The sequence below is a fragment of the Diplotaxodon limnothrissa genome, linkage group LG14 (genome assembly GCF_057381915.1).
Source record: "Diplotaxodon limnothrissa isolate DT_005_m linkage group LG14, D_limnothrissa_male_GT1.1, whole genome shotgun sequence".
NCBI classification, from domain to species: domain Eukaryota; kingdom Metazoa; phylum Chordata; class Actinopteri; order Cichliformes; family Cichlidae; genus Diplotaxodon; species Diplotaxodon limnothrissa.
Genome location: NC_140609.1, coordinates 20,752,024 through 20,824,112, shown reverse-complemented (window position 1 = coordinate 20,824,112; position 72,089 = coordinate 20,752,024). Strand labels below are relative to the sequence as shown.

Sequence of the window (72,089 nt, the reverse complement as noted above, 5' to 3'; positions counted from 1 at the left end):
TGAGTATGAACTTATACAAAATGCAGCAAGATATTTAAAAAACAGTTTTGTTGATTAAAAAACACTATACTTCTTCTGCTCACCTTCAAGGCCCTTCATAACCTCGCTCCTTCTTACCTTTCTGACCTGTTAACCACCACTTGTTCTGCCCGTTCACTTCGTTCTTCTTCTTCTGTCCAGCTTACTGTACCTTCCTTCCGCCTCACCACCATGGGAAGCAGAGCTTTCAGCTGCTCTGCTCCCAGGTTGTGGAATTCTCTGCCCCCTGAAATAAGAAATATTGGTTCTCTCCCCCAGTTTAAATCCCAACTCAAAACTCATCTGTTCAAATCTGCATATTCACTGTGAATCCACTGTTTGTTCATTTTATCTTGTGCTTTATTTTATTGTTCTTATTCTGCCATTGTTTTACTAAGTGTTTTATCCTATTGTAAAGTGTCCTTGGGTGACTTGAAAGGCGCTCATAAATAAAATTTATTATTATTATTATTATTATATCGGATTCATATCGGTATCGGCAGATATCCAAATTTATGATATCGGTATCGGTATCGGACATAAAAAAGTGGTATCGTGCCATCTCTATCCCAAATACAGTACGGTATGAGAAAGCAATGAGAAAATCTCAGGATACAGGTACATAGACGGTGAATAGATTTTGACTGCAGGACCTATTACATCATTGGCAATAAACATGTTTATGAGTAGATTGTTTCCATCATGGAAAAAAGTTCACATGTTTTTTTAGTGCAGGATTAAACAGAATCATTATGACTTAACATTACTGCGAATGGTATCACTCTAATCTTTCTTGCTCCATGTAATAAAATCTGCAGTCAGCTTTTCCACTTGTGTGTGGTCATGTGGGAATGATGATGTGAATATGTATTAGATTTCCTACTGTAACACACTTTGATTTCCGTAAGCGTGTTTTTTTACACCTTTCTGCCAGATGATTCGGGTGTGTATTAAACACGGTAAACCTTGCCCTGTCAGGTGAGAGTCAGTTATGCTACACTGACTGTATGACGTGCATAACAAGAAGAGGGCTAAATCAACAGAGTGCAAAAAAAAGTGCCATGCTCTTCTTTTTCAGGTGGAGGTCATGCTTTGCCAGTAAAAGCTAAAGGTATTGTGCATCTACAGTAAAGGTGCTCTCTTACAGGACTCCCAAAGAGAAAACTTGGCATGAAACATAGTTCAAAAATGTTCCCTTTATGAATTATCTTTGTTCCTTTCTGAAATAAATTGCTGTAGCTTCTGTCTCTGTACACAAAGCCTTTGCTAGCTTGGTGTGATTGTCCCAAAGGCAAGAATAGCATTCATGACAAGAACCTTAGTATAATATGGACCAAAAATGCATTTTGTTAATACAAAGACAGATACATTAGCAAAACAAGGTGATATTTGATCACCCACGATCATCTCTTACAAACCTGTTATTTTTTATGTTTTGATTGTCATAAATTAGAGGAAAAGTGAAGCGTAAAACCCAGGTGCTCTACCCGTTTTATGTTCCAAAGGGACTCTTTTTTTCTTTCTGTATGCGTCATGATATGTTTACCCCTTAACAAAGACTCTAAACAACTGTAGCACAACATATACAGTAAGTGTAGGAACATACAGTAAACATACAGTAATTTGACTATATGCATATACCGTAAGTGGTACAATATGTGAGAAGCTCAGAGTCATGTGATGCAGACTAAAATCAAGAGAATGTGGTTATGAGTCACTCTACTTAGTTCTTTGATGGTACCTTGTCATGTGAGCCTGTGTCAGTGTGGTTTGAGATAGTATACTGAGTACTCCGCATCAAAACAAGGGGGAAATGAACTGTGAAGTAGTGGGAAACAAATGTATTGTCAGACCTGGAAACTTCTCTGTAATTTCCTGGCATCTTGTGTTGACTTCAAAAGAGAATAAAAGTGGCTAACAGAATAAATCTTCGATGCCGCACTGTTTTTTCTGATATGAAAAAAGAAAGCCAAAGTGGAAATCTCGGTTTATGATGTCATGATTACTGAACAGAGTTCCAGAGGACTTAAAAGCATGCTGCCCTCCATGTCACATCAGCATGCCACATGTACACTATGCCTTGTATACAGGCTAAAAGTTAAAAAAAATTCAGTCTAGCTTCATCTGCAATTCCAAGATTTTGACTATGAAAAGCTAATTTTAGTCTGAGCTCAGGATTCAGAATAATCCAAATAAAGCACAATGTTTGATGGGAAAAGGGGCAGTGTTCATTAACTATAAATATTTTATCAGTTTCTTAAAAAGAATGTGTGTCTTCTGTAATGAAGTGTCAGTAACTGCACACATGAATTTACTCGACTGCTGCACTGGAGAAGACACCAGTCAAGGTCTCAAACCTCAGACCCACAAACAAGCTCCCAATGACTGTTATAACAGCGTCATAGTGGCACAGTTTTGGGAGGAGCCTTTGATTCTGCTTGACTTAATAGTTATTATTTTATTAATGGAAGCATCTGTGTGTGTCATAATCCTATATATATATATATATATATATATATATATATATATATATATATATATATATATATATATATATATATATATATATATTTTTTTTTTTTTTTTTTTTTTTTAAATTTAATTATATTATGGATGAAATATGACAACTTTAGAAATATTGATGTCTAAAAATCTATTTTGATCAAATTTGGGAAAGTCTGTATATGCATTTTCAGTCATTCACTGTATCGTATTACATTATTTTGCAGTACTTGTGTTTTGGTATATTTTATTTTTTTCCACCATATTCAAATGTTTTACTATATTGCATCTATGTGTGAACTCTGTATACTTTAGTAACAGTGAAGCAAATGTCAGGCGATTGTAAGGTAACTCCTTCCAGACAGGATTTGGAACATCTGAACACGTTTTTGACTTTAAGTTTGACGTCTGAGAGACGTCTGTAAGATTTTCAAGTACCAACATGAAGGGTCCCAACAGCTGCACACTGAACTTTGCTCAAACCCGCATAGCTCTCACATTCCTGCCTGACTCACCAACTTTGCATGTGTGCATGTGTGTGTATGTATTTGTGTATCTTCGGTGTCTTTTAGGCCAGTACACACTCTCGCTTACTCCCACGGTGTAGGCATGCATGTGCTGTCTGTCCTACAAACAAGTCAGTGACTCAGAGTTCATTATATAATATGGTCTGAACAACATAAAAACCAGTCAAAGCCACCACACAGCTATATGGTAGTTCATACTGAATCGAGGGTCACAAATGTTATCTTAAATAACTTAAGTTTTACTTTTTTTAGCCATGCATATGTATGAAAAATAACAGTTAGTAAATTTCTTGTTTTAAGCCACAGGCCTGCGTGGAGAAAAAATGATTGTTTTCTCACTTTAACCACATACACAAACACAGAAAGGTGGCTGCATCATTTCCTGATACCAACAGAAAACTGGTTTCACCTGCTGATGTCATAAAGGCCTCACCTTCTTAAGCAATGTCTGACCACACCTTAAACTTATTTCCAGGCTTCGCACACATGCATAAAAAACATACAGACAGATGCGTGTTTTCACTTTCTTGCTGTATTAATGTGGTGAAGCATTTTTATTCACATTTTAGACAATTTCTTTAATGCATTTTATTTGCTCTACAACTTCTGTATGCTTTTTAATCATATATTATGTAACTTGATTTTATCACGTTTGCATTGCGTGTGTAACTCATTTCACGGCAGTGATAGACCGCAATGTAGATATTTTCTGCTCATTGTAGAAAATTTCCACTGTATTCCAAGTTTCTTTTACTTTTGACTCTTTTACGTGACTAGTTAAGAGAGTGTGTGTGTAGGTGTTTAAATCAAACATGACCCAGTTAGCGTCACAAAGAAGGTTTTGATGTCTTAATGACTTACTGGGCGAAGCCCACAGAAGATGACCTGATTTTACTCATAAATATTGTTTCTCAGGGAGGGCTGATGCCCAGTCCTCCCCTTTTCTCAACAGCATAGCTTTCTTGTGTAATTCATAGAGCTACAAAATAAATCCACAAGAAGACATAAAAAAAATCAGCTGTCACCAACAAACAAAGTAGTCAATGTTGCATGTGATGTTGCATATTCTGTGCATGAATGTGTGCTATCTGGGATTTTACACACAAGCAACAATTGACAGATGACAGAGTGTGTTACCTGGCAGATCGGACAAACTTAAAAACTTGTTGACTGAGCATGAGCTCAGCAGTCACATATAATGACTCATTCTGAGTCTTTTAGAAGGGAAGCAAATGAATAACACTAGACCGAACAATATGGTGGGTTCTTAACGAAATAAAAAGCAACATTTCATGTTCTTAGTCAGTTAACACATTTTTTATGATGCTGATACACATTTTAAACCTACTTACCACTCGATGCACTTCCATATATCAAACCATTACTTAACCAGGAACATCATTTAGAACAGATTCTTACTCATGTTGTTGGACTGCCCGTTTTTTATAATGAGACTGTGTTTCTGTGCTTAAAATGCTGAAATGTTTTTGGGGAAGTTGAGCAGATATTGGTGCATTAAACATCCCAGAATGTGAGTTTACTTCTTTTTCATTTATAGAGGCAATCTGGAATGTGACACATAAACATGATGTTGTGTTTTTAACCATTATGTGAAACATGACACAGGCTCACACACACTACTTTCCCATTACATTTTTACACTGTTTCACAGACCCAACAAGAGAGTCCTTCAAATTCACAGAGTGTGTGTGTATTCGCGTGTGTCAGTGGTGGTGTAGTGGGAAATACAAAGTGTATGTGAGAGAAAAAAAGAGAGCTGAAGAGCTGAGCAGAGGACAGACAAGTTGTAGCTGGAGACATATTTATGTAGTCCTCAAATGCCTCTCAGCTATGCCACATATTCTTTATCTTACTGCATTTCACACAGTTGCTTCTTTATAAAACTTAAGTTGTGCAAATACTGTTCCCAAAAGATGTGAGGTTTAACAAATTGCCAGCAAAAGACTAGCACTGCAAAGTGCAATACCAAACATAACTGCTTATTTTCAAAAAATATATATTATCATTGTCCCACGTAAATAAGAGGAAGAAGTGCCATAATGTGTAAACCATAAACCTTTTTTTGACATAGTGCAAAAAGGTGTTTTCAATTGACCAAAAAAGGGAAATAGGACCAAAACAAAACCTGAAAAAAGTAGGGAGACAAGCTTTTTGTGCAACTTGTGAAAAGTGAAATGGACAGCATTGTGATCCTTTGTGTCAGTTCTTGCAGAATAGTACAATTATATCTGAGAAACATCTGTAAAACTCCTCACTTCCCTGCTTCTGATGTCTCCCTCTTTCTCTGTGTTGTTCCTGCAGTTCAGCCAGGAACATACTTTTCCTTTTAAAGAAACAGGAGGGACCCAGTGTTAGTGAGCAAGCACAGGGTGAGATACTGCTACGGCATACGGTTAGAAAGGTAGGGCCAGTAACAGCGAATAGGACTTACAGATATAAGGAGTTTTATCAGCTAAGCCTGGCATGTAGTCACACAGGACCGAGTGATGAAAGACAGTGGAACAACGTCAAAGACACAAACGTAAAAGATGTCAGGGAAAAGGTACAAATGTTCATGCTGTTACTTGAATAGCGTGAGAGTTACGATGAATCCTGAGGTCAAATATATGACTTTAATAATTTAATAAGTCTACCTTTCGGTACTAGGGTGGTACTTTTTTTATGTGCTCATACAACTTTGTTTCTTCTAGGCAGATGGCATGGCATAACAAAGTAATAATAATTGTGGTATTTTTTTTTTCCTAGGGCTCATCTTTACTCTTATGGGTGCCATGAGCACAGTTCTTCAATCTGCCAAGACTTAATGAGTTCATCTTAAAGTTCATTACATGAAACTTTAAGACTCTTTCTTTACCCCTTAAGCTTCACAGCAGCGTGCTTTGTTAAGAACAAAAGGATCATTTAGTTTATAACATATATCCATCATTTAAATTCAGTTCAGTGAAACTTTTTTTTGCATTAAATTATAATGACAAGGCATTTATTCAAAGCCTGTACATGTATACAGTATGTTAAAGTAATAATGCAAAGTGCAGCATATACAGTGGCATAAAACAAATTAGCTTGACTTGCATTAGTGTGCTTTATGAAAACATAAAAAAGGAACTACATGACACATATGCTCATGTGTTTTTCTGCAAGAGAGAAGTAACATGAGAGAGGAACTGGAGAAAGGTCATCTCAAATACTTTCTGCTTACAGCTTTACCGGTGGATTGGTTGTTTTGTGTTTTTCTCCCCTTTTCTTCAGGTCTCTTTCTTTTTCTCTCTTTTTAGAAAAGAGCTTTTTTTTTTATCCTCCTGAGATCTAAGTATAAAAGTTATAATTTCCTTGAGTTTTTAGGGATGTTTTTCATTAACTTTCGGGCAGTTTATAAACTTTTTGGGGCAGTTTCACCACTAAGCCTGGCTCATTTCCTGGCAGTTGCTTCAGCGTGCTATTCAGAACATTTTGTTTCATTTTCCTACGTGGCTTCCCGTCTATCCCGCCCCCCTCATTCTTTGGCCTCACTTAAGCCTGGCCCTGTTTCCGTGTGAGGAGGAAGAGTGCTGATCCCTTGGAAAAGTGGGAAGGGAAATGGAGGCGAGTGAAGTTTTAGGGGAAACAGCAGAATTCCAGAGAATTTAATAAGTGCTTCAATGAGCAGTGCATGCTCCTGCCAAAACAGGCAAAGGAAAGAATGAATTAAAAAGGGGGGGAAGGTATAAACTATCTTTTTTTTTTTTTTTGTTTCTGTTAAATACAACCCAGCTGTAATGTTCAACATTTTCCAAAACTAAAAGATGTGACAGGTGAGTTAATCAATAATCAGCTCAATGACTTCCATGGTAAAGCTTTTACTTCATACTCACTCATTGTCCTCTGCTGTTTCTGGACTGAAAAACAAACAAGCTCACTTGGGAAAGCATTTTCTAACTAGTTACAATAGTTCTGCACAAAGGTTAATGTATGACTTTTCACTGGAATCTCGCAGCTATTATCAGACATTTTTCACCACTTTCTCTGCAACAGTTTTGCTCATTTTGTTTTCTTTGCAGGATAAGAAGTATGTTTTGTTGTCAGCAGCACTTAGACATAGAATGGCCTTATAAACAACCCAAATTAAGCAGTCCCTGAATAAATGGAGAATAAATAAAAACCCCAAAACCATCTGTTGAGTATTTGCAGCTAAACTTGGTTGCGTGAATAGTGAACACATGGAGCTCGGCTTCGTCCAAGATGAATCCTGGATGGCAGCCACAGTCCAGTCGGAAAACACCGTTGCACTGAGTCATAACATATCAAATATCTCCTAACAACACACACTGGTGACCTTGAGCTAAGAGTATCCTGCATATACACACAAATGGGTTAGGTCACTAACTTGCTGATTAAGCACTTACTATATCAGTGTTCTGAGGCAGTATTTCTAATGAAAAACAGCCAGCTTTACTGTTAGCATGTATGTTTTATGTGTCATTGAACTTGATTGAGACACACATTACATTGAAACAGTTAGATTAGCTCTGTCGTCAGTCCCAGAGATCAATAACTCTGGCAAACAAAAGTCAAGAATGTAACTTCAGAGCTCAGAAAAATGAGTTAATAAATTTCCCCTTTTAAATTAGATTACAAACTTGACAATTTAATGTGCAATATGTCATATAAGCGTTGCATTGCCAGTATAGTGTTATTTTAGCGTCCCTACTGCTGTAATCTGTAGAAACACACAATTTCTCATGCTGAATAGGGTCTCAAACTGCATGTCCCATGTGCCCCCAGTTTTTTCCAGAGGCCTGTGATAAGGATCAGGATGTGGGCTCATTTCAGGGTTAACTCTGGGTTTTCTTACCATATTACAGTAACTTAGGGCGAACAAGTTACATTCAAGAGAAGAGATCAACAGACAGAAAATCACCCTCTAGGCCAGATTTACACTTCTGCAGGGACTCTTTGCAGAGCCTATGATGTAGCCTGTGTGAATGGTCAATGTTGTTGCCGGCATTTACGTTTGTGCTGGTCCATTATGTCTTAATTATTGTGTGGTCGTGTTGTGCAGCTGGCACTGCGTTTCATATGTGGTGAATAGAAACAGGCGAGCAAATATGGAGACTTCTTTCCTTCCTGGGTCCTCACTCCTTGGTGTGGTCGGTTATTTTCATTGACAAACACATTTGCCCCTCAAGTATTTTTACTTATTGTACATACCCTCTTGTCCATTCTGATAGTTGCTGACTGAGTCCTTATACTCATGATACATTGAAAAATTATCAATGAAAAAGTAGTACAAATGCACAGGAGGAAAAGTCGGGGCTGAACAGGTCAGTCACAGTTCCTGTGTGGATCCATCATAGGTAGGTTACGCTGTAATGTTTCAGAGGGGTTTGCAGATAAGAAGTAGATAGTATAAATCCCCAGTAATTAATTTGGTGAAAGAAATGCCATTCCTGGAAGATCCATTGGACCATAAAAGTGTCTAAAGTCTTTATCACTCTCTGATGACCCTAATAAAATACATTGTCTTGTTCCTTGATTTTTCTTTCTTTTAACTTCAAGTATTTTTGAAACACTTGCTGCTGTGTAAGCATTAATATAGGATCCTAAAACAGGACACTTATTTGTACTTGGTGACCTGTGAGATTTTTATGTAAGCTTAGCCTTTGTTTGAATTTTGGTTTTTATTTACTTTGCAATATATTACAATAAAGTTTTTTTTCTGTTTGTTTTTAACACCACTGGGACTGCAGCTGAAATAATGAAGCTAACATTATCCCACACACATCCAAACATGATGGAGTACTCAGTTGTAATAGCTCAGCCTCTCCCATGTCTTAATGACAAAGCTGTGATACTGACTCTGTTAAGTTACACAGCTGGCATTTTTACCAACTTTCCTTCCTGGCTTCAAATTACTTTATTAATATTTTTAGTCTTACTGACTTTAGAGCCTAAAGTATATGTGCATTCATACAGCACTTTAAATGCTATACTATTGTTTCATGAAAATATGAAAGGGGTAGTTAGACTGGGAAACAGCAGCCAGACTAATCAAGCTGACAACTGTGTTTGTGTGGCCAACTAGCCCAATCAGGGTAAATGAAGCAGGATAACAGAAAGATATCTTGGGTGTGTTGCTTAGCAGTCCAGGCCATAAAACTAGGACAAGATATCAGTGCTTGTCAGATTTCCCTTGCTGCTAACACCACCTGATTACAGGAATCCTGTTTTATTCACTAATGACAATGACACAACATGAACTCTGACCAGAAGTAGTAAATCGCAACTGGAATCTCAGCCATGGTGTCCCATTTCCTGTTAAATCTCAGCACGGTTCTTGTTCACACAAACACCGGAAACCACATCACACATTAACAACAAACAAAATCCAAAAATAAAATAGTTTAAATACCCATAACAACACTTTTAGATTAAACTCTATCAACTGCCTCCTTGGGTTTCTAGAATTTGTCACTTTAAGGTTACTTTTTTCATTTCTTTATAATAGCTGTGAGCTAAACAAGCTTGTGGGACTTAAGGCAACAGGATTTTGTTCAGATGAGTTGGAGTCAGACTCAAAAAACAGAGTGAGACTGAAGTCAAGCCTAAATAAAATGAATAAATAAAAATATGCGTGCACAGCAGAGAAATTGAAGCATATATTGCACTCAAAGGTTTTTTTCTAGAAGTAGCTAACATTGTCAGATTACTTGGGCTACCTAAAAAAACAAAACAAACTGGATGCTAAATAACAGGTGATTAAATCAGAGCATTAGTATGGGTACACAAAAAAGTACATGTTGTTCAAGAGACCCAAAGCATTCCAAACAACTATAGTATGACTACCCATATTGCAACATAACTCAGATCTTTTTCGTCTTGCACAAGTAGTTAAATGTCACGAGATACTCCCCTTTTTTCTCGTTTTACTTGCCAACTTGACAGGAACAGCAAGGAACTCATCACAAAATCTCCGGTTCTTCCACATGACTGGTCTTGCAAAAGTCAATTAGGCGTTTTTTTTAACTCTTTGCTGTGTGCTCATAATAAAACAAAAGTTTAAATGGGCCTTCAGATAAGATTAAATCAGTTCCACAGCAAAACTGGATTCTCAATCACTCGCATTCAGTTTGAAGGATTGAGACATAAAGCTGGTTTTTCTTTTTTGCAAAGTGACTATTCGTGAGGGGAAAAACTTCACACCAAGAAAGAAATGTGTTTGAAATGTGCATGAGAAATGTATAACTCAGTGGAGAAAACAGACCAGAAGCCTCCACAATACATGCACACACACACACACACACACACACACACACACACACACACACACACACACACACACACACACATACTAAGGCACACATCATCCAGATTTCACTCTTTTACAAGAAACCACAAGCTCTTACTGCCCAAAGGCAACAGAAGGCCAATAAATAACTTCTAAGTTCTAGCTGAAAACAAAAATAAAGTTTGGTTGCATTCGCAATTCTATGATGTCAAGAATATAAACTCTGTAAATAATCATATGTAAAGAAAGCTACTTTTGGCTCCCCATTTATTCAGAAGTGTTCCCCCACATCAGGTAACTCTATGTATTTGTTTTGACAGATTTCTTTTTCTTTTCTTCTTTTGTTTTTTTACACTGAATGTCCTTCCAGACAACCCCCGAGAGATTTGTGTCTCCTCCCAAAACAAACTGGAATTCTTTTTCTCGTTAGGCAATGTCATGACCTGTGAGTTTGTTACTTTCCTAGCCTTTCCCCATGCCCTTCAGTGTCACGTTTCAGCATGTTAGTCTGTGATAGGTGGTTGTCTTCTATGTCTTTTGTCTAGTTTCTGCATTGTTGTCTTTATTCTTTTCAGGTGTGTCTTGCCATTCAGGTGTTTCCTATTCTCATGATTACCCTTTAGTGTTTCTATGTGTATAAATAGTCCTGTCCTTGTGTTGTATTCTGTTATGCATATTTGGATTGTTTGACCCCTCTTCTTCTAATGATTGTTTATTCATTGTTTGCCCTGCCTGCCTCTTGAGTGTGTCCTAATTGGGTACTAATTCTACTCTCACTGACAATATGCTCCGACTACGAATAGGCCTAGCAGACACAGCCATCTTATCCAGGGAGCTAGGGAAAGAGGTGACCAGGTATTTTAGACTCTATCAATGGACCTTTTGTCCATGATGGGTGTATTGGACAAACATCTACAACTCTTCCAGTCTCAGGTGTAAAGAAAATTACAAACATTTGACCGAGAGTCTGCCTACCCCCCTGACGCCATATGTTCACAAGTTCGATCACTCCTTACTTTGTCCTTTCCAGCTTCCTGTTTGACTGACATGTTCTCAGGTGGTAAGGAGCCAGTTTTTCTCTGTTCCTCCACTGTCAACCTCAAAGAGGAAGCATAGCACTTGGTTATGCTGTTTACCACCACCTGGCATGTGATCACGCCATTTTTTGTGACACCCAGGCCTCTCTATACAATGGTCCACCCAAGGCCTTCTCACAGACTGCCCCACCCAGGGATTCCCCGTAGGCTGACCTGGTGCTGACTATAGCTCAGCGACCAAAGTAGGCAAGTCCTGCACAGTCCCGGCTGCCTGACCCTGTTAACTTTAAGTATCCTGAGTCAGAGTTGGTGTTGCCCAAGCAAATTTTGTGACAGGTGACCTTTGTGCGCCACTACTCAAGGAGCCACTGAAAATAATCAGAATCAATCAATAATAAACAACTAAAACCTGCTTGTTGATAGGACTGATTTTACATCTATAGTTAGCCCCATAAGCTTTGGGACAATTAAATATTTATTTGCAGTTTTACTTCTTCACTGAACAACAACATCATTTTAAATCAACAAAAAACAATCAAGATGTAAAGTCCAGACTTTTAGCTTTAATTCAATGGCTTTAACATAAGCCTATTATTTAATGAGCAATTAAGTAGATAAAAAAGCTGGGAAGTTTTGAACTTGTTGTCGGAATAATTTTTGCAAGAATTATCAGTATTAGGTACAAAGAGAAGGAGGCCATCATTAGGATGAAAAACCAAAACCTAATGTTATGGACTTAATGCTACAATGATGGTGGTTTGATCTGATTTAGTTTGGTTTATGTTTTATTACTTTTTTTTTCTTTTCTTTTTTTTGTCAGGTGTAGAGATATTACTGTATAGGCCTGTCTTATTCCTGAACAATGTTGTAGTTCACAACACAGTTTTCACTTTTTTACATTAACACAAAAAATAGACGCCTTTAAAGGAACCTTTTGGTACAGTCGGACTTGTTGCATGTTATGTTGTTTATCTGCATTACACCTTAACCTACCATTGAAAAACAATCTGCAGAAGCAGGTTTGACCAGTCCAGCCTCATGCTGATCTGTGTCACATGATAAACCTTTACCTTGTTTACATCTTATGTCCCTTTTGTCTATTTTTCCATCTAACTAAAGTCTAAGTATAAAACTTTGTTTTGTCTTGAAAGATATAATTTCATAGCTCTGTATTTGTTCACCTGTGCAGTTTTAATAATGGAATTTAATAATGTGAAACTGGGATTTGTATTATTATAGGTTATTTGTATAGAACATAACAAATTTAGTAGACGAATTGTCATGAAAACAAGATAACACACAAACAATTATATTGCCATTAATTAATAAAATAACAAACAGAATTCATATTTTTATATCCAAATTGAACAGGCACACTGTAATTTCAGAAATCAGTAATTAATTAAGCATAACATGCAACCACTAAAACAATTTTTTCTGTTCAGGATTGCAAGTGAATAACTGTAACTTGGCATCTTAATCAAAAAATAATGTGGTCTACTAGTTTTCTGCTTTTTTGTAAAAAAAACTAAATTTGAAAACTAATGGATAAAAATTATAATTATCTTTTAGCAAAAACATTTGATTAAAGATTTTGGATATAGTGGTGGATTAGCCATTACAGAAACATGAAAAAAAAAGATTTTGATAATTATCAGTACTGTTAATTTAGGGGAAAGGTACCATAAACGTTACATTTGTAACAAGCTGTTCATTTTCTGTATGATAAATCTTCATATAGCTGCATAAATTGATTTAGTGTAAATTAGTTTTGACACCGACTTTTGAAATCTTTTGTAGAAAAAGATTATTCACACCAGTCTCCAGCTCAGACGTAGTAAAAAAGAAACTGAAGCTAAAAGCACTGGAACATGATTGAAAATAGTTTCAATAATTGAGAAAGAAAAACACGGCAGAAAGTCTAACAAATGACAGTCTGTTTGTTGTCTCACACGGATGACACATACGCAAATCATTGTGATGAGTCATCATCTATTTTGACCCCCAGATTACTGGTAATTACTTGTAGCATATACGGCAGCATATGAACCGAACAGACACATACGCCTGCAGTTGTTACAAAATGTGGGGATTTTGAACAGATGGCTTTAGTCATCCTCAGAGTAGTACCTAACTTACCTAAATTTAATGTACTGTGTTTGTTTAATGTGAAGTATGGTTCCTAAATTTACAAGTGTTTCATATTAGATTCACAAGTTTCTGAGACCCTTACTTAATCAGTAAGACTTTATTTTTCTCTCAAAAAAAAACTAATAAAATAACACAATAGATTTTTTTTTAATGAATTGCAAAACTCAAACTAAATACATTAAATTAAAAGTCATACATGCTTTTTTTTTCTTTTCTTTTTTTTTTTTACAAACAATTGAGTTTCAGAAGATTTCATGGTTTAGGCTTTACTTGTTACTTGCTTTGTTATATTCACAGTTTAAGTCATACACTGGTACAGTACGACATCACTGTGGAATTTAACACTTTGTTGTTTGTAGAAATGTATTATTAACAGTCACCTGTGAAGCATAATGAATGAATAAATAAATAAATAAGACTAAAAAAGAAAAACACTAACAAAAGGACCCTATAGAATTATCTGGCAAAACCAATTATGTTTGGCACATCAGTCAATTCAGATCATGATTCTGATTGTAAAGCTGCCAGACAAGACTGTCTTTTAAAAAAATACAAACAAACAAGAAAAAAACAAAACAAAATCACACACAAAGAAACCTCGCCTCACTAAGGGTACAAGAACCGTAAAGCAGCACCAAAACAAGCACAAACACCACAGTTGTTTGAATCCATAAATCTCAAACTCTAACAAAAAGTAGCACTTACATTTTGAAAGATGTAAAACATATTGGCAGATGACTCATGAGTGATGACGTCACACGCTACAGTCAACATTTACTACATTACTGGTCTGCCGTGTCAAACTGCATGCCTTCACACATAATTCCAGGTAACGACCTCACACTTTTGCTTTATGGGAACATTTCTGCATGTGGCCTTCAGCTATATTCTCATTCACTGAGACTCCCTAAACTGAAAATTTTGTATCCATTACACGTTGTCTCTGTGGCACTGCTAAGTGACACTAAGCCCAAACCCAGAGTAAAGATTATGAGGGAATCTCTGGAAAATTTTGTCATCCATAAGAGCTCCATAGAATTGCCTGGGTTTTTTATCCATTTAATATTTATTGTTCTTAATTTTTTTTTTTTGCAATCTCTCTTGATATAGGGTATCACTTTGGTAAAAATCTGGTTCTTTAGTGCATTTAGCACTTGTTTTTTTCTGACCTTTGGCAAATAAATAATTATAAATGGTTAATTAAATAAATATGAAGATAATCCCATGAAAAACATGAACAGTTTCATTAAATTTGAGAGAGAGAGAGATGTATATATATACTTTTTTAATGTAGCATATTTAGCATATTGAAAACAACCTCAGTACAAGCTATGCAAAATACAAAATACACATTATACATAAAAGTCAACAATAAATATACACTAAAGTACACAATTAAGTTATTAAAAATGAATGTCAATTAAAAAAAACAATAATAGAAGTCAATACACCTGCGTTTGCACAATGAAAGCAAAAAATAAAACCTGCTAGGACTAGAATCGAAAGCAGGCGATACTAAACAGGTTTTCGCAGTGTGACTAAGTGATTGGGAAACTCTTATGTTAAAAGTTGTTGTTCATTGTTTACAGTGTTCTGGAGATTTTAAATGATTTTCATGCACCACGCTGTTTACCTCCTCAGCTCTAAATCAGCATCTATAGTCTGACATTAGTCAGGACCTTTTGTTCTTTCAGTTCTTATAAAGACCACTTTTGTTAAGTCAAATGATCCTCATTTTAACACGTCTTTGCATATTCTCAGTACACTGTGGTACTGTGTGGTCAGTGCACTTCCGGTGCACCCCACACAGAAGAATCCATAATTGTTACATAGATAAAGATGGAAAAACAGTGCGTCTGGGATTCATTTGGGGAGACAGGTACTTTCCCTCATCATAATGTCAGCAGCTAAAATCCCTTCCTCCCTCCCTTCTAATGCTCCTATTTCTCCTCTTCGTTCGCAATTCCCTCCGTGGCCTTTCACCGTGATGAATCAGCTATTAAATTTAGAATCAGGAGCAGCTTGGCTTCATCATATTTCTGTGTCAGCCATATTAGCTTTGCAAACCTGCTCCACAGCTGTCGCTAAGTAACTGCTGAACCTGTGCCCATTTAGGCGTGCAATGTTTGGCATGTCACCATAGCAATGTTATGGAGGGCATGATTAAATATTTGCAAAGTATCTCTTATTAGAGAGACAAGCTGGCCAGAGCGTATTTATCGGTGGCTTTACTTACAACTTGACCTAAGACAGAGGGACAGAGGAAATGAAAGGCTAAAGAGATAAAGCCGGAGAAGCTTCTATGCAAATAAGTACACAGAGGCAGTATGGAAACCATAGCAGGTTGGGTGTTCCCATATATGTTGACCTCACCTGCCAGTCATCTTGAACCACATGATGATGACTTGGCAGTTCACAGCCATCCGTGGTGAGTCAAACACCTAAAAAGTTCCCTCCAGTTTCCCTCCTCTATGTTGTTTCTTGAATAATGAACCTTGAGGAATAAAATACAGCATGTTTGGGTGTATTTACTATTCTTTTTTTTTCTTTTTTTTGTGTATTTACTATTCTAGTATATTTTTGCCAGCTAGAGATATTTTCAAGATTGAAAATTTTCTCACCAGCTCTGTAATTAGGCTATAAATTATCACCCACTAAGCTGCAGGGATAACATTATCTAAAATTCCCCCAGGAGACTTTCTATATATCTTTAAAGAGTGATCTATTTTGCAAAGGCGGGTTAATGTAAAAGCCAATCGTATAGGGGATGGTTAAAAGGGTAAACACAGGCCTGTTTTAGTTAATGACCCATCTGTACATCTAAGTGACCGGCAAAGCTAAAGAATTAAGAGCTGATGTGGGTACAGAACTGCATAAAATTCATACTGCAGCACATTCCTTTCATAAGGCAACAAATAAAAAGATAAAAATCATATTGTAAAGATTTTCCATTTCATAATAAATTTATATTAGGGGATACGGGAATAATACAAATATGCATATTTGCATTGCATGGTGGATTTTCTCCCCACATATATTGAATGTTTGCTTTCAAGTCTGGGCTTTTTACCTGTGGAAAATGACCTACTGGCATTACTCGATGTTTAAATAAACCTCATGAGCACTCAAAATCTCATTGGTACTTAACTTATTTTTCTGTGGATTAGTCCCAATCTTACAAAGTATTGTCTTCATTTCTCATATTACAATTTTCCCACAGTTTCCTGCCTCATAGGGACAATTTCCTTTGAATTAAATGTGCGATCATGTTCTAACATGTTACAAGACCTCAAGTCTGCTGGTGTGTCACTAAAATCATCCTAGTGGAAAACTTGGCATTGGGCACAGACTCTCTTAGTCACCAAGGAAAGAAAAAACACAACAAGAACCTGGAAAGCACCATCAGCATTTTTTCTGAATATAACTCTACGTGACACTCCCTGTTAAAGAGAAAATCTATGCAACCGGGAAGACTTTCATTAGAAACCAGTAGAGTAAGGTAACCCACACTTAGACATACAAACAAAGGAAAGATATACATATACAAGATGTCAGTGCTGGTATTTTGCATCCCTCATGTCTGTGCCCGCTTACTTGCCTGCTGACGAACTAAATTTTTCAGCAAAGATGGGAACAATTGTTGCATGCCCTCTTGACAGACTTTTTTGTATCAAATGCAGCGGGGTTATTTATATGTAGCTGCAGTTATTAATAGCTGAACATGAGAGGCTCGTTTGGCTTGAGTTGCACTGTTAGTGTCGGCGTGCAGGTGAGGCCTGTGAGTTGTGTACATGATATAGATTGCGATTCTCACCAAACCCTCTTGCACATTTATACAACATGGTACCCAAGAATGATTTAAAACCAAAATAAAAGCAACTCATCTCAGTAACTTAAAAAACTCAAACATTATGCATTTAACAGTGAGAAAACTTAGGCTCAAAAACACATACAGAGAGCTGTTGTGAGGGAGTACACTTAAGAAAGTACAGTGAGAGCAAGAAGAGCATCCAAGTGTTCTGGCGGTAACTTGTAACGAAACTCTATGGTTGGCTATGGCTCAGTGTTTCTTGAAACAGAAGTGGGAACTTTAATCACGCTCTTAATTTACTAGCAATGTACTTCTGTATTTTCATTTTCTGCTTTGGTTTAATTTACTAGACTTATGTTGTATGTGAAGATATCTTTTGCAAGGTTAATCCAGTCTTACCCTTTATGCATTAATAATTCCCCTGTTTAAGCAAAACTCTTTAATTTCAGTTGGGAGCTACGTTTGATTTGGAGTGAAGGATTTGCTTAGTCTGTTAATTTTACCAAAGTGTTTGAATACTTTTGATTTACAATGCAAAGTTGTTGGGCTTTTTTTAAAAATCCTTGTGGCTCTTCTCACGGCACCCACCTTCTGTTTACTGTGACTTTTCTACTGTTTCACAACTATGATCAGAATATATTTGCCATCATTTACTAGTCTAAATATGACTCATGTGACTTGATGACGCAGCAGTAGCGACAAAAAAAATCTGGTGTTTCATTTGGCTGATAACAGCGTAGCAGTTTCGCAGAAAAATAAGAAGCTATTAGATTTACTGACATGTGTGAAATGATGTACAAGTGCGTCTAAAAAAAACCCAAAAACGAGCATTAGAGATGCACGTGATAGTGTGTTCACTTATGCACTCAGTGCTTAACTGGGGCGGCTTTATTAAAAATTACCAATGTGTTGAAGCTTGTAGCAGTGCTGAGCTGTAACTAAAGCCCAGGTTGCTTTGACAGTGGCCTCCAGCTCTTGTTAATTTTTTTTTATTTTGAGGTGGATTTGGAGGGTGAGGGAGTCTCATCTTCTGCCTTATGATAGCCCACTATGGGGGATTTCTAAGATATCAGGAACGTGACAGCTCTTGTGGTGGCTCCACTTCCTGTGAAGCTCTCCAAAGTTCTTGAGTTGACTTTTCTTGATAATCTTCTGTATGCAATCATCCCTGTTGCTTGTGCACCTTTTCCTATCATACTCTTCCCTTCAAGTCAAATTTCCATCAACAGCTTTTGATACTACGCTCCGTGAACAGGCAGCCATTTCACCAATAACCCTCTGTAGATTACTCTCCTTGTAGACAGTGTTAGTGGTCATCGTCTGTTAACGGTCTTCACCATGGCTGTGGTTGAATTGACTCAACTAGACCAAGAGACATGTGATATTTATATTTTATCACAGTCTTAATCAGCAAAATGCAAATAAAAAAGGGCTTGAAATCTTCTGCTTCATGTGTCAGGGTACAGACTATATGAACATTTATTGTTCACACTTGACACTGTGTGAAACCGATCCATGCAATGTGTGAATCACAGAGTGTTTCTACAGTCGTACTATACAAAAAAAAAAATCACCCCAGAATATTATAAACAAGTTAAGTGTTAATGTAACATGTTTTTAATGCCTGTGAGAAAGACAGAAAAACATAGCTAACGCAATGCTCACTGTGGAAAGAAAAAATGGTTAAACACTAATAACAATATGCTTCTGGTAATTACTTTTGTTTTGTTTGTGAAGTTTATGTGTCAGCTTCATTTCCACTGTGGGCCATCCAAAGTGGGGTATGTGTGCAAACCTTGCATTAAAACAGCTTTAAAAACGTGTGGCTACACATGACGTGAAGGAGTTATTCACCACATTCTACTACCAATAAGAGACCACTATTGGTTTCTTTCATCTGTAATCAATGCTTCTATTGTCTGTGTTCTGGTAATGGTTAGACTCTGCTGGAGCTCTGGTGCACAGCAGAAACCAGACCACAGATGGGGAAATGTCTGCATGTATTCTGGTAAACAAGAAAGCACAGTGATGTATATGTAACGTAATGTGAGCAAAAGATATAGTGTAGAGGCGACACGGGATTTGATCAGAGATGATTGATGGCACTTCCAGAAAGCTGGGCATTAGTCATATATGAGTATATGGCTGCATATGTTTATTACTATCTATTAACTACTACAGACTATAGAACAGATGTGCCTGTACTTTGAGATGAAAGGAGTCAGTGTATTCATCTTAAATAAACAGCCTTCCTTGCCACTTTACATTGAGCGCTTTGGGTTTTAAAAAGTATCACAGAGTTTGTGCGGTTAAAAATCATTCACACTAATTGGTACAGAATAAGAGCAAAAACAGCAAAACAAGTGTGCGCCGTTCTAGGTTTGGAGTGGGTATGAGAGCTATGTAAATAGGCCCCCTTGCCTACGAAACTGACACATTTCACGCAACTAGTTAAAAATACACTGTTTTCTTTCTTCTCTTCCTCTCTCTCTCTCTTCTACCGTTTAAGTCCCGCCCATCTCTTAGCTCATATGAAACTTGAGGCAGCAGCAGCGTCATCCCGGAAGGGGGAATGGAAACTCCTCCCAGTATAGGAGGGGCTTTTAAATAGACTTAAAAGGAGAGGCTCGACCATTAACTTTTAAGACTGGACATATATCCAACAGTCAACTGGAGTTCAGACCCGAGTCCTTAACTTGTTGCCAAAAGGATGTCCGAAATGCTCGACGATATCTTAACAAAGGTGAGTCAAACTACTTCAGTGTTTTGTTTTTGTTTTGAAAAACCCTTTTTCTAGTTGGTGGGTGGCGTGGCTTAGGCGCTCTGACTGTAACACTTTGAAAAGGTGTTTTGATGCGAACACCTTTTGAAATGACAGAGGGTCTCCTCACTTTGTGATTTAAGACATAATGAGGTGACTAAGACGGTCAGCTGCTCAGTTGGTTGTGTGCCCTAGTTTAATCTTCCTGTATCAGTAAACTAATGGAAAATCACAAACTATGATTTTATTCATTTATATTATTTCAGTTAATCTCAATTTAATTTGGCTACATTATTGTTATTGTTGTTGTTATTATTTGTTTGGCATTTATGTAACCCAATATCCTAAATAAAGCTTTATAGAAAGACTTTGAAAATGTTCAGCATTTCATTAATATTAGACATATATTGTTTTGGATTCTAACAGTCTCCTCTGTCTGTTACAGAACTTGATCAACCTGGCCTTGAACGAAGTCTCAGGGCAGAGCCATCGGTCTGCCCCCTTTTTCACCCCTTCCCCTCCTGGCTCTCTGAGCCTCAACATGAGCACTGAGCATGTTAATAATGACGACACTGGCAGCTCTCTCTGGCCAACCATCTGGGGCCCGGCCCCTGTCTCCACAAAGAAACAGCTACCTTTCCGTCCCGATCGCTCCATGAGTCTAACTGAATCCAGCAGCAGCCTTCTCTCTTCGTTTGGACAGCTGAAGAACTCAGAGCTGTTTCCCTCAGGCCCTACTGCTACTACTGTGCCTCCCCCACCAGGCTTCCCTCCCTCATCTACTGTTTCTGCCCAGACCCCACCAATGGTGTCCTCTAACCGTTACAAAACTGAGCTGTGCCGTGGCTTCCAGGAGACTGGCAGCTGCAAGTATGGCAGCAAATGCCAGTTTGCCCATGGTGAGGCAGAACTAAGAGGACTGTACCGCCACCCCAAATACAAGACAGAGCCCTGCAGAACCTTCTATAACTTTGGCTACTGCCCCTATGGTTCACGCTGCCACTTCATCCATGAGGAGAAAATCAGCGATGGTCCGTTACTGTCTGCCAAATTCCAGCGGCAGCAAACTACCACAACACCCAGTGTTCACAATCCACGGCACCAGCTCCGCCAGAGTGTCAGCTTCGCTGGGTTTCTGGGCTCTTCTCGCAGCTCCTCCCCTCCATCATTCGCCTCGGTCTTCGGTGATCCTAACCAGGGTTTCAGCCGTGCTCCCTCTGTTTCTCCACCTCCTGCTGACCTTCTCTCCCCAGTGTTTGACTCTGTGCAGCGTGAGGCAGCAGCATTCCCGTTTGGCAGCCAGCAAACCCGTATGAGCGCTGGAGACATCCATAACATTCCTCTCATCTTGGAGCCACAGGTCTCACGTTGCGTGTGTGGTCATGGAAATAATTTCAGTAGCAACAACAGCAGTGTCTTCACCAACGTGAAGGACGGGCAGCACCAGGACAGCAGTATGCTGTTTCCAGCTGCTGGAACATTCGTAAAGCCTTCACTGCAGCGTTTCTCCTCTGAGGACTCCCTGGAGGAGTCCTACAGCAGCAGCAGTTCCAGTGGAACCGAGTCTCCGACCTTTGATGGCTCAGCCACCAAGAGGCTCACTGTGTTTGAACGCCTATCCCTGTCTGACTAAATGGATCCAAAGGGAAATAACAAAAGATAAATGACTTTCTTTTTAACTTTTCTGTCTATCTGGACTTTCATCAGCACCAGAACTGTTCAGAACAAGTCGACAATAACACTTAAAGTTCTTAATTTATGTGTGTAAAGTTGAGCTCATCTTAGACTAACTACACATACTGAGATGATTTAAGTACCCAAATGTTATCAATCTATTTTTATACATAACATGTAGCTTATAAGACCTATATATGCGGTCTTCCGTCAAAATTAACTCATCTGCAGGTCTTGACATTACCGGTGAATGTTGGTAGTGATCAAAATAGCTTTGGTGATAATCAGTGATTCCTGTGCCTTGAATATTTTCCCTACCTAATAGGCTATTTATGCTCTGTGCCACAAACAGTATGTTTGATTCAGTAGCCTTTATCAGTGAGACCTGACATGTGTCTGTGATATGCACTTTACAGCTAATTCTAAAGGGAGAACCTGTCAAATCTCTCAGTAGCATTCAACCAAAGCTTCGTTCTTCACTCTGTCTGTGTGTGGACGTGTGTGCGCGTGTGGGCCTTGTACAGAATATGCATGTGAGAGTGTATGTGTGTGTCTGTCGTTTTGTAGACGTGGAAGCAAATACAACTTGCAGAATGCACAAAGATCAAAGTGCTCTAATACAAATAAGGTATGTCAGTGAATTCAAATCTGAATATATACACTTAATAACATTTGATTCTGTAAAACATTCTGTAATATTTGCTACTTTGTAAATTGCACACTATCTTTTATTTCCCCCCTTGTGTTTGACAGCCTGGTTCAGGGAACACCGCAGTATTCCTTTTGGGTATTGGTTACCTTGTGTTGTTTAACTTAAACTGATATATTTATTATGATATTTATTTGCATTTAGAGAAAATTGTATTTTGTACTTTATTTATGGAAAAAAAACTTCACTGTTTGTGAAATGCAAATGTGAGAAAAAGCAAAGTAGAAAAGATAATCTTATATTTTTGATTGCCTGAAAATAAGAAAAATACATTTTAAAAAAAAATTCTCAATAAAGAAATGATTGTACGCTGATGTTTTGGACTCGTGTTATTTACAGCTTATGCATTCACATGCGGAGTTCAGGAACTTCCTGTAGTTACAGCAAGGAAAGAAGATGTGTACCGATGAAGGCCCAGTTCTGTTAAGTGTTTCAGTTAGACACATTGGAGCTGGGCTTCCCCTTAAATGGAAGCAACCATTATTAAAACACCACTACTTTGACTTCTACGTGTGTTGGTAGGAAATCCTGTGTTTTCAGTAGCACCAGATTTTAAGAAATGGAGGGAAATTCACCTTTCCAGTAATCTGCTGAACCTCTGAGCCCGAATCACAAATACTTTTTGAGGATTTTTTTCTACATTATTTGAAATGAGATCGAGATTTTGAATGCGCTAAAGCCTATACATGTTATACTTAAATATACATTCTGCTGCATTACAGCTAAATAATAACTAGTCTCCTGAATATGGAACCTTGACCTTTTGTCCTCCACTTTTTCTCTCCCGATTCTGTTTTGTGCCATACATCTTTGTTGTGTATACAGTCAGGTATTTAGATTACCGTGTTTATACGCACTATCACGCAGCTTTTTATTTCCAGGTAAAACCTGCAATGTTTTGGCAGCTCTTTGCAGCAGTGCATTAAATTGAATTTTGGATATTAGGGTATTGCTTTTAGTGTAACTGTTCAAAGCAAATGGAGAATTGCTTTTTACATATCAAAAAAGCATTTATCGAAAACTGAGCAGTGGGAAATCTCATGGAAGAAAAAAAATGATCTTTTTTCTGTCGTCACTTTCTGTAAGGCGCATTTACGAGTTAAGGAGGCGTTTGTTAAAACACTCTGTTGCAATTTCCATGTTACATTCCCCTTGAGACTGTTGCGCAAACTGCCCCCGCCCTCATACTGTCAAAGAAGTGTACACTGTCTAGCAAGATTGGGATCTGGAATAATAAAAGTCCTCCTTACAGTAACACCCAGAATATCTGAGAACACACACAGAAGAAGCACTTGTGGGAGATAAGTGTGAAATTGTCCGACACATTAACGAGATTAGGACAATAAAAACAACAAATCATTGATGTATCTGATTACAGTTTTGCAGCTTGTTGAGATAAATACGATGTGGGAATTTTTCCCATTTGATTTGAGATCTTTTGAATCAGGATTTCCAAGAAATGTGGGACGGTTCAATTCCCCCTCCAAGTTAAGAGCTTAAGAAATCAGTTTTGGAGACACTTCTTCCTACTAACTCGTATTACTGGTAACACTGTCATTGCTCTCCATCTGCTTCCACAAAAATTCTGGTGAGGTTTGTTTGTGGTGACCATACATGTTTATCCCAGCCACAGGATTATATGATAGTGACACTCGAATGACTTGAAAAGCTATAATAAAAAGAGTTTAGGCAACTTGTTTGCTGTCCGTCTCCTACATACTACAAATAACCAAGATCATTTAGTAACCAGAGTTACATGTAACCACATCACGGTGTCATGTGGTTATATAGTGTCGATACACATGATACTCCCAATATTAACAGAGTGACAGATGCGTTGCTTGTGTTGACATTTCCTGAATAAAAGTGAGTAAACTTCATCCACATTTGCAAACTTCACTAATCTGAACAAAACACCGCAACCTTAGGAAATCATGAGTGAAAAACGTATGGCACACCTATCCCTAAGATAGCTCTGCTATGATCCTAACCCACACCCTTTATGTTCAAACAATAAAATCTAATTTATGACTGAAGCTCCATTTTTTTGTCAATTCTTTAGATTCTTTAAGGGCTGGATTTCAGACTCCAAGTGAACCTCATAGCCTTGTGCCTTCCAACTTTGTTCCCCTTCTGATCAATAGCAGGATGTGTTGCTATGGTGATGGACAATGACCACAAAGTGTAAACAGTAAGCCAAAAAAGCAGGAATGAGTGGGTGTTTGTGTGCTCACAATTTCACAGCCTGTTCTATAAGGCCAGACTGGTTAAAGTCCATTAACGTGTTCTTATGAGACCAAATAATGAAGACAAAAAAACTGTTTAATTTATTATTAACATAATTTTCTGTGAAAATATATGAAAATACAGAGAAGCTGGCCATTGTGGTTAAGTAATTTCTAATAGCTCACATGTGCAGCGAAGTGTACTTTTCCTGGAAGCATTTTAAGTCATAGTAATTAATCCGTTCAATTATTTCTTCTGTGTTTGTTTGACTCTTCGTTTCACGATGTCTTTAAGCCTGTTACAGTCATTTGAACTGCAACACACACACATGGCTAACATAACCACTGCTTTCTGTGAAATAGTTATTGATCAACCATGGCTGTTACTGTCAAAACTGACCTTACCCAAGTCACCTGATTCTGAGCACTATACACGTAAGGCACGTACGCATGCATAGAGGAACACACAGACACACACACACATACACACTGAAGCAAGGTCTATCAAAGCAATTGTATGCAATACAGTCTAAAGGTAAAACCATAAGTGAGATAATCGTATCCCAAGACACTTGAGCAATAGTTTCAAAAGGTCAAAACAGCCTTTCATTCTCATCATAAACACAAGCAGACTGATAGTAAAGTCAATGATACAAAAACTTGGTTCCAAAGGTATCACTCAGTATGAGCTTTATAAATCATTTTAATAGTTAACTTCAGTTCAAGGTGAAACTTCAGGGACTAAAGTTGTAAAACTAAAAGAACTTGAATTTGCTTTTATTACATGTATTAAAGAGGCTCTTTCAGTAGCCTGTTTTCAACTTCAACCAGTTTGGTAGGAACTTTGCAACCTTTGGCAATCAAATCCTTTTTGACCAAACTGTCTGGAAATAAAATGAAGTAAAATTTCTACCATCAAAATGTTCAAGGTTCAAGGTAACTTTATTTATACTCAAAGGCAAGGTAAATTTGCTTTACAGAAAAATGACAGCATTTGGCATCCCTTTAAAAAAAAAATAAAAAAAAAATAAAAAAAACCACACATACCTAGTAAATATATAAAGCTCACTGTGGCACATATATAGTAATTGCTAGTATGCTAGTATGAGTCTCTGCATGTTTCAGTAAGTAAACTCAAGTAGAGTATGATTGTAATTTACTAATAGCTTTGAAAAAAACGGCCTCTTCCCTCCCTATCTGTCTGTCACAACATGCAGATTAAGCATTGTAGTTGAGTAATATTTCAACCTCAAGCCTTCGTCAACCATTCAGAGCGTGACGGAGTACGTTATGTAACTTCTACTTTACCAACGAGGTCACTAAACACTGCCTTGTTTTTTCCTTCTTGGAAAAGATAAAGCCCGAAGGGGTTAACGTGCATTAAAACACTTTAAAAACACTTATTTGATGTTTTTAAAGGCACTCCCCCTTATAGTTTCCAGCATTTAATCGTTGAAGCAATAATATTGAAGCAACTGCAGTTCACCAGAAACATACAGTAAAATAGCTGGTTTATCAAAATCTATATAGACAAGGTCACACATTTTGTTATCCTACTTGTATTGTTGAACAATATTTCAGTCCACTTTAATGCTATATTACTGGCCTCTACTGTTACACATCCTGTGCTCACAGTGGTGCTGATCCTTGCACAGAAGCGTGAGGAGTCAACCTTTGTTGAATCATCGCTATGATTCACTTTCACGTGCAATTTGAAGGGGGAGACCTGAAAAGATTAAATAGATTAAAATAGTGCAATACTAGGTAGAAGTCATCTGGAACACCAAAGACTTGAAAAAGCACTGAAAAAAAGCATCTAGTAATTTCAAATGTAGTTAGTCGTATTCAGGAAGGTGCATGAGCTGCTATGTCGATGATGTGCTTTTTAAAAATCACAGCCTGACTCTTTACATAGATGAATGCTGAGCACAACTAGCTTCACATATTATTAAAAACTCATTATAATCTAAAGTTCAATACGCTGCCAATTTAAATAGCCCACAATGATTACAAGACTTTATTTACAAAGACCTAATTACATGTTTATTTCCCTCAATCATCACTGTCACTTTTCTGAAATACTAATGAGCTTTAAAAAAATTTATCCAGCTCACCAAATCCATAACAAAGAAAATAATGAAGCTCTTATGTACTTAAAGAGCACAACCAATTACTTGGTAAATTAATGTTTAAATGACAGATCCAGATGTGTGTGCCAAGAAAACAAAATATAGTATAGTTTATGAACCATGGATGTGAAATTGTAGACTAAATGTACATTCCCGGGCCTCGTGCATAGGAATTAATTTGCTCACATTGCATGTAAAATAAACATTCCTGCTTATGTTAGTTTTGGAAAATAATTCTAACAAATCCAAACTCCATAGTTTGGAATTTAGCAGGAAGGAGAACTGGAGAAATTCAGAGAAATTAAGATGAAATAGCAGCATCCGTATGTCAGATTTGGAGGCAAAGGAAGGAGGAAATATCTTAGTAGTGACATCACAGCAGTGCAGGAAGTGTTGTCCTTTTATAGCCATCTTCTCTCTCACTGCTACATTCCTCTGCTAAAGACCTCAATCCACCCCTCCTCCTGCTCTCTACTCTTCTGTCTTCAATCCTTTGACGCAGACAGAGGGAACAGGGGGTGGAGACTGTAAGGGAAGAAGGGGGAGAGGAGTTGGTAAGGCAGAAAAATTCCCTGAACTCTCCCTTCACAGCCCTCACAGCCACTTCTCTTTTCTTTTCACTCCCCTCTTCCTCTCTCAAGTTTTACTTTCACCAGCCGGTTTGATTTAGCCCTAAAGGCATCCAACATATTCAATTTACAATTTACAGGAAGAGCATTTATTTATTCATTCTTGAATGTGTCTTGAAAATCTCACTCAACAAGGTCTCAAAGGAAAATTGACTGATTAGTGAAGTGTTATTCGAAATTTAATGCAGAAATATCTATGGATCCCTATCATTTTTTTCTAGTTTAGTTTTGTTCTTCATACAGAAAATGTGAAAAACTTTAAATGTGGAAAAAAAGGCATTGCAGCTGTAGCGAGCCAGGAGTGGTAAAAGAAATGGTTTTTCATCCAGCAAAAATACTTGTTGTGATCCTAACCTATGAAACTTTTCTATTTCATAGAACAAGAAGTGAATCTAGATGAGTTTGTACAAAATGATCTGAAAAGCAGAAATGGCTACTTTGGGTTGTGTCACAAGAATGAAAACCCAGAATAACAACCTGGAAGGTGGCCATCTCCATGGATATGATTTATACAGAAGTTAAACAGAACTGGTCCATCAAGTCATGAACAGTGCACAAATAAACCTTGCTTACACAAATCATTTCAGCTGACTTTGACACAAGCGCGCCTTTAGATGCAGGTATATTCACATTACTGATGTATTGGAACTACATGAACTCTAGAAAGAGGTAATTTTGGCCTATTGCTAGGTGGTTTCCAAGTAATGTGACATCATCATAGTGTGTCATATATAACTCAACTTTTGTGGCTATAAATTATATGACGTTTTTATTAGGTGTTATAGGTGCATAAATCCTAAAAACAGGTAATTGTAGTCTGTTGCTAGGAGGTTGCTAGGCGGTCGCTAGGCAACATGATAACGTCAAATTATCTGATGTAGATAAGAACCTTCAGGGACCTAAGATTTACTCATATGCCAAGTTTGGTTGGCATATGATGGTCTAGGAGGAGTTTGCAGACAAGGAAACAAACAACCACACTGAGACGGATATCTTTGAATATACATATGTGTGTGTGTGTGTGTGTGTGTGTGTGTGTGTGTGTGTGTGTGTGTGTGTGTGTGTGTGTGTGTGTGTGTGTGTGTGTGTGCATGCCACTATACCTGTGGGGACTATGGGGATGAAATGCCTGTTCCCATGAGTTTGAAGGCATTTTTGAGGATTGTCAAGGTTACAATAAGGTTGTGGTTAGGTATAGGCCAAGGGTTAGGGTTATGCATTCATTTCTGATTGTCAGCATTATGTCAATTAGATGTCTTCACTAAGATATGAAAACGAGTGTGAGTGTGTGTGTCTGTGTATCGTATCAGACAAAATCTTTGTCTCAATGAGCTTGTTTGTTGTTCTTTATTTATGTATACATATACAGAGTTTTCACTTCCCATTTTTCCACATTTCTTCGTCAGTCATGTGTGCTGCTCCTGGAATGCCTTCCCCCTACCCCAGAGGACCAGCTGTCAGTTTGAGCATGATTTCAGGGCCCAGAATATGACGCACATGTGAGTAAGTGTAATAAATCTATTTTAGTTAGTTAGGTTTATATTCTTGTGTGAGAACGGTCAGCCCTTGTATAGACTCTGTAGCCTGGTCTGATCTGTTGCATCGGGGTGTTGGGCATAAGAAGAAAGTCCCTTCAGACAGTTTCACATCTGTTTGTGTTATTAAAGCAGATCTTTCACAACAGGCCAGCCCATACATATTCTCTGCACGCTTCCTGTTCATGATCACACTCAGTATGTGCTTCTCCTTTTAGACTTCACACTTCCTGTTTTTATGTTCTTTCTTATTATGGTATGAAAAGAAATTATCACTGAGTCGGTGAGTTTATTAAGGACAGATGTGTGACCTGCACATGAGGATAAAAACAGCTTTCTATGTGAAAGGCCAAATGGCTTAACACTTTAAACACTGGCTGAAAAGAGGTTTACTTTGCTTTTAGACTAGTTTATGTCACATGTGAGTGATTTGTATTTGAATTAGTATGATAATTATACATTATAGGCTAAATCAGTGTACAAAACACATTTGCTAAGTCTAGTAAGGCTAATAGTGACTTAAAAATGTCATGTATCAACCCAAACAGAGCAAAAGATGCACTTTTATCTCTAACCCAACAACAGTTCACAATAGATTCCAGTCTTTAAAGCTGGTGCACCAAATAGCAATCATCTTGAATTAAACCACAATTGTCTGACAGTCAAAAGAATAGATATAGTTTCATTTTTATTTTTGTGGGTTTTCAACTAGTAAATATAATATAGAAGTATTTCAGCTTGTGATTTTAGGTATCCTCTGTCAAATAAAGAGGAGCAGAGACACAATCAGCTCAAATAGCATAAATCTAAGTTTTTTTTATTTGATTACCCCCAACAACTTTTGTAGCTAAAGTTTGAAAATGGGTCCCATCAAGGATATCATGTTACAGTCAGTTATAAATCCTATTAGCATATATTGACATTATAAATGTTATGATGATCCTATTGTTTTACAGCTTTATAAGATGAGATCTCCTTTATTAATTCCAAAATATGGGGAATTATTTGTTACAACAAGGCTAAACACAGCAAACATGTACAGTAACACAGCTGTAGAATTTCTTTTGTCTGATCACATCTAAATAACAATTCATTTTAAATTAATGAGCTGCATGGGAATGAGGAATACATTTCAGTACAGTAGATGTCTTTCTAAAAGTGCTGTAAGTTCAAAGATGTAATTCCTCCACTGTTACCTTCAGGGCCATGTGCCACCACATTGCAAAGCATTGGTAGCTGGTCTCCACCACAGTGTAGAGAAGCTGCCTAAACTCTACTCACAGACAGGCTTACATCCTCACTGTGTACAAGCCTGGTTACTGTGTCTTCTCTGAAAAAGAAAACCTTGAGTCAAATGTGTTTGACTCCCTGATATAACTCACAAATGTGTACCTTGAAGCAGATAACTCATAGGATGAGTTATGGTGTCAGTAATTTAGAAAACCTTCATTTAGCCTGGAAAAATACTTTTTTGTGGTATATTTACCCTCCTTAAAGCTAGGACTTCTTACTATTTGTTTATTTTCAGCTCTGTAGCCAGGTTGAGAAAGAATCAGGGCTTTATTGAACCCAGCCACAAATAAAAATTTCACCATTAGAGAGAAAATCATTCAAAATCATCCCATTAGCATGCCATTATGCGCAGCAACTATAAATATTATTATTACTGTATAGACCAATGTTCAACCTTTCTTTTATCTCAAAATTTCTTAAAAGGGTAGCTGTAAAATAGCTAATTAATTATCTGCAGAGGAATGGTTTATTTGAAGCATTTCAGTCAGAATTCATCACCGTAAAGAAAGTGCACAAGTGAAGGCTAAAAAAAGATCTTTTTATGGCCTTGGACAGTCTCATCTCTATGTATTTACTGTTAAACTTCCCATGATATTTTAGTACAGAAATTAGAACAAGCCACTTTATTGTTTCCCAAGGGGGCAATTAAAAAGAAACATTGAGCATCACATGAGACACAGAATAACAAACAAACAGCACTGTGGTGCAGTGGTTTGATTCATACCTATTTAACAGAGTCCAATTTCTTCATGTAAAAGGGGAGTCTTCTTCACACACTAACATTAATCATAAAGTTTCACAAGGCTCTCTGGTGGGACCAATTCTATTTACATTATCCATACTTTCTTTAATCAGAATCAGAATACTTTATTAATCCCGAAGGAAATTAGGGCTACAGCAGGCAGCACGCTAATGGCGCATGCGCACTTACAAGGTCTGGGATACATTTTCATTGCTATGCAGATGATGCCCAGCTTTATTTATCCATGAAGCTAGATGACATACACCAACTAATTACCAATTATGAAAAGACATAAAGACATGGAAGACTACTAAATTTCTATTTCTATATTCAGATAAAACTGAGGTGACTGGCCCAAAAAATCTTAGAAATGTGGTGTAACAAGATACTTACTCAGGGTAGCATTATCTTGGCAACCAGGAACACTGTGAGTCCTTTTTGACCACGATATCTCACTCAGTGTGCATATTACACAAATATGTAGAACTGCTTTTTTGAATATCTCTAAAATTAGAAACATCCCGTTTCAAAGTAATGTTTGTGATCTCAAACTAGTTCGTGTTTTTATTACTTCTAGGTCGACTATTGTAATTAATTATCAGGTTGTTCTAAAAACTCCCTGAAATCCCTTCAGTTGATTCAGAATGCTACAGCAAGAATACTGACAGGGACCAGAGAGAGAGACCATATTTTTATCATATTAACGTCTCTTTAAGACAGAAACCCTCTACTTGCAATCCTACTTTGAACCCTCCCTTTGTTACACTGCAATAGGCCTAGCTGGGGTTTCCCATGGTGCACTGAGCATTTCTTCCTCATTCACCTCTTTTCACACTTTCTGTGTATTCATATGCCACTTTTTTTAGTCATTAGCTATTATTACACTCTGGCTCTCTTACACAGTCTGTCTTTTTTTTTTTTTTACTGTCTCCCCCCTCTAACTCATTTGATTGTAGGAGTCTTTTCTCTACTGTAGGGCCTTTATTTGTAAGACCCTTGAGGCAACTCTTGTAATGATTTGACAATATATAAATACAACTGAACTGAAATGAATTGTGTATTGTAATTCATTATTATCAGGATGTTAAAAAAAACCTCTCTGAAAAGCCTTCAGTTCATTGAGAATGATACAGCAACTATACTGACGGGCACTAGAAAGAGGTTCCTTTTTAAGAACACAGTTATGTGTCATTTTTAAGAGGTTTCTTCCTCCTAAAAAGGACAAAAGACATATCCAAAGAAACAGATTCGCAAATTCAATTGTCCAGCCAGTTTTCTTTAGTGCTGCTGTAGCATGAGTTGTGCAGAGGGTGGTATTCATGTGGCTTTATGTACAATAAATAAAAGGTTGCTCAATGACATTTTTTCCACCACAGCTTCAGATGCCCTTCTTCACATGCCCCACCCCCCACCCCCTCAACTGACCACAGCCAAGTACACTGCACTTACCACAACATTTTGACATTTAGTCAATACTATACTTCAGAAGTCTTTTTTGTAAATAACTATTTTTAGTTCCATTTATAAATAGTCAAAGATTTAGCACCACCCTCTTTGGTGAGGGGTGAGGGAAGACTTTTGCTCCATCACGCATAGTTAGAAAAGAAATGTTTAAAATTAAATTCAGTTTGTCAGGTGGTGTTAGGTGTTTCCAAGTGTCTGCCAGATGGCCAAACAAAATACCTTTTGCTAACATGTTCACCATACTAACTGCACAGAATCATGATGACATGATGATGATTTTGTAGTCATAATGACTTATTGTGGCTGTTCATTTTTTAGTCTGTTTTCTCAGAATGCTGTCTTCAGCAGGCTGAAGAATTTTCATTCATTAGTGCTGAAGCAAAGGATCCAAATAAAGTATTGTTCATATCACAATTCTACCACTTTGTAACAACAAACAGCGATAAAAGAGGGGTCTGTGCGTTTGACTCGGTGGGGTTAGAAAAATAAAACTATAAAAAGAAGATAATGAATGAATGCATGAATCAAATAATGTGACTTTTTAAAGGATTTGTTTAAAATTAAAACGCAGGTCTCATTTACCGGCATTACAGAAATATATAAAATATTCTCGTTTAAAATAATAATAATAGTAGTAATAACAACCTCAAAATGTAAACTCATTTCTAAGTAGTATTCTCATTTTTCACTTACAAAACATTGTGATTTACATCCTGACCCTTAAAGCCACGATGCTGAGGTAGTAGCATTAAAGGTCAGCTGCTTCTTGTGAGTGGCCGTGTTATTTTAGGTCGTATGTTTTAGTTTTAAGCTAAAATCAGCAGTGGTCTTTGTGGATGCAGAGCCAATTCATGACACAGCGCACACATTACAGCCAGGAGGACAATAGGCCTCTTTATGAGGAAGCACTTGCACACGTACGCACATATACATATACACACTGCTATGTTTAAACAGGTGGGCAGAAAATTGAGTGGTTAGCTAGGTGGGTGTGTGCGTGTATGTGCGTGCACGTGTGTGTGTTTCCCTGGGTGTTAGCTGTGTGTGAGGAGTTTGGTTATTAAAAGGAAAGGAATGGATATTGCATATGTGTGTTTAGGCTTGGCTGGCCTCCTAGGAATACATACCATGGTGACACTAGCAGTGCCGAGACCAGCAGAATTCCTTCTTATAAAAATAAGCATCATGGAAAAAGAGAAGAGAGAAAAGGAGGAAGAAAAAAGACAGGAAAGAAACAAAAGAAATGAATAGTGTGCATAATGGACATCTATGCAAGAAAACCACAAAAGGATGAGTGTTATGAGTGTCTGACCCAAGTGTTCTCATTTTGACCTAAGCTTGGACTGTCAGTCATAAGATTGCCACAATTTGATTCATATATAGCTAAAGGGGATTTATTATGCTTTTCCTGATTTTCTGTTATGTACACGTTGCTGCAGTGGTTAATGTTTATATTAAACATAGCAAAGGAGTCATATTCTTATAACCCAAAAGCACAGGCTTCAGACTGCTTTAGACTGTTTTCTCATTTTGGCTCTGTATGATGTCACTGAGAGTTGATAGCCTTCATATGGTCATCTCAGACACAACAGCACCACCCAGAAGTTGCATAAACCTTGTGTTAATAAGAGGCAGTTAACAAGAAAATTATCAGGTAAAAGTGCACCAAGACCCGGCATAAAATAAAAGGAGGATTAGTTTGAACTGTGACTTATGCAAAGTAAAGTCCAATAATAAAAATTATACACAACTGTGTTCTTCTTCATTACAGTTCATCAGCCCAATAATAATTATGTCTTGTGTTGAAAAACAAAAATTAGCACCTCTTTGTCTCACAATTACTGCTTTCAGGTGTACAGATTAGAGTTCTCCTCACAGCCTCCTCCCATCCTACGGTTAAAAAAATTACAGACTTGATGCAGCAAAAAAATGCCGGTACGGGAGTGGACCAAGTCTTGTTTTTAACTGCTACTGTTCAAATTGGGAAGTAGGCACAAGTTACATGCAGACATACAGATGGAGTTAAACTTTAGGGAAGTGACTAATTTCATGAGGTATGTTTAATTTGGTGACGGCTGTCAAAAAGAGGAAGCAGGAGACTAGATGACGCTTTGCGTCAAGTGCTTAGCTAGCAGTGCAAATACATGCTAACTGGCTCTGGTCAGTAACAGAAAACAATGTTCTTTCTCAATAGTTCTTCCAGAAGATGCAGTGACATCCTAATGTCTCTACCACAGCACACCCAGCACACACATATACTAGTCACCTTGAGCTGATGTATCCATGATTACTATTTTTATGTAATGCTGAGATGCAACTTTTAGGTGCAAATAGAAAAGAAACAGCAGCCTTTTGAAAAGGCTTCCATTGTGTTTCAGTGTTTTAGTGACCCATTCATAGACTGTGAATAAAAGCTGGTTAACATACCTAATATGATATCACTCATTTGTTTGTGGAGTCTAATTTTTAAGCTTCAGACTTTATGTGGTTTTGATGAGAAACCAAGAGCACTGCGTACTCATATGGTGGGGACCTGTCAATCACAAGTTAGCCACGCTCACACTGTGTCTTAATTATCTATTTTACTGTTAATGGGACCATAGTTTATAAAGTGAATATCGTGCAGAATTCAATATCACGTAACACTAACAACTGAGATCACAAACAGGATAATGTTTACCAAAGCTGAGTCCACACAGGAAGTCATTTCCCATCGCTCATCACTTTGAAGTTGACTTTTGGTCTCTTGTGGACATTCCAGGCTTCAGTTGCCTAGGTAACCCTGTAATGTATTTACCGCTAGCTCATATGTCAGTCAGTATTCTGCGCTGCTCACTGGCAGTCATTTCAGTGACTTCATATTGGGTCCTGTCTGCAGTTATTTCAACTGTATTTATTTGAACTTGCATGTGATTCTCTTGTTTTGGTCACCACATTGCTGCAAAATGCTTCCTGTGTGGACACGGCTTTGAAGACAGAAAGTAAGTGAGAAGCAGGGTCATTTTCTCATAGGCTTTGTGGCCCCTTGTTGGCTATTAGAGAAAATGCAGGTCTATGGCACTGTACTTAACTTTTAAGACCGAGAATCTGTGCCCATCTTTCATGTAAAGTCTGAGGGTTCTACCAAAGACCTTTGACCCCACCTTGTATTGCGGGTGGGGTCAGGTTTTGTTGGTTCCAAAACTTAAATGCAAAGAGGAGACAAAACCAATGCTAATTGCAAGTGTGGATGATTATTTTGCTTATACGTGAGAATGTAATGTAAACTTGCAACACATAATCAATATTAAATACTTTAGGAAACCAGCAAGAAAACCATCACACAGAAACAGCTCAAGGCTACCCATACAACAACAATTGAATTGCAGTTGTAAATTATATCAAGTGCTCCATTACTCCATCTTTGAGAGAATACAAGCTATATAAAAATTCTCGATCAAAGACAGATATATAATCTCTAATCTCTAGTGCCTTGATTATACTCTGTTGCAGACACAAATACAGATAGCTGAAGACCCAACCAACGAGTGCTTGTACCTGTTATACATTTCTGAAGTCTGCTTGAAGTTCACCACCTGGGACACACGCGTAGTTGGTGGACTGCAATGTGAATTCTCCACAAATGGTCTAGACCTTCTCTCACAGTAGCTGATAATGAAATTTATCTCAATCAAATCCTAGCAGACCCGAGCAAACTCATAGATGTGGAAAATACAAACAAGGCTTAAGATGAGGCCATTACAATTATCTCTGAACTAATAAAGATTAATAATTTTTTGAATAACGAATATGAAAATGTGTGATCAGTGAATCATAATACAAGTATTTGCTTTATTAATCCAGGTAAGACTATGAAAACATTTTATTCTGTACAGCAACTACATGTGAATACATATAAGATGCTAAAAATGCTTTCAGCAATACACTGAAACATCCTGAAACAACAAGTAACATCATCTGTATGATTCAAAGACATATTAAAAGACTTGCTGTCTGGTACAAAACATGGAAACTACAGGGGGAAGTTATGACAGGAAACAGTGTGGTAGACACTCTTCTCATCACGAAAAAACACATACAAGGATTATACATGCAGACATGCAGTTACAGCTCAACTCTTATAGCAATAAGAAGTAGATGGACAGGACAAGGAAGTGGAAGTAAAAGAAAATAACACCTGAATGCATGCAGGTGCATTCAGAAAGGACTGTATTTCTACCAAATTTACGATATACCAACCTATAAATAAATGTTAAAAAAAAAAAAGGTGAACGACATCATCTGGTATGTGGCTTGAGATCCATCAATATGCCTCTGATCAAATACGCTCATCAATATTATGAGCCGTTGCCTGGATACAGTTGGACGGGAACACGTGTGAGAATATACAGACGAGTATTCATCATCTTTTGGCACACTTTTAGGTGCACAGAAGAAGAAGGAGAAGGCTTACAATATATTCACATCAACCTCCCACAGCTGACGTGAATAAGAGACTGGAATGCAACGGGAGTAAAAAACACTGCTGAATTGCTCTGAGGGAGTAATAAATACACATTCTAACAGAAGACCTGCTGCCCCACTTCTGTCTACATTGGGTCAAACACTGGAAAGCACACACAACTATGTGTAAACACACAAAGTTAGCCTTATGACGATAATGCTATTTAGATGTAACATAAAGTTTTGAATTGTATAGTGCTGTGGCCCATTTTCAAACTCTATTTCCAGTAGTCAGTTCTGTTCAACTCTGATTAGCAAAAATTTGCACACCACACATACCAATCTTTTTACTTACCCTAAAAGGGCATTCTTGGTGCCTGTATCAGGCCATGTCTGAAACTGAAACAAATAGCAAGTAAAACCAAAAGAAAGCCACTGTTTTAATGAAAGTTTATGTTGAATGGAGGGGGCATTTTAACCTGGAAAAAACTCCGGCCATGACCTCTGCTAAGCCGATGTAACAGGAATGAACACTGTTTCCCCACAGCACGTCAAACCCTGAACATTCCCGTTGTCTTCTGGTGGCCACAAGAACTCCAGTATTGATGACATGGGTTTATTTTTCACCCGTCTTTACCAGTCCTGACACAAAACCAGTAAACCAAAGAGCAAGGGAATTTTGCAAACAAGAACGCCTCACATTGCAGGCTAGCAACAGAGTGGTGTTTTTATCTGTCCTCCTCTTTAAACAGCTTCAATAAATAAAAACTTCTCACCACTTATGACGCTCGTTCTAGGCTTGGCTGTGCTTCATTGCCCAAACACCTGACATCAATCTGTACTTGTTTTACGTTAGTGGTCTTCTTCCTGTCTGGCAGCTGCGTGGTGTTTTGCATACAACAAAATCCCTTTCTAAGGTTTTAGCTAAAGTACATTGTTCAGAAAAGGCTACTTTACACAAGTATTTTTCCACTAAGGCCTACATTAGGATTTGAGCAGCAAACTTTTCAAGTTACATTTGTTAGTCTTTTATCATTAATGTTAAGGCACTATATTTTTTTTTATGCAGGTGAATTTTAAAAATAGACAAAACTCTGTGAAATTACCTATGGTAAAACTTTCATGAGAAGATCTCTCTTTGCTGCTTTCTATTTATGTTTTTCTCACCTTTGTCTGTCCTTTCCGCCTCCCACGCCTTCCTCTCTGTGTGTCGAGCACACAATGTTTATGTTAGTTTGACTTTTTTTTGTCTCATCAAAATGGCTTTCTTACACTAAGATCTGATGAAAGTCAGTAGATTTGGAGCTTTAGATGCTGCGCTCAGGGGGCTCAGGACGCATCTTTGATGACATTGCTTGTACAGTACTGTGCAAAAGTCTTCAGCCACCCTTAATTTATTCTTTTCTTTGGCATGGGTGCATGGATTTATTGAAACACATTCAAACATAAAGGGTGGGCCATTTATATGGATACACCATATTAAAATGGGAATGGTTGGTGATATTAAAGTCCTGTTTGTGCCACATTAGTATATGTGAGGGGGCAAACTCCTCAAGATGGGTGGTGACCATGGTGGGCATTTAGAAATCGGCCATCTTGGATACAACTTTGTTTTTTCAATAAGAAGAGGGCCATGTGACACATCAAACTTATTGGTAATGTCACAAGAAAAACAATGGTGTGCTTGGTTTCAGCGTAATTTGATTCTTTCATGAGTTATTTACAAGTTTCTCTTTGTTCACAGCCATTGACATGTCGAAGAGGTTAACACGTGAGGAGCGGATCGAAATCATGTTGATATCTGGTAAATGCAGTAACTGGGTCATTGCAGCAGATTTCAATGCAAGACACCCTATGAGACAACCCATCTCCCATGGTACAGTTAGCAAACTGCTTGCTAAGTTTCGTGAAACTGGTTCAGTGTTGGATTTGCCAAAATGTGGACGCAAGAAAACTGTCACTGATTAAGAAACATCAGTGGCTGTCCTAGCTTCATTCAGCAAGCGCCCACAGCGTAGCACTCGCCGCATGTCGCTGGAGAGTGGCATTAGTCGAACATCCCTTCGGCGGATATTAGCTACTCACAAATGGCACCCTTACAAACTCCAGCTACTGCAGCATCTCAACGAGGAGGCCCACAAGGTCTCCCGATCTGACCCCCTTAGACTTTTATCTTTGGGGTCATCTGAAGGCAATTGTCTATGGTGTGAAGGTACGAGATGTGCAGCACCTGAAACTACGGATACTGGATGCCTGTGCTGGCATTTCTCCTACGGTGTTGCTATCAGTGTGTGAAGAGTGGGAGAAGAGGGTTGCATTGACTATCCAACATAATGGGCAGCACATTGAACACATTTTATAAGTGGTCAGAAACTTGTAAATAACTCATGAAAGAATCAAATTACGTTGAAACCAAGCACACCATTGTTTTTCTTGTGACATTAGCAATAAGTTTGATGTGTCACATGGCCCTCTTCCTATTGAAAAAACAAAAGTTGATGGCCGATTTCTAAATGGCCACCATGGTCACCACCCATCTTGAGGAGTTTGCCCCCTCACATATACGAATGTGGCACAAACAGGACTTTAATATCCCCAACCATTCCCATGTTATTACGGTGTATCCATATAAATGGCCCACCCTGTAGATAGAGATACGGCAGGAATACAGTTTGTACAAATTCAATATTTTCACTATCTTTTCTCTTCAACACAGCCTGAACTCTCTTAGGCAGCTTTCTTGTAATTTCTTTAAGTCTTCAGGAATAGTTCTCCACGCTTCTTGAAGGACACTTAAAGCTCGTCTTTGGATGTTGAGGGCCTTATCTTCTGTTCTCTGTCACACACACTGCTTCAATAATGTTGAGGTCCAGACTCTAGGGAGGCCAATCGATGACCAATGCTGTTCAATACTGTGTGTTTTTCTATCCAGGTATGCTTTTCCTGCATTGGCAGTGTGCTTGGGATCTTTGTCAAGCTGAAAAATTAAGCTGTTGCCATTCAGACTCTTTGACTCAGTACTGCATTCTGAATCAAACTCTGACAGTACGTTTCTGCATTTATAATTCCATCAATTTTGATCGTCAACACCAGTCGCTGCAATGCAGTCCCAAACAATGACAAAGCCTTGACTGTTTTTTATAGATGACTGTAGACACTTCCCAATGTACCCTTTTCTAAATTACTCTGTGCGTATTAACAACAATTTGAACCAAAAATTTCTGATTCTGAATCATTAATCTGTAAGACCTGTTGCCAAAGACTTTCAATCCAGTTCTTGTGTCATTTAACATACCCCAGTCTCTTCTTCATGCTTGGCTATTGCTCAAGACCATTGTGGGGAAAAAAAACTAAACAAGAAACCCTGGCTCCTTGGAGGCAAAATATTATAAGAAATGAGAAGCTGCTCAAGACTGCTTCCTGAATGGACCATATTTTAACTCACTGCTGTTCCTTCTGGTTACACATTAGACCGACAAATACACAGAGTGATAAACCACCCCTCTGTTATCGAAACAAAGATTTAGCTGTTTGTTTTGCTTTGGGTTTATAGGGGCTGTGTAACATGCACACACACATGCACACACACCCATACACATATTGATGTCTGGAGGGTTTCCAGGTACAAGTTCCCCTTTCTGTCAGTCTCTGTGTGAACTCAGCAGCCTTAGTTTCCTGCTATGGCCTTTTCATTGTGTTTATCAGAAAACTGCGTGTTTGAGTCATTGAAATAGTATATGCAGACTTTTAAACAAGTATTATATAAGGAATAACATCTGCCAGCTTATGGATTGTACATGAGTCATGTTCTATACTCTATATCGAAACTGATTTAGCCAAAGTAATCTAATGCACTCAGTTTGCAGTCCACCAACACCAACTTGGAAATAGTGCAACATCTCCCCCTTCTGGTGAAATAGCAGAAGAAGCTGCATAAACAAATTCTAACCCTGTTGCGAAATATAAGATTCCACAACTTTTTCATTCATGTTACTGGAACAATCTGTCACAAGGGCATAGCTTAACCTACGAACTTTCATCATTTGTTTCTTTTCTGGCAAATAAATCATATAAAACAAAGCTACACTATTGTATGGAGTCTTTACGGATCACATTAGAGTACAGGTGTAATCTTGAGATTATAATAATTAAAAAGATTTTTTGAGACCTTTTGTATTATCATCCCATATAATCAGTCTGATTTAATGTGCGAGTATTGAGGGTAATATCAGTTATCAGTCTGGTATAACTGGTATGCAGTTATTCTTTACTTCTGCAGCCGTCAGCAAACACCAGCAAGCTTATGGTAGGTAAATATCAAATTGCCCTCCTGTCTCTGCAACTTTCCAAACAATGGGATCATCACACAAGTTTACAGATTCTACATGTAACAGGGCGCACAGCTAATGCTACTGAGGTGATAGTAAAATCAATTCATGTTAAGTTACTTTGGAATGAGTGAGACTAAGTGTGCAACAGATCACCACAGATACCTCTGTCTTGCTATTTCATACAACTTGAATATTATTAATTAACACAGCATTTTAGATCTCATTCTAAAGACAACCAACACAGATCAAAAGGCAAAAACAGGAATAATAATAATAAATAACAATAAAACTGTAAGAACAAATGAAAACTATAATGAGACAGGAGGTATAGTGCAGCTACAGTACTGCGGTTAAAAACATTAACATGAGTCAGATCTGACATGTAATATTGTATTGTGGTAATAAAAGTTCCTTTGCCTGGAACTAGTAAATCCCAATGCACTGAAAAGTGCACCAGTTAAAGGGCAAAGATTGTGACATCACTGTTTGCAGACCTCTGTCACATGATATGCCTCAGTTTGTATGCTAGTGGTACTGCTTGTGTACATACAAATACAAACACAGCTGACTAATTTTCCTTCCTACTTTCCCTGAAAACAAAGAAGTTCAAAGAACTTGCATCTGAACTCTCCACCCTCACTCATTGTTTGTGCAGACATGTGTGCTGTTATCTTGTTACTAAACTTTCTCCATCCTTCTTCTCTTGCTTCCTAACTCTTGCTTCCTAATTGTATGCACATGAGTGAATTCCAGCGGATGGGAGAGGTAGAGAGGGAGGGTGTGATGTCAGAGGTCAAAGTTTAGATTCTGACCTTTGACCTCTTAGTAGAACCCAACTGTGTGGTAATTCTGTGTGTGTGTGTGTGTGTGTGTGTGTGTGTGTGTGTGTGTGTGTGTGTGTGTGTGTGTGTGTGCGCAAACCAAAAGGCTCTCTGTAATCACAATCACAAATGCACACACACAAACACGCGCACACAAGCAAGTGATGCAGGGGGTTACATTGTGAAAATGGGAGGGTGGCGAGGTGGGGTGGGGGTGAAAAGGGGGGAGAAAAATGGGAGCAGATGTTCATCAGGTCTACAAACCCCTCCTCCCTTCCCTTTATTTTTTTCCACTAGTAGTTGTAGCCTCTTATCTGAAGGAGGCTGTGTGGGGATGTGGAGGAATGACTTCACTTAATCATGAGTTTTTCAATAGGCTGAGTGTGCGAGTGTGTAGAGGTTGTAGGAGCACACACAAGCACAAAAGTGCATGCGCACAGACGTCAGTGTAATGCAGTTGTTTTAATCAGGAAATCCACTCACATCCAATGGTGATGTTGTAATTATGGATTAGTCAGCTCTACTATCTACCTCCTACTCAACCTTCCATTCAGTTCTTATAACCCGCAGACAGCTCTTAGACGTCCTTCCTACTCACTGAAAACCAATATTGTTTGATCATCAAGGGGTTTGTTAAATATATCAGAAAACATGAATTGTTTTTACATCATTTCCCTGGAAACATCTTATTAGACTTGGCGTGCAGTATAGCCTAAAGTCAAATATCTCAGGCAATACAACCTCTGGAAACCTGTTCTAATATCTAGTAGATGTTGAATAATCACAAGCTTTCATGATGACTAATTACTCCAGTGCTGAAAGATTACGTGACCAAGCAACAGAATGCATCCTGTGGCACATTTTTATGCACCTGGTGGAATAATCCCAAATCTCTGGATGAACCTCGCTGCAGATCCAGCCTCGACAAAACAATCTCCACTTTCCATCCTTTATTGCCTTCTCTCTCTCTCTCATTTCCCCTGTTTCTTCTAAATAACCCCAATCCTGCCCCTTCATCATCTCCTCTCCCCCCTCTTGCATCCATCTCTTTCCCCCTACCCAGCCCTTCTATCCCACACATTCACCTTGCTCTGTTATTTCCACACTGTGTGTGTGTGCATGGCTGTAGTCACAGAGGGCAGGCCATTAGTTTGTTAGTTGGTTCTGCAGCTCATTGAGCTCATTGTGCTCCAAAGGCCCTCCAGCCCAGCTGGACTCAACAAGAAGCAAGAACTCCCTTTCAAATCTCTCACCTCCTTTCTCCTCCCCTCCCCCTCTCCTTTAACCCCCACTGCCAGTAATCCCCAACTCAGCCCAAAGATTTAGTTTCTTCACAGAAGTAAACTGAACTTGCTAACCAAATAGCCAGCTTATAGCATTTGTTTGCCAAATTAACAAATTACCTCAAGGAACTTGTGTTGCTGACATCGTGCTAATGGTTTGTTGTTTACAGTGTCAGAGGAGGTAAAAACACACACACAGTGCCCACCTCTTAAGATGTAGAACTAATTAGAGCAACTTCTAATGTCACTTTCTGTTGAAGACACACAGCTGCATTAGCACTGGTTTTGTTTTATCCCGGGACAATACACATTATAATCATTGTGCATCTAAAAGTTCATTTTCATGCCCTTACTGTGCATCTTATAAATTTAAAGCATCACAGCAAGTTGCGGTAAATTTATAGTGTAGCAGTTTACACATTCGCCTAGGAAGCAAAAGATCCCTGGACCGCTTGGAGGTTGAATCAGCAAGGCCATCCAGTGTAAACAATTGCCAAATCAAATGTGTGAGTGGTGCTTCCTTAAGAAGGAGTCACCACTCATATATTTGATTTGCCAAATTTAGTAGCCCAAATTAAAAAATATTGTTAATGTGTTAAAGGATTTTAGTTCATGCGATGACAAAGTGCACCGAGACAATAGCGGCAGGAGACAATATTTGGCAATGGTAGCAGTCTGGTGGTTATGACAGTGTTGCCAAATCGACCTATAGGATCTGCTTGGCCATGAAAGCCCATGGCATGAAGTTCCCCGGCTCAGTTTTTATGCTGACGTTAACTCCAGAGGAAGTTTGGCACTCTGTAGTTACTGAATAAGCAAAGCATTGGTGGCTTTTACACCATGTTCTGTAACTTTACATGGTCTGCACTCTGCTGTGGTTCAAACACACTTTGGAATAACCAGTTAAAGATGATGGACGAATATCTATGGGTGACTACTTGCAGTGCTGGCACCCTGTTACAGTATTACACTCAGATTTATTGAACTCTGTATAATAACCAATTCTTTCCCTATGGCAATGGCACTGAAAACACCTGAATGCAAAGATTAAGAGGTATGGACCAATACTCTTGTCCATGTATGTTTGGACATTACTTCTAAAATATCTGCTAATAAAGCATCACAACAAAAGCAGGGACATAACTCAGAATTACACCGAATCACAAAACTAGAAATCGCTATGAATTTGCCAAAAATTGCAAAGCGATCTACAACTTTTGAAGGGTGAAAGACATACATATTACTTACAATGTGGTACGTGAGATTTAAGAATCTGTGTGGGCACACACACAGTTTATTATCATACTGTTTAATAGCAATTATGTGCAAAAGCAGCCAATTCATTTGCTTTCTACGGGAAAGGAAAAGTCACAAATAATGTGCAGTTTATTACTTATGTTGAGTAAACCCCCAACCTTCAGACTGTAGAGTGGGCCTGTACCATTACAGCTCACTGGGGGTGGAATAGATTGAAATCCTCTGTCAAACACACACAAACACGTTCGCACACAAAAAACACACACTTAATGGTGACCACTTGGCTGGAGCAAAACAAAGCTTTTCGGCAGGCTTTGTTCTCAGCTGAACTCATCTTTCAAAAGGGACTCAGAGCTACAACTTGGACTCAAGAACTTCTGAGGCAGACTGAGTCATTTTTGTCAACCTTTTAAGATGTTCCTCTGGTCCTGCAGGGATTTCATGTGGGCTGGATATCATTGGGTTGTTAATACCACTTGTTTAAACTTACAAATGAACTCAAGAATTTTCACTGATGCCACAAATGAACCTATTCTAAGGTAAACTTAAAAGTCCTAATCAGAATCAGTTGCAGAAGAAACTGAAAGCAGCTCACTAAGGTTGCAGCCAACAGTTTGCTTGCTTATGAATGCGGTCAAAATTGGTACGAGGTGTGACAGCCGAAGTCCTGGCAGATGTGTTTGTGCTTGCGTGTTCTTGATGTTTTGTCTTTGTGAGGACTGACTTGTCTTACTGTTGACAGAAGGGCTTGAATTTATGATTGTAGTGTCTAAGGTAAGGTTTAGACTCCCTGTCTTTGTAAAGGTAAAGGGACTAAACCTGTTGTTTTGTGTGTGTGTGTGTGTGTGTGTGTGTGTGTGTGTGTGTGTGTGTGTGTGTGTGTGTGTGTGTGTGTGTGTGTGTGTGTGTGTGTGTGTGTGAGAGAGAGTGGGACTAATCATCTCAAGGCTCTGCTCTGCAGTGGAATTTTTCACACATCTGTCTTCACCTTTGAAATCAACGCCTTCGTTCTTTCTTGTCTGTGTCATAGGGTTAGGCTGTCTCCACTTTTCTCCTTATCCACATTTAGTGCCTCAGTTTTCTGTTTCTTTGTTTTGTCTTTGAAATGGCCTTTTCTAGTTATGAGTCAGAAGCAGCACATCTGCAAAAGAAACCATCTGCCTGCATTTTCATTTCCTACTATGCATCAACTGAAAACAAGTATTTCAAGAGAACGGTGTAACAGTTGTCTGATCAAAGTAAACTCAAAAGGCCAGCCCTTGTGTACCAATGAACTAGAGATGTCATAAAACCACATATTCACTATAAGGAAAATACAGTGTTAGCAAATTAGTAAATTACTAACATTTGAAAAAAAAATGTACAAAAAAGACAGGGTGAATACAACAATCTGTTCTTTATTTTTAAACCAATATATTGGTTATATAAATTTCCTGGTATAAAGCGGAACAATCTCTTCTTTCAAATATTGTCTTCAGGTGTTCTACTTTCCACAATTAACAGATTTAATTATTAAACCAATTAAATATTAACATTTGTTTTTTGTAGGATAGCCTATCTATTTACAGCTTTCTAAGCTTGTGGTCATGCCCGGATCATCAAGCTACAGCTTTCCTACTATTTCTTAAATTCTTTTTTTATTTTCTTTTTGGTTGGACCCCCAGTTGTAAATATCCTCAGAATGCCCATTCATTGTGGTGATAACCCCAGACTGTCTGCTGAAATGAACAAGAGGGATAGTGAAAGACAGAGGTACATGGAGAAGAGAAGAGAAGAGAAGAGAAGAGAAGAGAAGAGAAGAAAGAGCAGTTAAAAAAAAAGAACTATTAAAAAAAGCTATGAAATACGCAAAACTAAGAAATCTAGCCTATATATTGTGTAATACCCAAATCAGTGAAGCTAGGCGATAGATAATGCATATTATACAATCTTATAATCAATTTTCAACTTATAGTCAATAAATGTATTTATTTATTTATTTATTGCATATAATCCCTCATTCTCATCCTTCTTTAGAACCGCAGGATGTGGAAAAACAACTTTTTGCAGAATCCACAGAGGCGTGGGAGTGGCCAACAGTGGTGCTAGGTTTTAAATCCACACGTGGTCCGGGTCTTGGGCTTGTTTAGCACCCATACATAACTAGAAACTTCTGACCATCTCATGCCAGCGAGTTGCCCACGTCTATCGCGGCAGGGGCAGACGGGATCGGACGAAGGTTTTGATAGCTCAGCAAAATGCCATCTTATCCCCTGAACCAGTTTGCTGAGCTGGAAGAAATGATGTGCAAGGTAAACCAAACCCCCATAAGAGCGCAAAAGAAAGTTTAGCGGAGAGCGAAAGTTGGCTAGGTCGGGGAGAGGAGGAGGGTGTTAGCCTGCTAGCTGCGCTGTTACGGAGTTTGCGGTCTCCATGTTATCTTTTCGAGTCTGCTTTAGTGGATAAAATGTGTCAGGCTTTCTCTTTTAAGACTCTTCGTCTGTCTTTTGACTGTTCTGTAACCTGAAAGTTTAACTCTGACCAGACGTTAAGTTGCCAGAAAGCAAGTTGTTGTAGTCCATCGCAACTTGGGCCCATGAAATTATCGATTTCATTATCGAGCCTAGTTTGTGATTTTCTCTCAACGCCGGTTAATTAACGTCATTAATTATTAAAGGTCGCTGTTTTCGTGCTAATAGCTTCTTCGATAGACAGTTCGCCAGTAAAGCATCTTATTTATACACATAACCCCAACAAGTTAAGTCACAAAAGTCATGGCTAACAGACTAAAGTCCCCAGTTAGAGCTGTGTTGAAGTGTAGAGGTCCTAAACTTGCTCGAAGTGGGGAAAAAAAGTTTTGTAATACTTTTTGTTTGTTGTTAAAGTTAACATTGCGTATTTTATTCCGTGCACTGAATGGAAACATTGTATAGCTCGTCTTAGTTATCAGAGCAAAAAACGTGTCTTGAAGGTTTTTTTTTTTTTTTTTTGTTCCTTAGGTTTAGATGGACGAATCCAAAAATCAAACGGAAAGAGGGGTGACGCTACGTATTACAGATTTGAATCTAAAATATCTGAATTTGTCGTGCCAGTACAATGCAGCACAAAATAAGCATATGGATGGATCGATGTGTCAAAAATTTATTTTGACGACACAAGTTGAAAAAGTGTGCTTTTTATGTACTTGTATACAAATGCCCAGTACCTCCCCACCCCCGAAACTTGGTTCTTGATGCTTGAATCTATCAGGGCACCTGACTCAAAATATTTCCAATGAAAACATTTAACAGAAATGTGCAAATAGAGCAGAAGATGTAACCTTTAGTGTTTAGTGGTAATAACAAAAACATATATTAATGTCTAACATAAACTGGCATAAACTAGTTAGCAAATGTATAAGTTTTAAAATTGCTGAATACTAATAGTAGCTTGTACAGGCTAATGATGTGGACTTTTTGTTTTTTTTAAATACAGCATTTACTGAATCTCAATCTGAGGGAGCCGAACAGAACAGTGCCATCCCTAAGTCTGGCCATGAGAACACCAGGTTACATCGGCGAGCCATGTCGAAACACTTCATTTTCCCTCTCCTCCCTGTCTTGCCTGCCCACTAATGCTTCGGACAGTGCACTTCTGACCTCCAACCAACGGGGACAGCAATCAGAGAGTGATCTACTTTCCCAGCTTGGTAATTCCACGCAGTGGGAGAAGCCAGGCTTCTTTTCCCAGCGCTCTCTCAGCATGGTAGAGACCAGTGGTGCAACAAGAGCAAGTCTAGGCTGGCCTGTGACAGGCACAAAATCCTCCCAAAGTGACATCAGCTCCGCCACACTGAACACCAGTTCCTCCTCGTCTGTGTCTGCCTCCTCTTCGTCGTCGCGCTATAAAACCGAACTGTGTCGGTCTTTCACCGAGAACGGCTTGTGCAAGTATGGGGGGAAGTGCCAGTTTGCCCATGGGCCAGAAGAGCTACGTGATCTAAACAGACATCCAAAATATAAAACTGAGCTGTGCCGTACGTTTCATACCATCGGCTTCTGCCCCTATGGGATCCGCTGTCACTTTGTTCACAACAGCGAGGAAGAAAAGAAACTTTCATTCTCTCGTTCTTCCTCCTCAAGCCTTCCTCAGCAGCTGCCCTCCACCTCCTCCTCCCGCTCCCATCGGCCACGTCTTATCCGGCAGAGTTTCAGCTTCTCTGGGTTTCCCTCAGCTCCCCACCAGGCCTTTCAGTCTGCCCTCACTCCTCATGTTTCTCTTGCCACCACCTCATTCACATGCCCACCAACGGCCTCTTCTCCTTCCTGCGCAGACATTACTGATCTTCTCTCCCATGCCTTTCTAGAAATGAACTCTGCCTTTGAGGCCTCCCCCGCTCAGCAGCACCATCCTCCCGTGGGTCCGGATCCCAGGTCTCCATTCATGCCCTCCCCTGACTCCGGCTATTCTCCGAGTGGGTTATCTCCAACGAGCTCCCCTTCCTTACAGCAGAGTCCCAGTGCTGCGGGGGTCCTTTCAGGGCCACTTGGTGTTAGATCCCTGTCCCACACTTCTCTCTCAGACCAGGACCAGGATGGGATCAGCTCTGCTGGTTCACTGAGCGGCTCCGAATCATCTGGTGGCATTAACGAAGCTAACGGCAAACGTCTGTTAGTTTTCAGTCAGCTCTCTCTTCCTGAGGATGCCACTGGGTTCTGCCTTTAAGCTGCAGATTGCTGGAACATGTGTACATGAGTATCCATACGCAGAATATCCACTGCGCACGTAGCCATACTTAAGAACACAGACCCTTAAACGCACACTCCCCGCTCACACACTGACTGACAACTAAGACATTTTTAGCATTCTGTGTGAAAAAACGACTGGGTGACCTAACACGCTGTCACACTGCACGCCACTGTCATTTGCACAAGGCACAGTGATGCTAAAACTCCAGTTTGTATGTGGCGGATTCACCAAAACGGTATATCTCAAAACAGATGTTTTAATGGTGTCCTTAAAAACCTTTTGAAGCTTTATCAAAATGATATGCTAGGATGGCAAAGTCCAACAAAGAATTTTGTAATCACAGTGTGAATTTAATTTCCTCCTGTCAGCATACTGCGACAGATCTAAAGAATGTGAGAAAGCCAAAGACATCTGTTTGTTGCTCGTTCGTTTCAGTAGGACAAACACGATGTGACGGTATGTTTAGGAGTTCTTCCATCTAATGTACACTGTATTGTTTATGTAATGTTTATAAGCTCGTGAAGTAGTGTTTTTGTTTTTCGCCCTTCCCTCTTGTGGTTGTACCATCTGGGGGCTGTGTTTAGATCGCTGGCCTCGAATCTGAATGTTACGTTTTTAAACAATGTATACCTGTAGTGTTATTTACCAGGTCTTGTTACGTTGTTGAACCAAGATTTGCTGCTGTGTTTGGAGAGATGCGAGCATGGGGTGAGAGTCTTCTTTTATATCAGGAGAGTAAGCTAGTGTGAGCGGAGGCGTTGCGTTTCTGCGGCTACTGCAGATGCTTTTTGGGTTCTCGTGCATTATTGACAAACCTCAAGCAGTCAAGTGTCAATTTGCCAAATTTAAACCACTCTGCAGCAGAGTGAAAAGTGACTCAGTCAGGAGAGCTTGGGCGCATATGGGTTCATATTGCACGGTTGGGAAAGCACAAGGTACCAGGCGCTGAATATCCATGCCGGGAGCTAGCCAATTAGTTCGATATGAAATGATGAGGTCAGAGCTTGAAGCCAGGTGACTATTTTCTGAGAAGTTGTCGTTTGTGGTGCTGAAGTGTTCGGGGTTTTCTTTGTTGTTTTTGTTTGTTTGTTTTTTATCTCAAACACAAACATTCCCAGTAAGTTTTTGTAAAGTGAGACTCTCACTCTGTCACTCCATCTCTCTGTTATTCAGTATTAATCTTTTTTTTTCTCTTTTCTGTTGATGCCTTTGTTGTTAAGACTGAAAAGTATCCTGGTCACATGCATGCGTAATATGCTCCCAGGTCTTTTTTTTTTTTATTTTTATTTTTTTTGCCTTACGAAGCTAGAGTCAGCCTACTGTAGGGTTAGAGGTATGTGTGCTTAGTGTTTTAGAAAATGTTACTTGGCTGTTTATTGTTTTTTCTTGTGTTAATGATGTAGTTGGTCTATTTAAAAACAAAAAAACCTTTTTCATCAGCGTGTTTAAGGCCTGTTTAGTGGTAAAGATGATCTTTAGTAAATTAATTTCTTTAATTTATTTTTAACATATTTATAGAGGACTTTTGAGTTGTTAATGCTTGCATCAAGTTTAATATATTTTGCTTTTTTGTACTGGAAATAAAGGAGTTTGTTTTGTTTTTTTTAACTGTCTTTCTTTGACTTCTGTTTGCCACCTGCAGGTAAAAAGTGAAGATTTTAACATTTGATGTGCAAACTGCTTTTATTGAATAATGCAGATGTTTAAAAGGGAGGGGGGGGGGGTTTAATATATGCTATGCTGGCGTTAATGTAGCGTTGGCAAAAAGGCTCACAGGATGTAAGGTTTTAGGTGCAGGAAACCAGTGAACTGTCATTTCTGCTTTTCGTTTATCACATTTCCCCAGTGACTGTGCCGTTGAGGTTAACCGTATCTATACAATAAAATAATTCCATTTGAGCTCTAAACCTCATTCATGAAGCTCATCTCAAGTTTATTTCCTCTAGATGGCTAACCTTTAAAGTATTCATGCAGTAGTTTACACTACACAAGTATTCCCTATACTTCCAGGATTAAGAAGTATTCTGTGATGCAGTCTCAAGGTGAAGAGTGTGAAAGCAATACTGATGAGAGCCTTTGAAATCCAGGAAAAGTCTTGGCTTTTTATTTTCCCTACAAAGCTTAGCCTTCGCTTCTTAAAGGGAAAAGTGATACTTGTGGATTTTAAAAACTCAGTGGCTGCTGGAGTCTGAAGCGAAGTCTCGGGGTTAAAAATGAGGAAAGCACTGTGGTCTCTCGCATCCTCGAAGTTCAGGTGCAGCAGTGTGTTTCTGGCAGCAAATTTGCAAATCAAAATGGATTTAAGCGAGTTTGGCAGTGCAGTCATGGCTGTCCCGGCCACTGCGGTCGAGGGTAATACGACAGTGGGGTGTGAATGTGGGAGTGTGGAGCAGTGTCACTAAAATTTCATGTAAAGATGAGATGTCTTTTGTTTGGGGTTTAATCTTACCAATCTTCAGTTTCCGCTTATTTCCATTCTGCCTTCCCTGATTCCATCCCACATCCCTCACTTTGTGGTTACTTACATCTCCCTTCCTTTTCACCTCCTGCCCCCTCTATACCAGTATAATTGGAGTGCAATGCAACAGTTCCTGATATGAGAAAATCTGACAAAAACACTTTACAAAAAGGCAGGCTTGATTAAAAAAATTAAAATATGATTTCAGGGCTTAAGATGCCTACTCACCCCTGATACTCAAGGAATCTCTCTGTCATGCACACACACAAGGGCTATTATTTTGTCACTTAACATGAGATGGGCCGGCTGTCTGGTAGTGATTAGTGGCCGTGAAGGGTTTAGAGGCATGCATCTGCTGTGTGTGTGTGTAGGCATTGTGTTCTATAGATATTCTCCCGGTTGCCCTGTGGGACATAGGAAAGACAGGCAGATGGCTGTATTCAGGTCCACCGCAGGTCAACATATGGCTGTGAGAGTCTTACTCATACCATGCTTGAGTGGAGGAAGTTGAATGCGCTGGTGTGACGACAGAAAAGTGATAAAAGGGGAAGAAGAAAAGTGGAGATGAAGAAAATAAAGGGAGGGCAGTATGAGAGGATGAAAGCGGGTGTCATCATGTGAGATCATACAGATTAAAAGCAGCAACATATGTTTTTAGGTTTCTCAGATGAAGTAAAACGCGGCCTTTTGCGTTTGTGAGATGTAATGATAATAATAATAAAAACAGAAAAAAATACCTTCACACTTCTTTGTGGACGCATGGAAGTGACACAGCTTACTTAGATTGCTTTGAACCATATTTGACTTTGAATCAATACATAGTACACATTTTAGGGAGTTAAACACAGATTTTAAATTGCAGCTGGTGATGTTTTAGTTTTCTTGTACTTATTTCAAATAAACTGAAACAGGTTCTCTCGCAGCTTCTCACACAACAAAAGACTTCAGTCGGTTTGTGTGGACAGTGTAGCTGAATTGTAGCAAGTCATCAGTTTAGGAATACGAATGCTGGTTTAACTTGCACACCCCCCCCCAAACACCTTTCTTTTCTCCAGCCATGAACACACCCCCTCCTTTTCTTCCGCTCGCATTCACCGTTCTTCTTTGTGACCGCATTTGGTGACATTGTGATGCGAGGTAGAGCAGGAGGAAGGGAGGCCAAGCCGTGTGGCGCGGCACAAAACGGCTGTTGCTCACCGTCCTGAGAGCCAGTCTCAGATTCCCTCACTCCTTATTGTTTCAGGCATTTATGTACAGACGCAAGGTACTTCTCTCACGCTCACTCTTTCCTCTCCTCATCATCACGCCCCCTCCATCTTTCTCTTTTCTGCCTCCCTCAGCCTCTAATAAACTTCTCCTTTCCACTTTTCACCCTTCAGCCTCCTGTTGAGGCTCTTCATTCTCTCTCCATCTAATTTTCCTAAAGCCCACTCTCTGTCTCCTTCAACTTTCTACAATTCGACCCCCTCCTAGTCTTTTTTTTTCTCTAATCCATCCTTCTGCTCCCCCCTTCTTTCCAAATGGTATTTGGACTAAGTGTTTAATGAGTTGCAACAAATAGGCAAAAGAGTGGGCAGTAGGCAGATGCTACACATTTATGCAGACATCTAACTCAATGTCTGTTTTTTTTCTTTCACGTCCAGCCCTTCACTCAGGTTGCTATTACCTAAGATGCACAGCAAGGGTCGAAAGGCAGCATACTTATAAGCAGTGACCTTATTTAGCTTTTTATTTTTTGGAATTTTAAGCTCATTCAAGTACCCTTATCTTTAGGGCCTCCAAAATAAGAAGATAACCCAGTTACAAGTGCCAAAGACAAGAGAGTCAAGAACATACGCTCACTGGCCAACTCATTAGTTACACCTTATTAGTACTGGGTTAGACCCCCGTTAGCCTTAATTCTTAATAGCATAGATTCAGGAAGGTGGTGAAAACATTCCAGAGAGTTCACTGCATGTTGACATGATAGCATCACACTGCTGCTGCAGATGTGCACATTCATTACATAAATCTCTTGTCCTAACACATCCCAAAGGTGCTCTATTGGTTTGAAATCTGGGCAATGTGGAGGCCATTTGAGTACAATTTGAGTTTAAGATGATTTAAAGATCTTAACAACATTACTACGCTACAAACATACTGAACCAATAATACAAGGCAGGATGGATCCATGCTTTCATGCCAAATTCCAGCACTACCATCTAAATGTTACAGCAGAAACTGAGACTCATCAGACCAGATGTTTTTCCAGAATAATAACTGCTGTCACAGCAGTATGAACAGTTGTGGAAATTAGAATCAACACTACAACCTCTGAAAGCCCAAGCTTGAGCCAGACACACCGAAGGGAAACAAAGTTGTATGTAAAGACCTTTATTGAGTAAAATTTTCCCACCAAAGGCAGTGAAATACTGGAACACAACAGGAGGTATTTTCCTTAGATTGGAGACAGAAACAGAACCAGATGAAAACCACAACATGTGCAATAATGTCAGTGTTGTGCCATATCAAAAACTGTACCAACTTGTGTTTTGACCAACCTTGGAGGTATAGGCAAACAAGGCTTCAAGTTAAGGTTGATCTTTTTGTTATTAAAAGTATAGACTAATCTTAATGCTTAAGAAGTAGAGCAGAGTAAAACCACTTCCTATCTTTTTCTTTTACCTTTCACATGAAAAAGCCTTGATATAAGCTGTAATTGTCAACTTCAAGTCTTTTTTTTTTTCTTAAATGGAAATGTTTTCTATCATAAATTAAAAAAGAAAAAAAAAAAAGAACTAAATTTATGTATGGGTCAGGTATCATGGAATAATTACACCAATGTTATTTGAAGAACTGATGAAAGTAACTGTGATGACCTCAACACTTGGGGGGGTCTGCATAGCCAAATCTGAAGAAATTACTTGAAAAAGACAGAACGGACAACAAGATTCTGGACATACCTCAACAACATGGTGAATCTAAACTCAAAGTATCAGACATATTGTAATCCGATTGTTAAGTGATGACGTGACGAATCCTACTTCCGGGCCTAAAGTAGTCTGCGTTTAATATGGCTTTTGTGTTGTTAACCTGTTTAATGTTTTGTATTTTCTTCTATATAATCTCAAAAAGCTCCTAAAACAGTCAGTGATCACTGTTGACCTCCCTCGGCTTTTATTACCGCTAATCATTTATTTAAGCTCAGTTTTTAAAACCTTACGATGTAACTACAGCCCAGCCCATGCAGCAGTATATGAATGACTAACCTCGTATTGTGGATGGATTATCTCAGTTGTTCTCCTGGCTGAAGTTTGGTCCTTTTACAGCATCCTGCCATGCGATTACATTTGTTCCTGACCACCGAGAACACTCACGTTAACTTTTATCGAGTGGAAAAAAAGTTAGCTTGTTTATATTATGCTAACATAGCTGAGTCGCTAGCGGTCACGTAGCAAATCATTATATAGCAGCTAGCCAAACTTCAGTAACCCTACAAACGTCACAGCTGTTTTAGCTTTCTGTTTTCATTTATGTTGGAAGTGATAGCAGAGCTGTACGTTTTCATTTGTTTCCAAAACCCCGCAGTCAGGACATGCTATATTGTATTTAGATAGAAGCTAGCGAGCTAACTTCCTGCTAACTTTAACTCTGTTAAATGTCATAAATTCCATTTTTATGGATGCCTAGATGTTAAACTCAATTGTTACACCTGGTAGAGCAGAACGCTGATCAATTTATTAAAGATGAAAGACTTTAGACAGTTTTTCAACTCTCAGTAATGCCATAGTGATCGTTTGATATATGGACCTGCAGCGGAGTTTAGGCCCAGACACGGCTAGTGACATCAGACTGAACAACCAGATAACAGCTGTATGTGTCCCCCTAGTGGCAGCAACAGTAACAGCCTTTCCCAGAGAAGTGATCATTTTATGGTCTTACATTTTATGTTTAACAAACCTTGTTTTGTTGTTTTCTTGTCACAGCATTTTAAATCCATTCAACAAAGTGGTTTAGTCGGGGGGGGAAAAAAGAATAAATAATAAATATTATCCAACTGCCTGACAACTGTATGATTAACTTTCATTGTAAACCCCAACATGTTTTACAGCTTACTTACTAAATTCCAGGAAAAATGTCACATTTAAATATCAATGCTCTAACAAGAGAAAACACATCCATCATGATGAAAAATAACATAGAAATACATTCAAGTCTACTCCACTCTTAAATGTGAGACCACTACATAGAACAACAAATAAGCTCGTATCATTCCACTTGGAAAAATTGTACAAATTATTGTTCTAGAAACATATTACATTCACATAACTTGAAGAAACTCAAATATTTCTACCAGTGTATTATTCTAGATTTGCATTTTGCCTTAGAAAAAGTCTAAGTGATTCCCACTACTACATGAAAGACTTCTCTCCTGAAGTCAAAACTAAAAACCAGAGCGAAGCACCAGGAATTGGATACAGCTTTTTCTGTAAAGAACAGTAAGCACTGAATAATGAATGCAATCAGCCAGATGTAATGATTTGCAAAGGTTCATTAGCCACCAATGGAATGGATGCTGAAAAAGATTGCATTAAATGCCATCCACAAAGATGTTTTCTCTTGACTTATGCGGATTGTCCTCCTGTAGTATTTTTGTTTTTTAAACTTTTTCCAATTTTCAGACTAAGCACTGCAACACATTACAAAGAATACATATCCTGTTAATAACTACACATTCACTTTAACTTCATAGTATTCAGTTGGAAGCCAGTGCTTAGCAGATAAAAAAATAACTTGAGTTGAGAATGTAAAATAAGCAAAAACCTTCAAAACCAGAATCAGTATCCAAAAGGATTTATATTTGAGCCCTGGCTACCTGTTTTTACCAATCAGTTGTACCTGGTGGTCAGCAGAACGTCAGCAGTCCTGCTGGACCCTTTTGTGGATGTTTGATTCGCTTTATGGCTTCACTCATCAGTGGGAAAACAGGAACCATTATTTTTTCTTTTGGCACCATGTGGGCAGAAGATTAGGGCAACTTCTGGATGACCACCTGAAACTTACCTGAGAAGATAAAAATGCATAAAATATTATCCATCTGTACTGTCCTTTAAGGTACAGGACTATGCAAAAGTCTTGAGCCACTCCTCATTTCTTTATATTTTCCTTCCAATTAGACAGACTTTCTTGTAATCTTTTGAAGTTGTCTTGCACAATATAGTTGCCCCGGGTTTTCTCAAGATCTTACAAAGGAATGTTTTTTGTTTGTTAAGCTACTTAAAAGTGACCTGTGACTCATTCAAGCATAAAAATAGCACCTAACTCAACAGATGAATCTGTGTTGTGTCTACACATAACAGCTTGGGAAAGACTTGAAATTGTATTATTCGACACTCTGTTACTAGCAGGCTGTCGTAAAAACTCAATTTAATCCAGTTTCTTTGGCTTAATCTACAAAAAAGTGTTCAAAATAACACAGTTTGACATAAAAAAATAAAAATAAAAAATAAACATTTTTAATTCACACATCACCAGCTGGTAGTATCTCCCCCTTGAGTTTTGAATGTCTTTCAAGAAGCCTGGAGAACTATTCCTGGAGACTACTTACATAAAGAAGTTACAAGCAAGCTTGCCTAAAAGAGTTGGTCATACCAAACTTTGACTTTGCTACTGCACAAACTGTGTTTTCGCTTTATTTCCATGTATGTTTGCACAGGTTTTGCTGCAGCTATTTCCCATTTTCCAAGCAAAATATGAAGAAATGAGGGGTAGCTCAAGACTAGAACTGCTAGTTATGTGTACATTATAAATCTAATTAAACCAGACCTAACAGAAGCTCACAAGTACAGTAACAATGGTTGACTGAAAGGTAATAAGCATGTTAGTCTGACTAACTTTTCCTTACAGTAAAATAATTATGTTTTCACAAAGCACTTACAGGATGGCATGACGGAGACCTCAGCTGTTACCACACTCTCCAAACCCAGATTAGATAGGGCTCCTCTCACCACACCACATGAAAAAGCAAGGTACTGAGACACACACGCACAAATTAGTCTCTATTGCATTATGACATTCAGGTTTTGTTGGCTGTATGCCAAAATACAAACCCTTAAGCACCTAGTGATACTTGTTCTATATGTAGTCTTTAGGAATGCAGGAACATGAGTGTGTCTGTGACTATTCTAACCTTAGGAGCCTGATCAAGGTACTGCTTTCCATTGGACAGCTGGGTCAGCAAATTAAACTTGTTATCCTGCAGAACATAGGTCCCCTGGTGTGGAAAATAAACAAGACATTATATTAAAAGATAACTCATTTTAACCAGCAATACATGTGATTGTATTTCCTGATTGCTGGGAAAGGTTCCTAAGATTTAAGAGTTCAATTTAACATCCATATGAATACAAGGACCCAACAGAAAACTGCACTGTAACAAAATGTTCAATGTTTAGGGTTTTAAAGTTGCAACAATAGCGGATAGACATGAAAGTAAAAGATACAGAATTTTTCAGAGAAAGAAATCCATCTAAGGCCTTTGTTAACTCTCAAGCGCTTTTGTTTATTTACAAGAAAAATCAACAGGACACGTTTAAGTCAACTTTGACACTAAACCTTTTAGAGACGTTTATGTTCTTCATCACAGTAATCATCCACTACAAACAGTGATGCATTGCAAAGTCTCTGTTTCACAAGAGATCAAATTTCCTGTTGTGAAGGCCAAAAACGTCTGTTACAGGATATATAACTGAAGCTTGAACAAACACTACACAAAACCTACTTACTAATTTGGTAGTAACATACTGCATGGTGTAACATTTTACCTGATGATTTGTTCTGAGGTTGTCCACCTGTCTCCTAAACACCTTAGTCCAGAAGTCTTTACAGATAAATTTCATTATATCCAATTCATCCTTAAAGCTGGGAGAGTCCCTGGTCAACCTAGAAAGAGCAAACAAGTGATGAGACACTCACTATAAAGGAAGACTCCACTTAACTCAGCATTTACATGTGTGACTTACCTCTCAATAAGTCCTTGTCCCACTCTGAAGCCCATACCTTCCAGGACAGAAACACAGACTGCTCTGTCCTAAAAAGATAAAATGCAAGCGATTAATTTGAACAGTATATCATGTAAAACTGTGAACATGACGTCACAATATTATAATATAAGGGGGAGCTGTGTTCTAAAACCGGAAAAAATTGTTTTACTACATGACATTATAGGCAACTCCTTAACACACCTTGTTGTCCATGGTTCCTTTGCTGGATTGCTGCTCCTTGTAAACATGTGACACGATCTCCATGTGGAGAAATTCAAACAGAGTCTCGTCCGCCATCCCTGGTGAACACACAATAGTGACAGTCCGATGGCTTAAATGTGCTCCAACAGACAAAACCAGCAATAAATATGAAAATACCGAGCAGCAGCTTAACGGAAGCTAAGATGGTTAGCGCCAAACAGCTAGTACGGTTCACTAACACTGCCCCCCACGCTAAAAATAACTATTTTTTATTACTCCCGTATATGGAAAGTTCTGGAGAAGGAGGTATCATATTAACGTATGTCATACATTTCTTTAATCTAAATTAAACCAGCTGAAATTGTAAATTGACAGTACCTGTAAAGTGACTGTAGCGCACGAAGTCTGCTTCCTGGTTGGCGCTCGATATAACGGCCAGCTCATTCCTTAAGTTGTACACACGCGGAGTTAGGAGTTTCTAACCTAAAACTGGTAACATGGAGAAAACATATGTATTTCATGTGCCACAACAACCAAAATTGTGTGATAAAATTGTTATTAATAAAACAAAACAGTTGTTTTCGTGTAATATGTAATAACAAACGTCCAGCTTCTCCGAAAGCTATTACCAGCCGGCGCTAACTTTCGACGTACGCCGGTGTGATGTACAAACAGACTCGTGAGCGCTATCATCCTATTCTGGGCTGAAACGTCATGTCTTGAATGTCCAATAGGCATGAAACGTCCGTTGCTACTTCCTTGTTGCTCATGTGATTTGTGTTTTGGTCTTTCAGGGAAGGTTTGTGACTTTTATTTTCATTTCAATGAAGTCTGCATTATATAAGACACATTTAATGGCATTGCTATTTCTAGCTGAATAAACCTGAAGTAAGATGTTGTTTATGTTTTCGCAGTCATGGCCGGCAGGTACCCGATAGTGGTCCAGGGCGAAGCGTCTGAAACAGACTCCGATGATGAAGTCTACATCACCTCTCTGACTCCCTCGGTCGGAGCCAAGGTTGTCCTGCATGCGTTATCCTGTATGCGTGGTTTTGAGAGTGATTTATGCACTTCAGCCAGTGACTTAAAATTTAGATTCAGCCATGAATCTACATTTTAATTTATTTTTTGTATCTTTTTTATGGATGCTTTCAGGTTCCAGGGGAGGCGTCTGAAACGGACAGCGAGGGTGACCCGGAGCAGGCTCCTGGGACCCATGACAGCGCTCAGATATTAAAGAGAGACCTCCCTCCTCTAATTGTAGTTAGAGACCACCCTGACATGCACTCCATAGTGGAAGACAGACCGAGCCCCTCACACAGGCCACACGGTAAAGATGAATAAAAACTCCAGTGCTTATTGTGTGAAAGTACGGCCAACCCAATCCAAGACTATGCATACTAGTCTTTTCTTACTAGTTAACAATTTCAAGGTTGTCTCATATGTATCGGCTTTGTTTTAACAACACTGAGATGTGTTTGACAGTTTTGAGAGGATTTGGAAGTGGGCCTTTACAGTGTCTCGTCACAAATTTAAAAGTGAACTTAAAGACCAATCTAGTTTTGCTCTGAGTAACTTCAGCACATAATTCTGTTTTCAGGTGAGACCCTGTTACAACAAAAGCTGCAGGAGTCTAACAGCCGACTGTATGCTGATGTGGGACAGACACTACAACAAGTCTATGGCAGTGCCAGCAGGGAGGTAGGTTGATATTTATCCATCCATTCGCTTCCGCTTATCCTTTTCAGGGTCGCGGGGATATGTATTTAGACAAGTAAAACAAGTAAAACTTCATTTTTCAAATATTCCAAATATCAAATAATGCTATATACAGTTTACAGAAGACATTAGAAGTGAAACTAGTCCAAATCTCATAAGGAAAAGTTATGAAGGATGATGGTCACAAGTTGAAAGGACTTCCTATGGAGTTCTGTGGTGCATAATGCTTAAAAGTGTATTTTACTGAACATGCTCCTGTGACTCTTCAAGCGCGATATGTAGAGGGTGCTAAAAGACTGTCCATTATTGACTTTAACTTGGCCTGCCCTCCTGGTTTTTTTCTAAAACCTGTATCAGAGAGTCTCCACACTCAGAACATTACTGTCTTGGTGGATCCATTTACTGAGTCCGTCATTATCCGCTACCCTCAAACCAACTCTGCATCACACCACAGAATAGAGGATGTCACTGGCCACCACAGACTTATAAAATATCCTGAGCTTTGTCCAGTAGATGTTAAAGGGCCTCAATCGTCTGAGAAAATAGAAATGGCTTCTGTCCGATTAATTGACAATGTGAGCACCGTGGTGTTGGTCATCCTCTACTGTTTCGGCACAGACCCTATGAAGGGGAATAGGGTTGTTTGCAAAGGTAAGTTGCAGATGGTTTTGCTTACACGACGTCACAAGGTTCTTCAGTTCTGTACTCTTCCTCATTGCCGTCTATTACCCATACATCCTACTACTGTAGAGTTATCAGAAAATTTCTGAAGGTAGTAGATGTCTGTGAAGTAGGGCGAAGAGAAAGGGAGAGAGGACGGTCTCCCGTGGATAATACAGTGATACTTCAAATGATAAAAAGTAGAACAGATGTAAATATTTTGTCTGACTAGTAGTTAACTCGCTGATTACATAGATTCTGCAAATTCAGAATATTAAGTTATCTGGCTTTTTCTTTTTTTTATGTGAAAGGTGCGCAGTGCAACATCACAGCTGAATGCATCGCAGAGCGCCATCATCAACGCGTCCCACAGCATCAGATTAATCCTGGACGACCTGAAGGCTGTTTCTGAAAAGATTGACATCATCACCAGCTATCAGATATTGCCTGATATAAACATTAATCATTTAAATAATTCTACTGCTCCTGCACCTTAAATTGTTTCTTTCAAAACAAACATATTGTGATGTTTGATCATTGTTATGGGTATATTTTCTCCGAATACCAGAGTGAGCTGGACAAAATAACACGCTGGCTTCTTTATCTAAAAAATGCAGTACGTGTACATACATGGATTTAACAATCACACACTACACCTGTTCTAATGCTAGCCGTCCTCGTTAATGGAGTTACGATAGTTCTGTCATTTCTTGATTTGCAGAGTTACACTTGGATTTATATTTTACATAGAACTGGAGAGGATCCACTTGTTCCCTCCAACACTGTTTTTATGTCACTATTTGATGATTTTTTTATGAGGCACATCCTGTTCTTTCCCTGCTGTTTGCCAGTCCTCTGTGATGGGTCAAAGAAGTAGGCTTGCAGCTATAAATAAAAAATTGGGTTATTTCTTCCTGTGTATATAAAAAATGAATGTTTGCTTCAAAAAATAAATGCAAATATACACCAGAATACTGCTCTGTTGGTGTGCAAAGACAAATTTATTTGCAAAATTCAGTTTACAAAACCACATCAAACAAGCAGGAAACATCCATACAGTATAAAAGCAATGTTCTTTGATCCTGTTGATTTTCTAATAATTGCAGTGTAATTCTCTACAATTCTTAATGAATCTGGAAATAAAGTGGTAACATTGCAGACGCAATTTGCAAAGAAAGATCATATGCGGAACATCTGTCACTTTGTGCAATTGAACTTCTGTAATTACAGCTGCGGCTTTATATAAGTGATTACCAGTAAATTATTCTCCTTAATATCAATAATGTAACACAAACATTATCAAAAGACAGGACTCTTGCAAGAGCTATAAATCCTTCTGTTTGGTGTGTTTGTAGTTGCATCAGACAGGGGTGTAGATGTACACTAACACCACAACCAGCAGGTTGAGCACTGTGCCCACAATGCCCACAAGGCCGAGCAGGTGATCAGGGTCAACCTTGCACATTACTGACTGATGATTTGCACATACAAGATCGTCCGACACCTGAAAGACAGAGATGTACAGTAAAGTGAGTCGCCGCTGTGCAGAATGGAAACAGAGTAGGGAAAGCACAGGTATGTGTGGGGTTTTTATGTTTAATATATTTACTGCTATTAGTCAGTTGACTGTATTGAAGAGGATTTATGAATGGGGTTATATATATATAATAAACAAATGATCTGTTTTGGAAGTATTTTTTTTATCTCTGCATTATTGTACCCACATTATCATTAATATAGTCCTTTTTTTTAAATGCTTATAAAATTGTGATATATTTGTTATATTTGTTACAACTTTAGCCGCCCTCTTGGCCAGATCTCTCTTAAAAAACACTTTTAATCTTAAAGAGACTTTTTACCCAGATAAATAAAAGATATAAAAGTCACTTTGCCAAAAACCGATTGCAGCTTCTACTTTGTGTTTGGGATGTTCTCTCTGGCTCAATCATCATTAATAAGAGATATGTTGGACTTATTTTTGACAGATTGTAGGCCATCTATCTATAGAATAGAATCTACCAGTAAGGGTCTTATACTATGAGATAGCGCAGGAATTTACATATTTACAACAGTTGTAAAAAACGCAGAATGAAAAAATAAAGTTACTTAAAAACAGTAAAAACAGCTAGCACTGTGTAAGAGAGAAGTGCAAATTGAATAATAAATAATTTGTACACTATAAATCTATGACAAACAGCTCCATGAAGGTATAATACAAAATTATGTTTGGGATCCGATGCTTGACAGCTGTTCACCAATCAGAATAAAGAGTTATTATACAGATTTATAGAGAACAGCAGGAATGATTTCCTGAAGCATTCATTATGGCAGCGAGGTTGAATCAGCCTGAAGGAGGAGTAGGAGCTCTTCTGCCTCAGAAGTCTGGACTTAGATTTAATTATACCCAAAATGTAACACTTTAAATTCCTGCACTAATTTTGGAAGATGTAAAATTTTTGATAGAGCTGAGCTGTATTTATTTTACCTTCTTCTCCCACAACGAAAAGTCAAGATTTCTATTGGATGTGACATATATCAGCCACCAGATGGCGTCATTGTCACATGCATTACACCAGCCACAAACCAGACCTCTGATCAAATAAAACATTTCTATTCGGTTCTATTCCGTTCCTTGTAATTAGCTCCACATCTGGACACATTTCATGTCCCGAAAAGTTTTACATTTGATAAAGTTGTATCTAAGTTTTTTTGTTTGTTTTATTAGACATGCAGTAAGAAGTATTATATTCTTTTTTTGTATCTATGATTTGTTCACATGTAGGTTTGTATCTGTACACATTTTATGTCCCACTTGTATTGAATATAATAAATATGTCTCATGTAAGTTATTTGACCCATATGAGCTATTCAATTACATTCTGTCATTTGCACTCAGGTGCCTATTAGCACACACTTTAGTTTCTTTCTCTGTCTTTTAAAAGTGATATCTTAAAAAAAAAAACAGTCTTGAGGAGTTAAAATTTTTATTTATTTAATATATTTTGTTCTTAAAGTTTATAAACATAAGTCACCTTTCCTTTGGGGAAAATAAAATACTCATAATTTTGTGCACTTTACCTCTCTGGTGTTTCTTTCTGGTGTTCTCTTTCCTCTGTCGTCCCTTGGCTCCAAACCGGGCTCCATTTTTCACGCTTCAGAATCCCTCAGAGAGCAATAAAAACTACTTCGACGTCAATGACAATCCACTCCCAGAGCAAATAGATCCAAATGTTCACAGAGATGACGACTGGCAGGACTGCGTGCGCGACCGGTTGCTCTCAGATTTAAAGCCACTTGTATCCTCCTCTCCCAGGGCTCCGAGGACCCACAGGTCTTGTAATGTGAGCGAATAAAGAGATGCTGGTTTTTCTGGTTTTGTTTTGTGCGTCGTGCATCACAGACTGCTACACAAGGCCAAGAAGCTGCTCAGCTGCTCTGCCACTATTTCTGTGTCAGGTCATGTAAAGTTGGCTTGCTGCTGCATGAGTGTGTGGATGTGTGTGTCCACTGGGTAATGTTACCATGGGAGTGAAGGGCCTCAAATATTTCATGGTGACATCACAGATTTCACTTGCATTCATGTATGAGTATGATCAGGGGCGGAGCGTGGGGGTGGCTTACGGGGCTTAAGCCCGGGTTGTTTTGTCAGAAGCCCGGGGTATTTTGGAGTGTAATTTTTTCATAGTTAGATGCCTGGCTGACAACTGTATAAAACAAAAAGTACACACAATATTCGAAGCACATAGTGCACACTGTGGGAATTTACGACTGTGCGTGAATCCCCCCCTGATATTGGTATGATCCGAGCTCAGGCACTAAGCGACTGAGCGAGGGGGCGGGGCAGCTGCTGCCTGTGAGTGCGCTGTTGGAGAGACGGAGCCAGCCATACTAAGGAGAGCTTAAGTTTGACCAGGTACCAAAGCAAATCATTCGTACTGTACAAATAATGTAAATATGACGGTGCATCACGAAAGATTGATATCAAACTGATCACTTGACCCATATTACGTTACTCGCTCTTCAAGGGAATCAACAAATGGCGAAACGAAAAGCCGAACAAATGCTATTTTTTTTAGAGAGTCTTAGCTTACTTGTGTTTATTTCATATTTTCAGTTCTTACCCTCCCCGACTAAATCGGTTTCAGTTATGTACTGAAATATAAGAATGGACATTAGAGGCTTCTTTCAAAGAAAAAACTCAGGTAAATGTTATTTTATATATTATGCTTTGTATGTTGTTCAGTATATTTCTATGCAAAACAAGAGGGATTTCAGTACACAGCAGGATATTCACATTTGTAACCAGATATTTACACTTTAGGGAGAAAACATAAAACATTTTTACTGTACAACATCAATTTAGAGTAAACTTTTGTTTTAGATAAATATTGAAATATCTTTTGAATTAGTTAAATGTCAGAATAAAGAGAGACAGAGCTTTCTATTTTTTATCACTTTGATCAAATTTAGGAGTACATGTACACTAAGTTTATTGTTAATTAATAAGAAACTCCAGACGATTCCATTCTGAGCTGAAGAAGCTTCTGATAGGTTAGTAGAGTCCATGTGAGTAAACTGGTGGCACAGCTGTGGATGCATATAAGGCAAAACACAGAGTCTGTTTCTGTGACATGGGAACATCAAGAGATGTCAACAAAACACCAGGAAAAGAACTGTGGAGCTCCATAAGTGTGGCTCAGTTTGAATACAATTTGGTGCCATTTACAATTAAGAAATACAGATAGTTTCTCTCTTTACTCTTAAAGTTAACAAATATGTTTTTATATTTATCAATCTAAAAAAATAAACATTTAGTCTGATTTGATCTTACAATTAAAAAAGTGTTTTTATCTGAAGAGTAAATATCTGGTTTCAACTGTATATTTGATGATTGTCAGCACAAAGAGGGAGAGAGAGCAGAATGAGGACAGAACAGATGAACAGGAGCAGGTGAGACACACATGTTAGTCAAATGGTTGTTTACCAAAAGTATCACCGTATCATAGGTACTCATGTATCTCGTACCTAGTGTTTCTTTTTAGGTTTGTTATTTTTCAAATTCTATATTTATTAAGTTCTGCAGGCTTGTTTGCACAACAAGGCTGAATAATTATATAAACTTTTCTGAATCTAAATAGTGGACTTTGGTAGAATTAAAAAACAAGTGTAGTGCAGGTCTATGATGATTTTTAGTGCTACTATCATCTAGTTCTGATTGTGGTTATGTCTTGGTTAAGTCCTCAGTAGTCCTGATTTTGAACTGTTGTAGTCCTGTTTTAATTCTGGATCAGTTCTGGGTCTGGTTGAATTGGGGTTTAGTCCTCATGTCTTGATACAGGCCTGACTTTGTTCTGCTTTGCTGCTTAATCAAAAAACTAGTTTAAGGTGTCCTGCACATGTGATATATATTTTTCCCTATATGAAGTCATTCTTTTTTGAACAGAGCCTATTAATCTTTTAGTCATTTCTACCCCCCGCCCCAAAAAAAAAAAAAAAAAAAAATCCCACATGCATACTACTCTTTGGGCTAAGCCCCAGGTGTTTCAAATGTCTGGCTCCGCCTCTGAGTATGATAGATAAGTCTGCTTTTTTTATCTGAGGATTCGTGAATGAATAATGTTTAAGAACACTTTAGAAATGCAATATTTTGGGGATGTTTCAATCTACCAGCTGCTGTTGCTTGAAAACATCCCCTTCTTTAAGTGCCGTTGCTTCCTTAGTACACTGGTCTTCATTTTGCACCTTAAACTATGAAGGTGAAAGGAGCAGATATACACAGCCTAGTGCAGATTGCCATCACGAGCAGTTTTTGCCGCTGATGAACCTCTGAAATAAAGATCCACTGGGGGTGTATTTCAACCCGAGGTGAGGTGTCAATTAGGGTCGTGGTCTAACTCCTTCAGGCCTTGTTACTTAAACCAAATGCAACCACAAGAGACAGTATCTAACCAGTCGCACGTTTGGTCACTGATTCTGCTCTTACTTAAATCAATCCTAAATAAATTCATATGCTTTAAATGTGCAAGTATATAGAAATCAGATGAGTGCTGACATGAGAACACTTGCATTAATAATTAATCATCTGGATCTGGTTAACAGTAATGCAGTCCAACCATAAATGTATGGCAACAAAGAAACTGAATATGCCTAATAAACATGCTATTTTGTGTAGACAATGTGCACTTTTCTTCTATTTTATCGTATCAATCTTTAACAAATTTACAATACTTGACTAAAAATGTTGAGAGTTGTTACATCTCTCACATTTATATTTTTCCTGTGGCCGTGTGTCCTTGCTTCCCGATTGATGGCATGGATTTTATAATGGGCAATGACATTGCAGGTGGGAAGGTTTATCCTACCCCAGAGGTCACGATGCTTTAAGCCGGCACCACCCGGATGTATTTCCTGTAGGTGTTCTTACCTGGTCACACGCCCATCGGCAGGGAGAAGTGGTTGACTTGTCAGAGTCGGTGGTTGGCTCTATTTTGGAAAAGGATGTGATGCCCTCCGAGGAGGAGGCAGGTCCTGATGCCAAGGAACTGGCTCAAGAGGTAGCTGAGCCTGCTCCTGAACCCGCAGCCCCCCCCCCCCCCCCCCCCCCGCTCCTCACGCGGGAGGGGGGGGGGGGGGGGTTTCTGATTGCTCAGAAAGAGGACCTGTCATTAGCCAAATGTTTTGCTGCCGTAGATGAGAGTGATGGTCCGACAGGAGACAGGAAGCAGACATTTTTTGTTTGTGATGGATTGTTAATGCGCAGGTGGACCTCAAAGCCAGGGGAGGACTGTAGTGTGGTCCAACAGATAGTGGTCCCGGCTAGTTTGCGTCAGCATGTGTTACAATTAGCCCATGATCATTCATGGTCAGGACATTTGGGGATAACTAAAGCATATGACCATATTCTGCAGCACTTCTTCTGGCCGGCAGATGTTGCAAGGTATTGTAATACCTGTCACACGTGTCAACTAGTGGGCAAACCAAACTGTGCCCCCGCCCCACTATGTCCAATACCTGCTGTTGGTGAGCCATTTGAACACGTTTTGGTCGATTGTGTTGGTTCGTTGCCAAGAACACGGGCAGGTAATCAGTTTTTATTGACCATAATGTGCTTATCCACGTGGTTCCCTGAAGCAATTCCTCTGCGGAGGATCACCACTGCAAACATTACTAAGGCACTAATCAAATTTTTTACTACCTTTGGTCTCCCAAAAACAGTACAAACAGACCAGGGAACTAACTTCTATCCCGAGCATTTAAACTGACTTTAATCTCCCTTGGCATTTCTCATTCTGTGTCCAGTGCTTATCACCCAGAGTTGTAAAAAAAAAAAAAATGTTTATCATTAGAGAAAAAATTACCAGTAATCATCCCACAGATGTAATATTATCTACAGCTACTCTTAGTACCATTGATGTTAAGTTAGACTCTTGTTCTCTAATTGATCTTTCTGAGTTAACTTCAATAATTACTTCCTCCAAGCCATCAACGTGTCTTTTAGACCCCATTCCTACAAAACTGCTCAAAGAAGTCCTGCCATTAATTAATTCTTCGATCTTAAATATGATCAACCTATCTCTAATAATCAGCTATGTACCACAGGCCTTCAAGCTAGCTGTAGTTAAACCTTTACTCAAAAAGCCATCTCTAGACCCAGCAGTCTTAGCTAATTATAGGCCAATCTCCAACCTTCCTTTCATATCAAAAATCCTTGAAAGAGTAGTTGTCAAACAGCTAACAGATCATCTGCAGAGGAATGGTTTATTTGAAGAGTTTCAGTCAGGTTTCAGAGCTCATCACAGCACAGAAACAGCTTTAGTGAAGGTTACAAATGATCTTCTTATGGCCTCTGACAGTGGACTCATCTCTGTGCTTGTCCTGCTAGACCTTAGTGCAGCATTCGATACTGTCGACCATAATATCCTATTAGAGCGATTAGAACATGCTGTAGGTATTACAGGTACTGCACTGCAGTGGTTTGTATCATATCTATCTAATAGACTCCAATTTGTTCATGTAAATGGAGAGTCCTCTTCACACACTGAGGTTAATTATGGAGTTCCACAGGGTTCAGTGCTAGGACCAATTCTGTTTACATTATACATGCTTCCCTTAGGCAGTATCATTAGAAGACATAGCATACATTTTCACTGCTATGCAGATGACACCCAGCTCTATCTGTCCATGAAGCCAGATAACACACACCAATTAGTTAAACTGCAGGAATGTCTTAAAGACATAAAGACCTGGATGGCCGCTAACTTTCTGCTTCTTAATTCAGATAAAACTGAGGTTATTGTACTCGGGCCTGAAAAGCTTAGAAATATGGTATCTAACCAGATTCTTACTCTGGATGGCATTACCTTGGCCTCCAGTAACGCTGTGAGGAACCTTGGAGTCATTTTTGACCAGGACATGTCCTTCAATGCACATATTAAATAAATATGTAAGACTGCGTTCTTCCATTTGCGCAACATCTCTAAAATTAGAAATATCCTGTCTCAGAGTGACGCTGAAAAACTAGTTCATGCATTTATTACTTCCAGGCTGGACTACTGTAATTCATTATTATCAGGATGTCCAAAAAACTCACTGAAAAGCCTTCAGTTAATCCAAAATGCTGCAGCAAGAGTCCTGACAGGGACTAGAAAGAGAGAGCACATTTCTCCTGTTTTGGCTTCCCTTCATTGGCTTCCTGTTAAATCCAGAATTGAATTCAAAATCCTGCTCCTCACATACAAGGTCTTAAATAATCAGGCCCCATCTTATCTTAATGACCTTGTAGTACGTCTGTGAAGGTTCTCAGTCATCCAGGTCATCGTAGTCAAAGGAGCTTGCAAAGAAAAGCGTCTGGACTTCTTTAAGTTGCTTGAAGACGTTTCACCTCTCATCCGAGAAGCTTCTTCAGTTCTAAGGTCAAATGGTGGAGAGTCCCAGATATAAACCTAGTGGGAGTGACCCCCCACAGAGGGACAAAAGGACCCCCTGATGATCCTCTAATCGCCTGAGCCAAGGTGGGAAACTGGGCGTGGGTCCCAATCAGCCAGAGTTTCGGGTGTGTTCATTGTGAAACCTGGCCCCACCTTATCATGCGAATTCCTGAGGTCAGATGGCCCAGGATGTGAGTGGGCGTTAAGGCGTCTGGGAAGGGATCTCAAAACTGGATTATAGATGGCAGACAGTTGACCATCTATAGAGGCAGAGAGCGACCATCTTTGAACAGAGGCGGGGGTTTACGACACCAACTCTCTGCCATCTATAATCCAGTTTTGAGATCCCTTCCCAGGATCATCAGGGGGTCCTTTTGTCCCTCTGTGGGGGGTCACTCCCACTAGGTTTATATCTGGGACTCTCCACCATTTGACCTTAGAACTGAAGAAGCTTCTCGGATGAGAGGTGAAACGTCTTCAAGCAACTTAAAGAAGTCCAGACGCTTTTCTTTGCAAGCTCCTTTGACGACCTTGTAGTACCATATCGCCCTATTAGAGCACTTCGCTCTCGCTCTGCAGGCCTACTTGTTGTTCCTAGAGTATTTAAAAGTAGAATGGGAGGGAGAGCCTTCAGTTTTCAGGCCCCTCTTCTGTGGAACCAGCTTCCAGTTTGGATTCGGGAGACAGACACTATCTCTACTTTTAAGATTAGGCTTAAAACTTTCCTTTTTGCTAAAGCATAGTTAGGGCTGGACCAGGTGACCTGAATCCTCCCTTAGTTATGCTGCAATAGACATAGGCTGCCGGGGATTCCCATGAAGCATTGAGTTTTTCCTTTCCAGTCACCTTTCTCACTCACTATGTATTAACAGACCTCTCTGCATTGAATCATATCTGTTATTAACCTCTGTCTCTCTTCCACAGCATGTCTTTTATCCTGTCTTCCTTCTCTCACCCCAACCGGTCGCAGCAGATTGCCGCCCCTCCCTGAGCCTGGTTCTGCCGGAGGTTTCTTCCTGTTAAAAGGGAGTTTTTCCTTCCCACTGTTGCCAAAGTGCTTGCTCATAGGGGGTCATATGATTGTTGGGTTTTTTTTCTCTGTATCTATGAAGCGCCTTGAGGCGACTTATGTTGTGATTTGGCGCTATATAAATAAAATTGAATTGAATTGAATTGAAAGTTGTAGGGTGCACGTGAGCGTTGGCACCAAACACTTAAGGCCATGCTGAAAAAGTACTGCCACGACTCGGGCAGAAGTTGGGATGAGGGTGTCCCCTTTGTGGTGTTTGCGATATGCGATGCTAAGCAGGAGTCCGTGGGGTTCAGCCCAGCTACCCTTGTGTTTGGCCGTGATGTGCGATGCCCACTAAAGGTGTTGAAAGAGAGGTTCCTTAGCGGGGGTGTCCCAAAAACTAACGTGGCAGATTTTGTGAAGACGTGTAGGGATCGCAGGTAACGTGCTACCTCATTAGCAAAAGAGGCCCTGTGTGCATCCCAGGCAAGCATGAAGAAATGGTATGACAGAAAGGCTGTGAAAAGACATTTTCAAACTGGAGACAAAGTTTTAGTGTTTCTACCGGTTCTCGGTTCTGCCCTTTCAGCCCGTTTTGCGGGACTATATGTTATAGTAAGGAAGGTGTCTGAAACAAATTATGTCCTCAGTACCCCAGAACGCAGGAGGAAAACTCGCCTGTGCCACATTAACATGTTGAAACCCTACTATGATAGAGAAGTCCATGAGATTGTTGCCAGCACAGCAACCTACAGT

At 38.9% G+C, this 72,089-nt stretch overlaps 4 protein-coding genes across 4 annotated transcripts; 3 read left to right on the top strand and 1 right to left on the bottom strand.

Annotated features, from left to right (window-relative positions):
* Positions 1–19,985: 19,985 nt before the first annotated feature.
* LOC146618780 (mRNA decay activator protein ZFP36L1) lies at positions 19,986–22,849 on the top strand. Its single transcript, XM_085370659.1, has 2 exons — positions 19,986–20,074; positions 20,538–22,849. Exons 1-2 carry the CDS (start codon positions 20,042–20,044, stop codon positions 21,723–21,725), a joined length of 1,221 nt encoding a protein of 406 aa, XP_085226785.1. The 5' UTR covers positions 19,986–20,041; the 3' UTR covers positions 21,726–22,849.
* Positions 22,850–46,791: 23,942 nt separating this feature from the next.
* On the top strand, positions 46,792–49,637 carry LOC146618779 (mRNA decay activator protein ZFP36L1). Its single transcript, XM_085370943.1, has 2 exons — positions 46,792–46,918; positions 48,081–49,637. Exons 1-2 carry the CDS (start codon positions 46,865–46,867, stop codon positions 49,308–49,310), a joined length of 1,284 nt encoding a protein of 427 aa, XP_085227069.1. The 5' UTR covers positions 46,792–46,864; the 3' UTR covers positions 49,311–49,637.
* A 6,500-nt stretch (positions 49,638–56,137) lies between these two features.
* On the bottom strand, positions 56,138–59,498 carry trappc6bl (trafficking protein particle complex subunit 6B, like). Its single transcript, XM_085370777.1, has 7 exons — positions 59,394–59,498; positions 59,016–59,113; positions 58,794–58,861; positions 58,596–58,713; positions 57,962–58,045; positions 57,710–57,803; positions 56,138–56,835 (listed from the first exon to the last, which is right to left on the bottom strand). The coding sequence occupies exons 2-7, from the start codon at positions 59,109–59,111 to the stop codon at positions 56,801–56,803; spliced, it is 495 nt and encodes a 164-aa protein (XP_085226903.1). The 5' UTR covers positions 59,112–59,113; positions 59,394–59,498; the 3' UTR covers positions 56,138–56,800.
* A 266-nt stretch (positions 59,499–59,764) lies between these two features.
* bloc1s3 (biogenesis of lysosomal organelles complex-1, subunit 3) lies at positions 59,765–62,358 on the top strand. The gene is made up of 5 exons (XM_085371130.1): positions 59,765–59,814; positions 59,930–60,033; positions 60,171–60,345; positions 60,616–60,716; positions 61,706–62,358. Exons 2-5 carry the CDS (start codon positions 59,932–59,934, stop codon positions 61,889–61,891), a joined length of 564 nt encoding a protein of 187 aa, XP_085227256.1. The 5' UTR covers positions 59,765–59,814; positions 59,930–59,931; the 3' UTR covers positions 61,892–62,358.
* The last annotated feature ends 9,731 nt before the right edge of the window (positions 62,359–72,089 follow it).

Excerpts from the sequence above, each read along its gene's own strand:
- trappc6bl (XM_085370777.1), bottom strand. The coding sequence starts at position 59,111 with ATGGCGGACGAGACTCTGTTTGAATTTCTCCACATGGAGATCGTGTCA. Across the intron at positions 58,862-59,015 it reads AAGGAACCATGGACAACAAG|GACAGAGCAGTCTGTGTTTC; the intron begins GTGTGTTAAGGA and ends TTATCTTTTTAG. Across the intron at positions 57,804-57,961 it reads ACCTTGATCAGGCTCCTAAG|TACCTTGCTTTTTCATGTGG; the intron begins GTTAGAATAGTC and ends TGTGTGTCTCAG.
- LOC146618780 (XM_085370659.1), top strand. The coding sequence starts at position 20,042 with ATGTCCGAAATGCTCGACGATATCTTAACAAAG. Across the intron at positions 20,075-20,537 it reads TCGACGATATCTTAACAAAG|AACTTGATCAACCTGGCCTT; the intron begins GTGAGTCAAACT and ends TGTCTGTTACAG.
- LOC146618779 (XM_085370943.1), top strand. The coding sequence starts at position 46,865 with ATGCCATCTTATCCCCTGAACCAGTTTGCTGAGCTGGAAGAAATGATG. Across the intron at positions 46,919-48,080 it reads TGGAAGAAATGATGTGCAAG|CATTTACTGAATCTCAATCT; the intron begins GTAAACCAAACC and ends TTTTAAATACAG.
- bloc1s3 (XM_085371130.1), top strand. The coding sequence starts at position 59,932 with ATGGCCGGCAGGTACCCGATAGTGGTCCAGGGCGAAGCGTCTGAAACA. Across the intron at positions 60,346-60,615 it reads CCCCTCACACAGGCCACACG|GTGAGACCCTGTTACAACAA; the intron begins GTAAAGATGAAT and ends TTCTGTTTTCAG. Across the intron at positions 60,717-61,705 it reads ATGGCAGTGCCAGCAGGGAG|GTGCGCAGTGCAACATCACA; the intron begins GTAGGTTGATAT and ends TTTATGTGAAAG.